Source organism: Platalea leucorodia, assembly GCF_965183815.1.
Source record: "Platalea leucorodia genome assembly, chromosome: 5".
In the NCBI taxonomy this organism is placed as follows: Eukaryota; Metazoa; Chordata; class Aves; order Pelecaniformes; family Threskiornithidae; genus Platalea; species Platalea leucorodia.
The window spans coordinates 83,417,125-83,489,213 of record NC_138827.1 but is presented as its reverse complement, the minus strand read 5'-3'; the positions used below and the strand labels follow the sequence as shown (position 1 = coordinate 83,489,213).

The 72,089-nt window shown below is 38.3% G+C and overlaps 1 protein-coding gene across 2 annotated transcripts; it reads left to right on the top strand.

The window, feature by feature from the left end:
* The first annotated feature begins 36,113 nt into the window (after positions 1–36,113).
* On the top strand, positions 36,114–65,741 carry TANK (TRAF family member associated NFKB activator). Of its 2 annotated transcripts, none has more exons than XM_082313385.1 (10): positions 36,114–36,206; positions 36,826–36,959; positions 40,791–40,937; positions 44,158–44,266; positions 45,110–45,222; positions 53,772–53,951; positions 55,228–55,304; positions 57,496–57,614; positions 59,262–59,842; positions 64,223–65,741. In XM_082313385.1, the coding sequence occupies exons 3-10, from the start codon at positions 40,839–40,841 to the stop codon at positions 64,388–64,390; spliced, it is 1,446 nt and encodes a 481-aa protein (XP_082169511.1). In that variant the 5' UTR covers positions 36,114–36,206; positions 36,826–36,959; positions 40,791–40,838; the 3' UTR covers positions 64,391–65,741. The 2 variants fall into 2 exon arrangements, with proteins under 2 accessions (XP_082169511.1, XP_082169512.1); XM_082313386.1 differs by lacking the exon at positions 36,114–36,206 and adding an exon at positions 36,621–36,684.
* The last annotated feature ends 6,348 nt before the right edge of the window (positions 65,742–72,089 follow it).

Below are 72,089 nucleotides of genomic sequence, written 5' to 3'. Positions count from 1 at the left end.
ATCTGTATGAGATATTCAGGACGATGACCTATGTCAGTGTAACTTCATTATCTTCTTCTAGAACCACAGCTTTCTGGCTTTGTCTCTCATTTTTAAAAGTATAATAAGTAGCCAATAATCAAAGAAAATAGCTGTGCAAGGTTGGCACCATCTGCCACTGTCATGAATATGCTTGGCTTTTTGTTCTCACTTCTGTCCTCTTTGAATGAAATAAAGGAAACATGCGTTTTGCTTTTTTTACATATGCAATGAGCTAGTCACCTTCTCCAGGCTGCTCCGTTATCTCCCACTTGATGAAGGAAACCAGTGTAGACAGTAAAATCCTGGATAATACACGGCTGGCAGAGTTTCTTGAAAGTTACTTTAACAATCACTTTTTGGTTACAGGCACATTTACTACAATTGCTGCTTTTCTGTACAATTTATGAATATGATTATGCAAAATAATCATTTTTGTATCATCAAAATAACTTTTGCTGTTACTGATAAACAATTATAGGAAAAGTTATTTTGTACAAGGAAGACACAACCGGTGATCTTCTGCTACATGTCATGCAAGAATGACACGTGGGTGGATGCTGTAGTTCTAACGTTGAAATATCTTTAATTAGAACTGTTGGGACTTTCCCTCTTGTGTTTCATTTACAGTTTCTCTTTCTTTCTTTTATCTTTTGTTGTTTTTTTTTTCTCTCATGAGGTCTCAAATGTCAGTTTATATTCATTTCAAATTACATAACTACAAGGTTACATTCTTTTATCTTCTATTAGTATTATTATAATGTATGATATAATGCACATTATCTAAATGTATAAACATTATTATCCAAATACAGTTATTAAAGTAAAAACATGATTAAATCATTGTACTAAATGTTCTGAAAAGTAATATCCATTTCACCTTTAATTCAATATTAGTGGAGTCAGTGCTGCACTAATCATGAAGCAAATACTGCAATATTAACAGCAGAACTATGTCTAAAGTTACAAAGATACTAATGAATTAAGATGATTTCTATTGTATCACTGCAGTATGCACAGCAAATTTTTAAAATTAGCTTCAAGGCTGTTAAAATATACATCAGTTCTACCTGCTAACTGCTTTTCCTTAGAATGTTATACAGTAATTCAATACATTTATGTTAGTGCTATCATGAACGTTTATTAAACAACCATCAAGCAGCACAGTTTCAGGCAAAGATTTGAGAGGTCTGGCACTATTCATATCAATTGCATTACTTCATAGAAAGTACTGTTTAGTAGCTGTTAAAGATAAAAATTCGAGACTAAATTCGGTTTTGATCTTGTGACCCCTTTAGTTCAGGTTCTGCAAAACTCAACACAGTTGTTTAAAATTTGAATCTTTGCAGTTCCTAGGCTAGAGTGTGAAAAGTAAAAGAATTCACATGCTTCTCTTTGTCTATCAGTGACGAATTGCATACTTTAAAATTTTAATAAGAACCATTTATCCATCCTAACGATGGAGTATCCTTAAAAAGACAACAGCATTTTGCAAAACAATTCATTTAAGGAACAGTCACATGACCTTTTTAACTGCCTTTAAGATAGCAATAAAATTGGCTCAGTCAGGCAGCCCTAATGAGGAAGAGAGAGAAAACATCAACCTTTTCCCTTTCCTCTCTCTAATTATAAACAGCATTGTCAACTGACTTCAAGATCAGCTGAATCCTAATTGACCTCAGACACTGTACAATAAAAGATAGTGAGAGCTGCCAAACTAAATGTTAAAAAAATAAAAAATAAACTGTAATTACTGTCTTAACTCTTCATTTTTCATTTAATTTTTCTGCTCTTCATATGCACAACTTTTTCCTTAAGAGTTGTTTTCAGGCTGAAATTTTCCAAAATTGGGCACATTTTAGCAAGTCTATGTTATGCGTCCCTGAAAATGAGCCGTCAGTGGGACGGTGAAATTCAGTGGGAAGTAAACAATGATGACTGTGGAGCACATCATTTAATATCTCTTCCAGTGATCTGTGGAATTATTAACTTTTCTTTGAAGATGGCATCTTCTTACCCAACTAGATAATTTTTAGCAATATTTTCAAAAGTTGCTTCAAAGACTGTAATCCTGCAAATATTTAAATGAATGCCTTAATTTAATTACATATTGCTCTCCTGTGCTTACATAAACTAATGGAACTATTGATATCACTAAGAATTGTAATTATTTTCATGACTGGGTCCTAAATCTTTAAAGTTTTACAGCTGTAATATTTTTAATATTAATTAATGGAATCGCCATACACAGAATTTATACTGGCACATAGATTAGCTAGATTTCTAGCTATCTAGATGGGGTGCACAGCTTCATGTTTTTTATTACAAAACTATCTGCCACAGCTATTTCATGGACAAACTTATAAAAGCTGAAACCTTTTTCAAATCTTGCCTTACAGATGAAATCCTTACTGCTGGCTTTATTCTGCATGACCAATTCCCTATATTTACTTTAACCTATGTATTTATATCTAGTACAAATATCTGTATCATACAAAATCAATCTTAACATAAGACAGCAATTAGAAATGTTAAAAAAATGCACTTATCACCTTCCAACAACATTTTACTTTATCACTTGTACTTAGCATCTATCTTAATGTAGCATCCAATCGATCCAATTAGAGCTTCCACATTTGCAAGACAAACATTGCATTAAGACATAGCTCAGTTTTGACAAATAGGCTTCTTGTTTATAACTCCATATCTAAAAAGAATGGCTTGTTTGAGTTCTGATCATTAACTGACTAGCCCTATCTGATTTAGAAATAGGTTGCTGCAACTCCATACGGTTTCATCTCATAACCCCCATTACTTACTATTACTGTAATGATTTCTAACTTTAGATTGCCATCCTCCTACAGTTTCATTTGCTGTATTTTTCATCCATTACTACCTGAATCTCATTACAGACTTTCCTATGTGGCACTTCAGTAATGCAAATCATCCTCCGGCAGGGGTGATACTTCTAATTTCAATTTTCATGATTATGCAGATAATGTAGCATGATGATGAATCTAGAAAACTATGCTAAAGTGGTCACTGTTCTCTAGCCCTTGGAAGACTGAAATGAAGGTGCTTACTTGAGGGAAAAATTATGGTAATGAAGAGGAAGACTACATTTTCAAAGTTATTACTACTTCAAAGTCTCCCTTACAGAGTCATCTTCTCTATATCTGTCATTTCAGAGTCCATTTAGTTGTTTTCAGATTTGCTGCTGACCCCCAGCAGACTTAATTTGTACATAGGTTATATTTTCACAGCAAAATGAGACCATAGTTTGATAATACATGATATTCAGCAGCATTATTGGCTTAACATATCCACTTTCTAAATGGGGCAAATTTGCCTTATAACATAATCCACAATCAACTACATTGGCACAACTGAGAGATTGGTATGTAGTACAGGAGCAGAAGCAGGAGCAAGTGATGGGAATTGGTGGGGTCAGAAATCGAGCTAGTATTACTGCCCAAGGCAACCGATGCTCAAGTCACAGTCTCAGCTACGATGGTAACAGGCACTACTGTAATCTGCTCTTGTTATCCATGTTACCTAGCAGAAATGCAATGGCAAGGGTCCTCTCCTCCAGCAGAAAACAGATTACAAAATCTATGGGGATTTTGGGTGGCTAACACGTACTAACACTTGCTCTGCTCTGTTTTCACCACTATTGTTACCTCTGCAAAGTAGCACCTATGGTAACAAGTACTACCTTCATTTCCCTGCATAAATATGTCCCCATCTTTGTTTTCCATCATCAAGCTCATAAATTGGTTGGGATTTCTACATTTTAAAAAATACAGTAAGAGTGGTAATAATCATTACTTCAGGCAATAAATGATCATTGACTATTCTTGTGTTTCTTACTGCTGAGCATGTCTTGGTTTGTAACAAATAAATAATAGCATAAGGAAAGAGAATGAATTCACAGTGAAATCATAAAATGTACACTTCTTACATGAATTTATGTAAGAGAGAAGTTCCTTTAAAAAAATGCAGATATAAGCATTTTTTAAATTAAGCACAGTTTTTAAAGTGTGCATTTTATATGGATCAAAATGTGTCTTGGTATTTTTAATCTTAGACCAAATGATTAAAGATATTTTGACAGGAATGTTTCAAGTGTGAAATCCTCCACATAATATCTCAACAATCTCTACTGAGTTAAAAAAACTGATTTCTGTAATTTAAGATGTGCAATATTAAACTTTATAGCAACAAAATCATTATAGATGCAAAGATCTCTAGATGAATACCGGCAGCAGATACTTGTGTCAGTATTACAGATACGACCAGTAAAAGCATTTTTATGTGAAAATAAAACTATTTCTGAATTAAAATCTTAATTTTCACCACAGGACAGTTTGCACAAAAATATTATGTAAGCCGTCTCTTTGTTCCTTTTTTCTCCCCCCTGTAATGTGACTTATTCTTTGGCTTATTCTTTTTTAAATCAACATTATAACACAAGTGAATTTACATGGCATTATTTTCATGTTACATGCTACAGTCATGAATTTATATGAATTTCTAAAATCATATCTATCACATCATATCTAATCAATCATATTGATTGTAAAATCAAAACATGTTTAATTATTTTGTTTTGATTTTACAGTTTATTGCATTGTCTCTTCTAAAAAATCTTGTGATGTACTTAACAATAATGGAAAAAGCATAACTGGAAGTGAAGAGAAGGCACTTTGTAGCTAAAACCGAGAGATTAAGAGCAGAGAATTTCTTTGCTGTGTGCCTTCTCATAGTTCTATAATGCCAAGTAAAATCACAGCTAAGTATCAGGTAAATCCACGTTTCCAAATGCTTACTTCCAAAGAAGAGAATATACGTTATTCAACACTTTCTTTTTTTAGTATGATGATTCTTTTCAGGTAAGATATATTAAAAGAGGAATTAATACAAGGATCAAATCCTAGCATCAGATAGAAAGGAATTTTAAGATAACAACCAAAAGAATGACTATGGGTATGTGAAACATTTGTTTGCAAGATACAATGATGTTTTAAGCACATACCTAGTGCTTTCTCCACATGCTGAGTAACCAGGCTAATTAAAAAGCCCATACAGCTCTTGTTAAAATCTGTTCAAATTTTTGGAGCACCTGTTATAACAGAATGCCCACAGACTTGATAGTTTAGAGCCAAGACACCTGCTACCTTATGTCTCACAGTATGTTCAGTTTTATACTGATAGTAAAAAAAAATCCACTTTCTGACATTTAACAATCTCATAAATGATAAGAAATAAATTGCAAAATTTTGTAATTTAACCCTTGACTGTCACTTCTCTTTACCTATAGCTTCTTGTGAGCAGGCAATACAATGTGTACTTTTGGAACTATCTAATTTCTTTGTTGCTGAATTTATTGTATGTTTTACTACACTGAGCACAGTGTATAATTCTTCCTATGCTTTGTTCCATAGATTTTAAAGGTATGACTAATATGTAAGTAAATATAGTTTATCTGGAAAAGGGAATGTGCTTCATACCTGCAATAAAATCTAGCTAGTCTGTATTTCTCTCTCCTTGAACTGGACTTTCTTCTCCACTACTGATCAATAACTAAAATACACTGATGAAACAATTAAATTTTATTCCAAAACTTTGTTTAAATATGATTTGGCAATATTAATAGAAATGTATCTGAGCACACAATTTTGTTAATAAACATGCATAAGCACTGATCTCTCTAGAGAGGAAGTATATTCCAAACAAGGGAATGAGTTATTAACAAGCAGTTACCAACAGGTGCAAAAAGTAGTGAAAGATTTGGTAAAAAAAAAAAAAATCGTTGGCACAATAACCTTGTGACAGTGGCTCAAACCTTGTCAACATTTATGTATATGGCTAATTTTACACGTATGTAAATGCAGCCTATGAATATCTGCAGGATCATGGTAGTCACCTTTTGTAGGTATCCGAGTCATGCCGGAATCACTTTATGTAACTGATTTCATTGGGAACCAGTTTTCATCTATGGATTCTATAAGAAACTATTGTACTTATGTAGCCATATCTACTGGTTCAATCAGAATTTAATATTTAGAAAGACACTGGGAACTGGGTTCGGTGAAGAGACTCTACAAGCACATCTTGAAGTCAGCTTACTTTGGTATTCTGCAGCTTAGATCTATAAAAATATGGATTTATGTATTTTTTCATATAATAATGCTTTAGGTGTATTGATGAACTGAAATACAAACCCCTCAGGTGCAGAACCACATTCTTAGATGAATGTTTGAGACCTCACACACTGAATACCAGACATCAAGCTATTCCCATATGAGAATATACTACAAATTTGGAGAAAAATGTGAAAAACACCCATGGGAAGCACTTTGTATATTTCTGCTTTTGTTAGTTAACATTTCTACTGCGACACAAGTAATAATGAATGAAAAAAGCACAACATAAGAAAAAAATATAAAAGAATTTGAAGCAGAAATGACAGAGTAATAAAAACAATAGCATCAGCACAGTTGTTTAACAGCTGGATTTAATCCATCCACAACACTGTACAGGTAGTGCACAGTGAATATTTTGCCAAGAATAACAGCCTAATACTTAAACAACTATTTAAATTCTTTAAATATTTCTTTGTATTTCAAATTTCTTTTTCACATAGCTTTTCTATGTATTAGAAGTAGAAATGCTGATGTTTTAACACATCCTATTTCCATTTAGAATTTATTTTAGTTTAAGCCAGGAAAACTAATTGGTAACAGATACTAAAAGTTCTTGCAAGTTCTATGAACTCTTAGTTGTGGGAATGGCATTTTTTCCATACTCTGCCTATTGATTTGGCTTTGAGATAAAATGCAGCAAGAAAGCAGGTGATAAGCCTTTGTTAATGCCTCTGGGATGAAATGCTGGAGCTACAGACTACTGTTGATAAACAGATTTTGAATTAATTAGTTCTGCATAATTATCTGAGTTACCAAGTCTTAAAATTGAATGCAACTGGTCTTCATACATTTGTTTATGCACCTCCTGCCAGCCATGAAAAATGTTTTTATTTTCTAAAAGATCATCAATTTAAAAACCTAATTTTAAACAAGGTAATAATAAAATATTCTTCTACTGTAAGATGGCATATGGCAGAAGAAATATTAATTGCAGTTATTTTTGTTGAATTCCAGAGGCACATAGGATAGCTCTGTAAAATTCAGGTCAATCTGTTGGCAAACGAAAAGATCAGCTCTGTGCTGATAATTTTTTCAGTATATATGTAGTAAATTGTCTTTGCCTTTTGGGCTTTACATTGATAAAGCTGGGCAACTAGACCTCAAAATTGAAGGGAATTGAGACCGAGGCACTCCGTACTTTCCTGTGTCTACTTGAAAGTCATGGATTTGAACCACCTCAGATGGAAGCAATTTTAAAATATTGAAACATTACAGCTATATTCCTCATATTGCTTTGAAAGATTAGGTGCTTGGGGATATTTTGGATTTATTTACTTTTCTGCTAAAACCTGACTTCAAAGCTCAGGATGGCTCTTGCCAAAGCTTAGAAGGCTGTTAATATGCAAAACAAGAACAGAAAGCTGTATTCTTTAAATATAATCTGCATTTCAAATTGCTCTTTTTCTGTTTTTCTTTTTTGAGTATCAAAGACAAAAAGTTGAGAAAAAAAAAGATCCTTGTGTTTCTACCTCCTGATCTTTGATTTTGCTGGAGGACTTCTTAGAAAATTTCCTTACTCTCTACAATATTCAAGTGACATCCTCTCCCTCTGGCCAAAAAGTACACTTGCAACTAAAAATTCCTTCATTTAATTGTTCCAATGTCACTCTCCTGTGATATCAACATTTCACCAGTTCTCCAATTCCTAACAAGTCCTTGGGGGAAGATAAGACTGACATTCTTAATATAAAACAAACTTTCAGGTTTTTAGGCTCTAAAGGGCAGTAATATGTGCAAGCTTGATTACATTTTCCTTTGCAGCTTACTGTGTGTAAAGCTCTTGAATCATTTATTCTAGGGGGAAGCACATGGGACATGAAGTTGTGGCAGATATAAGCAAATGACATTATTTTAAAGATTTAATTTGTAAAGTGTATATTGTAATACATACAAATTAAATGTCCACTAATAATTAGGATTTAAACCCTCTATGTTGGAATGGTATTTCAGTCCAACTTCTTTGGTATGCCGGAGAAGCAAAGTCTTTACTCGAGCCTCAGCAATCTCAAAAATTTCGAGGAACAAATGATACTAATAACCATAACAAGACAGCAACTTGCATTCAATATCAGTAAGCTCTGACCTTCTCTTCAACGCTTCATACAGAATTTGACCAACACCCATGTACAGCATATCAAGAAAGAGGAAGCAGTGTTACTTTCACCCCTCAAATAAATGCAAAGAAAAAATCATGTGATTTGTGATTAAAAATTTTGACAGAACTTTATATCCATTAAGTACGAAACACAGAGTTAGATGTACGACTTTTCTGTGTACTTCCCACCCCATCTCCTACTGTCAGCTTTCCTTTTCTTTTAATCTCATTACATTTCCTTTTCCAGTCCACAATTCTCCCACTTACTCCAGTTGTTGCTTCCTTTTTCATTCAATTTTTCATCCGGTATTTTCTCCCCTATTTTTCATGAGGATAGTAGGTGTTATATCTGAACCAAAAACATCATAAAAGGAAGAGGGCTGCTTTGCTTGTCAGTACAAAGCGTGCTCATCTCGGTCCAGAGTGTACTGGCTTGCAACATAAATAGTCATTTTGTGTGGATGGTAGTCTGGTCATCACAAAGAGACATGATGCCAGAATCAGCACAGATTTAGTTGATTTCTAGATTAAACAAATCGATTTCTAGATTAAGATGTATTCAAATATTTAAACCTGCCAGAATGCTTCAAGGGCTTAGAACTAAACGAGAATCAGGAGGATTTTCAGAGGGATGACAAAAGCATATCTATGTCAAAAAGCACAGTTTCAGTCAAATTCTCAGTCCTTGCCTTAATTCATGGTTCATTTCAACACCTCAAATAAAGGTTATTCCATTCAATTTAGAAGGAGAAAATGATGTATTTTTTCCCATGATTTATTCTAAGAAATGACCGCTGTTTGGAACTTTTTTCTAAACAGTTGTGAAAATCTAGGATGAAGAAGATGCTCACTAGTTAAGTTACTAATAGTTAAATGACTAACAGGCTACGAAAAATTATAAGCAGCTAGAAATAGATCACATACAGGAAGGTTTGGGGGAAAGTGATTATTAGGCCAGTACTGTCAGCCCCAAATATTTGAAGAAAATAATGATTTTGGTATCTCCAGTGTAGAGGCTTCACAAAATAAATAACTTAATTAGAGCTACAGATTTGCCAAAGAGAGAGAGATTCAGAGAGCTGGTCACGTCCACTCCATCTAGCCTTGCGTAGCACTCATTTGTAGAAGTCCCCTGCTCTGCGACCAAATGTACCAGATGTAAGTGACCCACCTCGTCTATGATCCCTTAATTTCCAATCTATCTAGAGAAGCTGTGGTACTTCACTAAACTATAAAAGAGTTCATGCTACTTAGCAGGACCCTGTGCTCAATGAAGTCATACTAGAAGGTACATCCCACAGCAGCAGCTTAGTATTAGAGCTTTTCTTCACCTTGGTGACTTGCTCAGGTATAACTCCTATACCCAGCCCTGAATCATATGACTCCAATATATGAGGTCTTGGACATAAGGGGAAAAAAAAAAAAGACTTGAGATTTTAATCGGCAAACATGACAACAGTTCCTATGGAAATCCCTGTGACAACATAAACCAGCTTTTAGATCTTTCTGTGTTTTTAAGGCTACTTCAATTTCTTTAATGAGCAGGGCCAAACACCAGAGCCCTGCATTTCAAAATCTGCTATGATAATTTGCCAGAGCCCTCTACTGCATCAGCTATTTCCAGGATTTTTTCCCCTCTTCCAAAAAGTGCACGTGTAGTTCCCCAGCTTCACTTTCAAAAAATTGGACTTTCCCAGTCTTCAGAGGAAACTATTAGGACACAGTGATCCTGGCTTACTTTGTCAAGTGGCAGGATAGATTTGCACCTTAATGAGGGTGATAGTATTTGTCATTCAGTGAGACAAAAACATTGCATACTTAGTACATTTTATGCTCTGTAAGTACAGAAGCTGGACATTCCATCAAAGAAATTTCATTGTAAAATTAAGAAGAGCTAAAAAAAATCCATTGAAGTTCAGCATTTATGCAACATATTAACAAATACAATTCAATTTCAACTATTTTTATAGAAAATTTCCACATTATAAATTTAATATATTTTATCTGCTCAAAAACGTCCTCTAAAACAGGACATTCTTAGTTATTTGGGTTTGTATTTTGCATTTATTACATTTAGAATTTATGCAACACTGTGGACTTCTGCACCATATCTGAAAACCAGTTAAATACTCTTGTCCAAAATCCTGTGAGTAGTCATATGATACATATGGACATCAGTTAATGAGAAGAAATACTTAAATTAGAATTAATGATATAGCATAGTTAGAAAGAAAGATGAGTTAATTAATTGTTAAATTAATGAAATGGCAATTTTTATCTCATGGTTCAATTTACATCATATTTTGGAATATAGTTCACTCCATTTCCACAAAGTTGGTCTTCAAAAGTGTTATTAGCTTGAAGCAGCCAGTATTTTTTCATATGCTTTTGAAGTTGTCTGAAATGGCTGTGATGTGATTATACATTGGGCTGATTAGAGTGACTTATCCATTTGTCAGACTCAACAAGTATTCTATAAAAAGATATACCTGAACATATGCTTTTGCTGTCTTAGTATGTGAATACAAGAGACTCTTTGCCCAGGTCCACAGAATGACTTCAGCACTATATAGCCTATCTACTTAGCGGTTATGGGCTGTGGACTCTCCAGATATATCCGTGGTTGGGCCCAGGCTGGATTTGATATGCAGACACAAACCACACACAACAGTCAGGGTGAATCAAAGCCAAGAACTGGAGAGAACAAGTCAAGCAGCAGTTCAAAGCAAAGAATGGTCAAGGACCAATATATGGCCCAGTTTGGGTGCTAGAGAGTCCACATTCATTGATGCAAATGGAAAAAGCAAAAAGATACGCAAGAAGTCAGTCAAGTCCACCAGAAGAGTCCAAGGTGAGGAGCAGGCAGAAATGGAATAGATCTAGGCAGGATGATCACCAGTGGGAATCAAGGCTAAAAGACAAGAAGGTCAGAGCTTCGATTCCAGGATCATGGCTGAAGAGAAATCAGAAATGGACCGAGATGATGGGTCTTCCCCTCCAGGAGTATTTTTTCAGACTAATTTCATTTCTGCTGAATAGCTGTGAGGTTTGAGCACAGATGCTTGAGCTACTGCATGATTCCTGCTGACTACAAGTTTCTAGGAGCCAGTAAAGAAACTTATAAGCAAGAACCTGACTTGGGACTAGTGATAAGAGCAATTCTCTGGGAGAAGGGAGACCTGCACTCAGATCCCTAAGCTGCAGGACTGCTTCTTTTTCCAGTGTTTGCACACAGTAAAACACAGAAATAGAGCATAAGTTCTTGGGGAGGGGTAAGGAGTGGGGGAAAGGAAGGTTTCTTTGAGGCACTCTGGAATTTAGGAACTTTGAGTATCTAAGCTTCTAACATGGTGTGGGAGGGAAACATCTAAAATGCAAAGACACACAAGTTTTAGACAACCTTTCTCCTTCAGGAGTTTTACTTATGTAAGTAAGTGTGCTGTCCCCTTCCTCATTATTTTACTTTCCAAATGTAGAGCGTCCCAGCTATTGTGATTGCCATTGTGGGATCTGTGTATGGTAAAAAGTTTCCCCCAGCTTCCAAGAGCTCTCTGAGAATTGAGCTAGCCAGTAGATACGATACATTAGCATAAACATCTGAATTAGTAGTAATATATCAAGTCCTGAGGACTCAATATTGCTATTAGGAGCTGGATCGTGGGCAAAGACACACTTGGGTATGCAGCACACGATGGCAGTAGCTTGCTCGCGCAGCACTTCTGTGCAGAGGCAAACCGAGTGGGAGGGCAGTGGTTTCCGGGGACACTGTATGTTAGGCAAGGCCTCAGCACTTCCCTTCACATCTTCTGTGAGTCAGAACAAGGAAAGTGGTAAAAATAGGTATGTGGGAGGTGAGGAAAATGCATTATAGTTCTGCTTTAATTACGAACAGATCATTCAAGTCACGGTGCATTTACAGATATTTAATTTTGTCTTGTGCAGAAAATAGCAATGGGAGGCTTAATGTACTGCAGAAACTAGCAGTGCTGCTAAATGTGGGGCAATCCTAAAATGGGTGGGTGTCAAGGGTGTCTGCATGATGTCAAAGGATTATAATTTTTTAACAGAGATCATGGTCACCAAGCTGATCTGATCTGCTGGGTTTTTTTCCTCCCTGGAGTTTCCTCTCACAGACACATAAAATAAAAGCAACAAAATAACCCCAACAAATTGATTAATTACTTACAGCTCAACCTTCTCTTGAGCTTCTATGTGTCTGAAGCTCATCTGAACTACCTCTGAAATATATGTGTTTCTTAAATTACATTTTGAAGGGAGATTGTGATTTTGGATTTTTCAAAGTGGGGAAAAAGGTAAATCGATTCTTCTGAAGTAGACTGATCTCCCACCATTCAAAGCTATAGTCAAGGATTTGCTCACAGTAGTTGGAGCCAATCCAGAACTTTTTATGTTCTAGAGCTATTGCAGGTGCAGGAGGTTTCTCTTTACTTTGTAAAGTTGCGATTCAAAAGTCTATTTTTCCCCTTTGATTTTAATATAAAATCTAGATAAATGCTGATTTGTACTGTGTATACAAACTAGAAGTCTGCTGTTCACTGAAAGATGATGGTATCATTCATCATTTGCATGTGCTGTAAATGTGTAAAGAACATTGCAGTACAGAGTGAATTATTTGGTACTGAAGAATTATCTATCTAAATCAAATTGAGAGCTTAAGCATGAAACATTGGCCAAAGGAAAAGCAGGAGAAGGGGAAGACGAGGAGGAAAAAAGAATTTTTACAGGGTCATATGGAAAGTTAATCCTGGTGCTGGATAGCAATGAAGACTTTTCCTATTTTAAAAAGGAGATTATTTATAGCCTGTGGTGACAGTATGACTATTTAAGCTCTTGGTTTCTCAAAATTACATCTCTAGCATGTCTAACTATCTATAAAAATTACCCAGAAAACTCTGTTGGATTACCTAACTGAATCTTGTTGAAGACAGCTTGCTTTTTTCTTCTGAAAAGCTCGCTGAAGTAAGAACTACCGAGTAACAAACTCAACATTTGAACATTGCAATGCACAAAAGCAGTGTGAGACTTCCATGCTGCTTTCTGAATGAAACTTGCATTAGAGAGAAAGACTTGTGCACGATGAATAAGCAACGTATATCTATTCAATACCTATTTCTCACAGTTTAGCGCCCAGATCCCAGCTGTCATTCAGCACAGTGCTAAATTTCTCCTGAGGGTCAGTTACGCATACTGGATTCAGTTCTCATTTAGTCTATCCCCAGAGATATTCTCACCTTGATTTCTAATACATGACTGTTCTTCAGCCATACCTCTGAAAATACCCTCGCTCGGTTGCTATACTGACACTGGAAGTGGGGGCTGTGTGAATCCTTACCCCATGGCATACTGATCGGGGAAGGCTTTGTATTGGTTGTGCTTTCAGAAAACTGTTTTGCCCAACCTGAACTTGTCTGAGTACACACCTACAGGTATAACACAAGGTATAACTGAACACTTGTGACAAAATTTGCAGAGCAAATTCAAATCATTGGTATTGTCATAGGTAATATTAAAATACAAATGTCATTTTAATGGTTATCATACAAAAATGATATATGTACATGAAATCGCAGCTCAGTTCCGAACTCAGCAATAAAAAGGGCTTCTTAGGGTATGTTTACAAGTATGCCTGCCATACGCTACACTTCGGAAAAATCATGCTAATTACTTAGCAAAGACATAGAATTGTTTCAGACCTGGGTACATGAAATACCTGCTTTTTACAATAGGACTAGCTTTGCTCGATTCAGAATCTAAAATAGTTTCAGGTGTTTAACCTCACAGGCTTAAAGACATAACAACACAACAAATCAGAGTTGAACCATCTAGCAATACAAACAAGATGAGTGCACGTCACTGATAGCCAAAGTCTGAGGGACGTTTCTATTTTAGAACTCATTACTTATTTAGGCCAAAGAATATGCTTAGTGCTTTACAAAATGGAAAATAAAAAAGTTCCTACTTAAAAATAAGCAACACATAAACCTTGGCAGCTGGAAAACAAAAGAGCTGACACATAGAAGATTTGAAGTACCACCTGCCTAATCCTGTATTCATCACTTTTTGCCAGAACTTATTTCAGAATCAATGTGAATAACACTTACGTAAAAATTACAGAATTACCCCCCTACTTTGTTAGCATGATTACTACTTCAGTTCTTATTTCTGTTATGACAGCGCACTAGAAGTCTCAGACTTTGAGAGTTCACATACCTTACAAATACACAGAAAACAATACTGGCTGTCCTGAAAATCTTAATTTGATTTGAAGAAACTGTGAAGAGAGGAAGAGAATAAGAAAGCGAGGGTCGTTTATTTATACAGACAGAGGGGGAGCACTAGTATACATAAAGGTATCAGTATGTGGCTTCTATTTTCATGTGACCATAATTTCTATGCAGAATGTACTTCTGGTTTTTGTAATGAATTTCTTGTGAGGAATCCATATTTTGACAGGTTTTGGGGAGGTTTTTTGTTTGTTTTTTTGTAGGGTTTTTTTTTAGCTGCAATTATTCTTTGAATTCTTACTGATGTAATGAGGTATGTCATTTCTCTTTGCTTTTTATGTCATATACATGTACATTTCTAAATGTTTTGTACACAAGGATAGCCTCCATTTTTGAGGGAAGTAAATACAGCATATTACAGAGGAGACATATGCAGGGATTTCATTAATTCTTTTGTTTTCTGTTTAGTTTTTTTTCTCTTAATTTAAAGGAAGATTAATTCAGACAGAATGTCTAGAGTTGATCTTTGGGTAGGGAAAAACATGATTATTATTCATGCAGCAGTGTTTATTTCCATCTGTCACCATAGCAGTTCTTTTAATAACTTATTATACAATTAGTTCAATAGCCTTTCTGCTCCGTTTCTACCACTGCAACATGGAACTCTCTTATTCCTATAATGTTTTCACTGTCCTCATTTTACTATCCATAAGTAAACTTATTTTTAAGGTTTTAGTGGTATGCTGATTGTATTTCCTATGTAGTTTCTAAGATCAATCTCCTAAACACTTTTGGAAGATACATATACAAAATATATACAGGGTGAATTGTGAGAGAAGAAACCAAGGACCATTTCTAGAATCTAATGAAATGGTTCTTACATCTCAAATTAAAAATAAATTTTACACCTGCAGAACTTCTGTGTATTTCTTCATGAGGACATAAAGGCTCTCATTTCATCTTCAAGGAGGTGGCTGAGCTCCTTCAGATCAGCAGCTTTTGGAGGATTCACCAGGGAAAAACAAACTGCATAGGCCTTGCAGTCCTTCACAACCCCATGGGCTTAACAGGAAGTTTTATAGCAGAGAGAGGACATACATGATAAGTTTATATTTACAAAACCAGCAGACAGTCCCTTACCAAAAAAAAAAAAAAACCAACAAACAACTGACTGAAATGTTATGGAAAAGGAAGGGAGAAGTTGAGAGTGGAGGGGAGAAAGAACAGGAAACCAACTGGCTAGATAGCATCTATGCAGAAAAGGACCTGGGGTCCTGGTGAGTGAGTTGAACATGAGTCAGCAGTTGTGCATTTGTGGTGATGAAGGCTGTATTAGCAAGAGCATAGCTAGGAGCTTTAGAGAAGTGACTTAGCGCTGCAACGGGCTGCTCAGAGAAGTTGTAGAATGGCCTTTTTTTTTGAGATTTTTGAAACTCAACTGGATGAGTTCCTCGGGAACCGGATCTAACTTTGAAGTTGACCCAGCTTTGAGCATGAGGTTGGGCTAAATGATCTTCAAAGGCCTCTTCCAACCTAAATTACTCTATGATTCTAAGTATAATGCTACAGAGCTGCACCCTTTTTCTTTATCTCATCTTTTTGGCTAGGTCTGCTTGGTTAATATTCTCACCCCTAGAGGAGAAAATAAGAACCTGAGAGTTGACTTGATCAGTTCTGTTCTTATTTCCAGCCCATGTATCTCTAAAGATTTGATACCCAGAGGATAATTTCCTGAAAAATCTATCCCACAGAATGATAGAGAAAAAAGTATAAGAATGTATTAGCTAAGGAAGAATGGTTTATTTCTATTTGTTAAAACATGTGGGGAAAATGTTTTTGATATAAATGTTTTAAACAATCACACTAGGCCATGAGATCCATTTAAAAATCTGTTTGAAATATATAAATACAGAACAAGTGGATGAAAAAGCAGTTGTGACTGCCATCTGGTAAAAAAAATAAAGAGACCAAGGACATCTATGGCCTGTGGAGATGCAGATGAACAAATCCAATGAATAGATACTGATATTTCAATAGTTGCTATTTCAGTAAAAAAATACAGAAACCTGTTAGTGAGTGTTGGACTGCTGCTTATTACTTCTCATTGTAAGGCTAAAAAAGCACCCATCTGCCATTCTGAAACATTAAACAGTCTGAACAGGAAATGTAACTAAAAATTTTATATCCGATAGCACAAATGATAGCATCACAGTACCAAAGAACAAAAAGCTTTACAGTGTTATATCTGTAGTAAGATGTACATAGTCCCGGAAGACTGAAAATGTATTAGTATTATTCATTCTGTTAGATATGTTCTAGAAATGGTAACAGGCTTCTAAGTGACACTATGGGTGGTCATCCTGAAAAAGTCAGAGAAGAACCACATTAGCAAGAAATGGCAAAAAACTTGCTGAAATTTTAAATCTCTCATGGCTACCTGGCTTTAAAGCATTGTGCGAATAGTAGTAATAACCAGTATTCCTCTGCTTCTGCCAATACTTCTGGTCAGGCAGCTTTTCCTTAACTTACCCTGTCCTCACTCAGTGTTCTAGAAACATCCCTCAGTTAGTTCCCTCGGATGAATGCTATGGGATACGTATGACGTTCTCTCTCTCTCTTAGGTCAGAACATGACATCTTCTTAAGCTGCAGCATACTGCTGCAAAGACATTTCTCTTTGTTTAGTTCAAAACAATTCAAAACTCATGATCTGAAATCTAAATATGTTGAGAGGTAAGAGAGAAACTAAAATAAAAATAGGCATGCTGATAGAATATATATATATAATGCTTAACTAAAAAGGCTTTCTTCCTGCTGTAAAATGAAGATAACCAGTGTTTTATAGGCAGCTGGTAGCCCATATGCCAGATCTACCAGATCTGAGTAGAGGAGTTTGGACTAATCTAGCAAGTGTGCTATGGGAGAAATGGGGGGAGATCCTGCACTATTTTATTACATCAAGTGAAATGCCAAGAAATGTAGCTATTTTGGCCTGACCTGAACACATCACTGAGAAAAAAGGGTCCCTGACCATAATAAACTTCGCCATCACCAAACCACGTATTTTTTTCTCTTCACTCCTTTTGTCAGACATGGAAGCTTTTCTTTCTTGTATCTTATAGGACCTCAGTTCTTTTTCCTCTCTTTGTTTTTTTTTTATTTTTTTGTATTCAAGATGTTAGGGGGTTTTTTCCATTCGAAGTATAGAAACAAAGGTACTTAGAGACATGCTATTTCTGGAGAAATAGGACAGCTTCTTATGAAAATCCATGGTTTATAATACAACATTCCTCTATTAATTATTGCTTTTGTGCAAATACATTTGGATTATAGGGGTTTTTTCTATCAATCACACCTCTTCCTGCAGAAGTTCTTTTCAGCATATAGCCACACATCTGACTTCCCACTGTAGTCACCCACCCTCTGTTACTTGTACTGAAAAAAGGTACTTTTGCAATGCTAGTAACATTCTTTCAAATACTCACTGCCCCTAAACCACAGTGGTAGACTGAGGAAAAAAAAATTAAAAACCCACTGTTAAAAGACAACTTAGGTATTTCTGTATTGTACCAGTCAGGAATTTTCGACAACTAAACTTTATTGGCCATATTTACTAAATTCGAATCTGAAAACTCTCCTTCTCCTTCCCAACAAGCTTTCAGGTTTGTGACCAATCTGGTAAGTTACCTATTAACTGTTTCATTCAGAGTTTATCATAATGCAGTGTACAGTGAATGGTTCTTCCTATTTCCAGTTATAAAATAATACAGAAAGACAACTCAAATCGTGACAGTACTTTTCTAATAATACTTTTTCACCTGAAAAATGGATATTGCTACAGCTGGAGAGAAGCTTCAGCAAATTAAGATTCATGGAAGCAGTATAACTTCAAATAAGAAAGGAGATGTTCAGTCTCTGAAATACTGATACAAGTCAGAGTTTCCTGAGCTAGAACACACAAATGTAGTTGTAAAACACCCTTCATGACTTTTCTAATACGGAGGGCCCTAAAAATCTCTAGTTCATTGAAGCTGAAGAAAAAATGGTACATAAAGTTTTAACATTACAAGCACAATCATCTAGTGAATGACAGATGAGGAAAGAATACCATATGTTTTGTGATCCATGTGTTTTTCTCTTTTAAAAGAAATATACATCTGCATATTGCTCACAGCTTTATAAATGTAGTATCCTTTCTTTACATCTAGCTTAACCATATAAATAATAATGATTTATCTGTGAAAGATCACAGGATCAAGCACTTTGATAGAACTAGACTGTTTAATATTTTCATTAATGTCACAATCCCAGTGGCTTCTAAATAACTGATTTGGCTTCAAGAGTAGGTAGCAGAAATAACAGCAGTATCAAAGAGTATGTCATGAATACTCATAAGAGCCTGTATTATAATGTGCATAGAAAGGTATTTGCAAATAACAAAAGTTCTCTAAATGTCAAAATATAAAATTATATGATGAATTGCTGTGTAGAGGAGAAATTATAAATTGACATATAGAATTTTCTCTACAGTATAACTCATATTTAACAGATGAATCTGAGGCTTGATGAGTGTAAAGGAAATGTTTTCAAAAGCATCTTAATTAGTCAGCATGAGATTGCACATAGCAGGCAAACTTATCTAACAACAAATTTGTAACACCATTATCATCTATCATCTTGTGAAGTCAGTCATTCTAGCTTGGACACTTATTTACAGCACTATTTTGATGAGGAGTCTTTTGAGTAGGCTTCACTGGTACAGGGGAAAAAGACCTGAGCAAATCAGAAAGCCATCTGCCTGAAGGTTTCCCTGTGAGTACAAAAGGTGCAGGTCAGATGATAGTGATGATGGGGGGATTTGGTAAAAATTATCTGTTTTTGAGAGGGCCAAAAAGTCGATGACAAATAGTGAGGAGAATGTTCAGAATGTTTTGATCACCTTGTGAATAAACCACTGACCTTTCTTTCACTGAGTGCCCAGGAGAAGAAGTTATCATCATCAATATTGGTATACTGGGCATAGGCAAAGCAAGCAGAGAATGTAGCAAGCATCAGGACAGAGTATGGTACAAAGCAGGGATTATACCTGTCTGCTGTTGCACATGTTACAAGAGTAGAAAAAAAACAGAAAAAGCAAAGAGGAATAGAGAACCTCTGTGTTAGTTGTGGGGAAGTGGAATCTATGCACATTTCTGTGCACTAGAAATGTTTAGGATATATTTATACTGGAAATCATAAAGCCATCAAGCCTGTGTTTGATCTGCAAGCAAACAGAAACCTAATTAGAGTCAGGTAATTCTTGGTTATCCTAATTGGAAGAAGCATTTTAATGAGACAGCTAGAAACTATCCTAGAAACAAGTGGCACTAGACTGTACACAGACGTGATGAACAGTGATGCTATAAGCCAAGGTTCTTCTTTGGAGTGGCTGCAAATTTTTAAAAGAGCAAAAAAAGGGCCAGCAAAGCGCAGGACAGTCGTGCTAGACCTTAGAAGGGAGTCAAGGCAGCTACTTTGGGAAAGAGGAGTAACTGAGAAGTCAGGCACAGAAATTGTTAGCGAAGAACTGTCCGTTGTTGTTTATGCATGAAGTATTCACTGAAAAAAAGACTTTGTATTACCTGACCAGAAAACAAAACAAAGAACCCCAGAACATTTCAAGCATTAACTAACTCATTCATATCACAACCAATCACACGAGGTCTCAAATGCTGGCTCACTGCTTGGGCCAGGGAGGAAAAGCCTCTTGCCAAAAGCCTTTTGGTAAGAACTACCTAGTTTTGAGAAGTCTAGAATATCAGTTCAAAGAATTTAAAAGAAAACATTAATTTAAGTTGTCATCAAGCTTGATAATATGAAGCTCACCATAAAGCACCTTAGCAAGCCCAAGGCTGTCTTAGCTCTGAAGAAAAACCACACAGACTGTTGCCAAAGGAAAGGGAAGCTAAACTGAGGTTGCAGATGCTGCTCTACCCATCTGTGGATGGCAAAGAAGAGGAATGCAGAAAAGAAGACAAAGTAAACCAGGGCCTATCACCTCTTAAGTAGAAGGAAAAACAGAACTCTTTTTAAACCAAAATAGAACCTGCTCTGTCTCCTTGCTAGCTTGGCTTTGTAAATATTAAGCCAAATTCCAAAATTAAATTGTATAACTTTCTTCTAGACCGGGCAAACGATTTACTGAACAATGCCAGGAGTTGAACCCATAGTTCCAAGGGCAAGTTATAACCAAGCTGATGCCCACCTAATAGTCCTCAGTTTGTAGTCCCTGGCCATCAATATTCTGTGGAGAAGACTCAGTGTGGAAGTCAGCTATTGTGTGGAGACATTTTCAAAGGAATTTTTGCAGGAAGAAGTATGATAGAAAGAAAATCAAGAGCCCAAACCTACTTACCCAAATGCAGTAATAAAGACTTATGAAAATCTATGGTTTAGAACCAATCATCCTATCTCTTTAGAAATGACATGTTTATAAATACCTTGTTCCTATACTTTGGGTAGGAATGAGGGTCTGTAGTTCACGAGATCCTCCTCCTTGCCTTTTCAGAAGATGGGCATAATATTTGTCTTTTTGCCAGTCATCAGGAACTTTCCCTAATCATCACAACTTTTCAAGAGATTTTTAGAGAGGCCTCACACGGACAACAACCAACTCCTTTAGCACCACCAGATAAATCCCATCTGCCCCATGGACTTATATATGCCCAGCTTACTCAAGCTGATTCTGATTCAACTGTCTATTGTGGACAGTAACTTTCTGCCCCAAACTTTGCTGCTAGGAACAGAGACCTGTGAGGCCTGAGAGCAGACCTTGCCAATGAAGACAGAAACAAGGACAGCATTGGTGTCAGCCTTCATCCTCATTATTAGATTGCTTGCCCCATTCATCAAGGCGCAACATTTCCCAAGGTCTTCCTTCTGCTGCCAGTGTACCCACACAAGTTTGTTTGGCATTTTTTTTTGCTCTTCCCTTCCCTTTCAATTTCAGCTCTAGCTCAGCTCTGATCTTCCTAATTCCATCCTTGCGTGCCCAAGCAATCCTTCTAGCCTGTCCATGCTCACACCTCCTATACACTTTCTTTTTGTGCTTGAGTTGCCAAAAGGAAGCTATGGGATTGTGAATGGGTAGGGATGATTTGTGGAATTATGAATGGACAAGAGACAATCCAAGTTACAAGACTGTATTAATGCAAAATCTGATTAATTTGAGAATACCTTCCACAGATAAAACCTACAGGGCTCTATGCTATTCCTTACCATTAAATAACTCTGGGTTTCATCTGGAAGTTCACCATTGCCTCAATGACCTGACACAAAGTCTTGAAATCCATTAGATAACTTAAGAGAATTATTCGGAAAACTACAAACCTGAAATTTTGTGAGCAATCAAGGAGCACCATCTGTAATGTTCTGTTCAAAGCACGTTATAAGAAAAAACTGTTGAGGTGGAATCTCTATCGTTTTGATATTCAAAAACATACGGTGAACCCAAATACCAAACCATGTATCTAATGAATCATGCTGTTTTATTATACACACGTATAAAAAATATGAAAAGGAAGGTCATAAGAGGACAGCATTTTTAATAATTTCCCAAAACACCTTTTGTATTTGACAGCATTTCAAATCTTTTAGTGCTTTTGTATTTTCCAGTAACCTATTTTTATTCTTTGTATTACTTATGTAGCTGCTAGCTGAGACATGCTTACTAGCAATGTATGCATGCTCATCTTCAAGTGTTAGCAAGAGAACAGTTAAAAATAATAGGGAAATGGTACCTGCAGCACAGATGGGAAAAATCCCAAAAGAGCTGGATAAGCTTCAGGTAAATGCCATACTTTTTAATTAAAAAAAAAAAAAAGTTCAAGTCAGTTCTTGTTTTCTCAGAAGCAGTTCAATCAGTCTTAGCCAAGCTGTTGTTTTTTTTTTTTTAATGTTACCATAATGCCAAACACATTTAGATGTCAAAATGAAATAGGGGTGGAGATAAGGAAGAGAAATAAATCTGATAAAATAAATAAATCTGGTAATATAATCCTTGTATATTCATTACCCTTGCTGCCAGGCTGACATTTGTAGGGCCTTCAGACATCCAAAGAGTGTAGATAGATGTTTGCTTTCAAATCAATTTGTTTTGAAAACTTACAGGTTTAAACAACAAGAACAACAATTTGGTTAAAAACCCAATCTAATATACTCTGAATGCTGAGTGGATTTAAAGATTCAGTCTGAACATTACCCTGAATGTTGTGGAGGGGGTGAGATGGGACAGTGAAAAATCTGCATGACAGGGAAAAGGTAAGGATGGCCAGAGAGGCAAGTAGCACTATGCAAGCTAGAACCCAAGTAGTCCTCTCTTTTACCTTCTATCACTGCTAGAATTTACTTCAAGACTCTTCTCTTTTAATTTTCCGTAACCCAGTGTTCTTTGTTATTCCTACAGTCACGAGCAAGCCTGCATCTCGGCAAATATGATTTGTCTTTTTACAACTGCAACCGCTCTTTAGAAATAACTCAAAGCTGACAACAGTCATGGCTCCTTCCAGGTTGCTAGTTGAAAAATCAGATTCATTATCTAGGTACAGATGATCTCGCCACATATATCTCAGTCTGTACCTGTGAATCCCTTGTTACAGCAATGTTTTCTTCAAGTCATCATTTTTCTTCCTCTTTGGTCATCTCTTTAAAGGCAGGTGAATTCCTGCTGTCCATACTACTTTTTCCACTACTTTTCCACTTCATATATTTTTCTACTGAAGTATTAAGGCAGCAAAAGAAGAAAATCTTCTTGTTTCCTTGTCTCAAGCACTGGGGAAGCTTCTTTATGCTGCCAGTCTTTGAGGCTCGTGTTTGTCATGCCAGAGTACATATGCTAGAAATATATGCAAGCCATTGTGAAGAAGTATCTAACTGGGAAAAGTCGTGGTGGCCATAGAATTCAAAGGCTGGGAGGTTTCTGAGGTATAAGAAGCAGAATAGGAAGGAGTAGCTGAGTTAGAGAGAGTTGGTGGAGGCTGGGCAAAGTCAGAGCAAAAACCGAGAAACTCTTACAAGCCATGCAGAAGCAGCAGAGGATGAAGACAGGAGGATCTAAAAGGAATAGAAATGACTCTGGAGAAGAAAGAACAAACAGAAAGGCCATTGCATGCTGAAAGACAGACAATGTCTGGCTGAAAGAGAGGAAGCTTTACCTAGCATTCCTCAGTTTTGTTGGCAAAAATTCCCAATACACAGGACCATTCCTAAGATGCTTTGCATATTAGTTGGCCGCCAAAGGTAGGAATAGGAATGAAAGCTGTATTTATAATGTAACAGAACACTACTATTATAGATGAAATAATTGGTGTCTGACATCTCTCCATAATTAACCTTTTTCATTATACTGTATACCCATCTTAACCTCTTGTCAACTACTGTTTTTTCTCCTGTAGTGTAAGACATTACGCTCTCATTTCTTTTAATATAAAAGAGGCCAAGAGATTCATTATCACTGTTTATTATCATTATTCCTAATGATATAATGAGGTATCACCCATGGTATTTTACTGTATGTCTGCTCAAGTAGATTGGGATTTGCAGCAAGGTCCTGTTTAGACATTGAATGAACCCAACAGTCATGTTTAATAAGTCTTATGTTCTGTCAGAAAAAGCAGCTTATTACTAATGAGATGTATTATGTTATTCAATACCCAAATAAAACTGTATTTCTCAAGTATGCATGCCTGGGGAACAAATCTGACAAACACTTAGGGAAGCAAAATGCTGTCCAAAGAGACAGTGATTAATAAAGACCAGTTGCAGGAAAGTTGTTTCCATGTTCTAAAATACTGGCTTTGCTATACTTATTTCTTGGAGTGAATCCAGTCTGAGAGAACAGTGCAAGTATGCTAGGGAGAGCTTCAGGGAACGAGGACCATTCACAGGGTCTCTGCCTACTGGCTGAAATGCCGACACCTTATATGGCTATGTTGCTGGAAGCATGAAGAAAGATTTGCTCAGTTACTGAAGTGATGCCTGGGCATCTTCAGTTTCTTTAGTTGGGGTTGAAGCATAAGTAAGAATTATGGTGAACTAGCATTACATTTTGCATTACATTTGCATAACATTTTAGCCTGGCTGCACACTATGGACATGGCCTTTACTCAAAGAGAATTCATATCATTCAGTTAGCCCAAAACACTTTTCACAAGCTACACTATGGAAGAAAAAACATAATTGCTTTCATCCTCTGCTGGGCTACTAGTGGTAAAACCTAAAACCTGATATGCCTATACAATGAGCTTACCCAGCTTTCTCACACCTTGAAACAGTCACATCTACAGAACCGATGGTAGCCAGTGCTAAGCCACCATCACCTAGTCTTTCCTTGCTTATTTCCACATAAGTAGAAGTCCCTGCATAAGAATGGCCTTATTGATTCAGAGACTCCAACAGCAACTGCAAGCGGATGCCTAGGGAGGGGAGTTCTATGCACAGAAGCTTCTCTGAGTAGTTTACTTCACCTTTCCTGCTTCTGCTCCATTTTATTTAAAGCTCACCTCGACACACATGCCAGGTGGCCAGAAAACATAGAAAAGCCCACAGCACAGAGGAGTCAGAATACAGAGGAAATATTCTGGGAGAAATACCCAGTTGGTGTAATTATAGACAATATTTATTTTCAAATGATTTCCATGTAAAAGCAAAAATTCCTACAGAATTTAAGATGAACAGATTTTTGTTATATATTCTATAGCAGTTACAAAAAAATTAACAAAGGTAGACAAATGCTATAATCTCTCTTAAATGATATGAATATACAGAATTCCCTCCTATTGAATTCCTCTTCAGCAAATTCTGCAAAAATTGTCCATGAAGGTTTGTAACTTCATATTTTTCTCCTACGTTTCCTAATTCCTTACAAACTATTCAAATATGTTTATGTATTCCAAATACAGATGTAGTTTAGGTTTCGCCTTGAGACTGTCCTTTTTTTCTAGAATTTATTAACCTTGTTATTTATAATTGGTATGATGGTATTGACTGATTTAAATATTTGTATTGATGTGACAAGAATTTTTAAAATAAATTAGTTAAACCATACAGTAATCTTAAAATGGCTGGCACTCCATTTGGCACAATGGAAAAGAAACACAGTAATTATGTTTTTGCAACACAATTGATGTATTCAAAGATAAGGCTTTTGATTTAACAGACAATACATTGTCTTTAAGTGGCTTTATAATGGAAAAAGAGTTTTAAGACTCAAGAAAGGGAATACAGTGATACTTGATCCAGTCTGGTATTGCCCAGATATAAGAAGGAGCTGGCCTTTGGAATAATGAGTAGGGAAAGCAGTCTGGGCGGAGCATAAACGACTGGGGAAAGAGTAAGGAACAGGTTGTGCCTATTTGTGCTGCTTTTTATTGTTCCCAAATAAATGAATGTTAATTGAGAAGAAGTGCTGTTACATATTTTATGACACTCTGGGTACATGCTCTGAAATCCCATGAGGCCTGGTTTAAATTCAAATTAATCCTAAACTACATTTAATTAGCATTGCTGTAGTTGATTTTGCTTTTTCTGTTGTAAGGAAGAATATGATATCTTACAGTTTTGCTGTTTTCAAATGTTAAAATATATGATGGAGGTGAAGAAGTGATTTGGTAGCTGAATGACTTCCTGGCAGGAGAGAATCTGACAGGATGGCATTTTACTAATTAAGAAGAGTGCTGGACTAACCAGATGGGAAAAATACATACTGAAACTTTTTTTCTTTCGTTCGTTCTTTTTTTTTCCCCCAAGACAATGTAGAAATAAACAAGGACAATGAAAGGCACGCAAAGAAGGACTGGTAAGTAAGGCAATTTGCTAGCATAAAATACACAAATCAGATAGTAACCAAATAATCCTGCTTTAATCAGATCAAAAATTAGGCAGGAATCAGAAGCCACTGATGTGAGCAAGACATTTCTGTGCTTCAGACCCATCTCTAGCATAAATGTACAGCGTGACGTCTGGCAAATCAGTCAGGACTAGATCTATACAGACATTCTAAGTGCCTAAATCCAGTATGCAGACATCATTATGAACCTTGAAAAAAATAAATCAAGGAGTTTAAGAGATTTTCCATCTCCTTTAGAAAAAGAGGAGATAACACAAACCACCCCAATGCTAGGCACAAAATAAGAAATGTGCTTCAAAAAATCCCAACATGCTTAATAACAGTGAGAATTTTTTGTAACTACCTTAAGCTCAATAAAGTTTCTACTTCCTATGCTCTAAGTTCAATTACTGAGAAGTGTAAAAGAATAATGCAACGATGTAAAAAAGGTGACAAAATCAGAAAAGTCAAGGCAGAAAATGGGATAAATAGCAAGGCAGGAAAAAGATGTATTCTGGTAATACATCTGTAGCAAGACATAGACAAAGGAAAGAGAGATCTGCTACTCAGTGGAGAGAAAGGACAATTAGAGATGGTATTGAAAAGGCTGATACCCTTTTTACTTTCCTTCACTAGAAGGGTCGACTTCAATCAGCTGGCTAAAATAATATGTATCAGTGACAAGGGGAGAGAATACAGACTAGAATGGTAACTTAGACAAAATATTTTCAAACCAGCTGGGCTTGAAGAAATTCCTCTCAGAATACTTAGAGAACAGAATAAAGACATTTCGGAGCCATTAGCAATAATCTTTGAGAACTTGTGGAGAACAGATGAGCTTCTAAAAGGATGAAAAAGGACAGACGTCATGTTTATCTTTAAGAGGAGAGAACAGAAGAAACGAGGGAATTACATACTGTTCTGCTTTACTTTCATTCTGAGAAAAATACTGGAGCGAATAATTGAACAAGTTTGTTTAAAAGCTTACGTTTTTGTCCTGTTTTAAGGATATAAAACAGTCAGCATGTATTTGTTGAAAACTATGGTGGAAAGTCTCCGCTGAAGCATATTGTCCAGTTTGTTCATTGTACTTTGTGGAAAGTGTGGTTCAACTGAAGAATAATTAGAGATTTAGAAAAAAAATCTGTAAGAAAGAACAGAAGGTCCCTTGGGAGGCTGTGAAATCTTTATCACCAATATAGATCTTCAAAACAGGCAAACATATGTTAGAAATGGTTTAGGTAAAGCTGATGCTGCCTTTGGCAAGGATGGTATCTTCAGAGAGCTGGTTCTAGGTACCAGTAAAATAGAAAATCAGTCAGTAAAGCTGATTGTCAAAAGCAGCAAAGTGGGAATGACCGCCTGCCTACAGTGCCATAAAAGAAGCAAACATTGTTAGAATGGAGGCTGGAACCCAAAGTTGTAGTCATGAGACTGGAGAATTATAATCTCTGTGATCTGCCCTAACTAGTCCATGCAAAATTGAATTTTCATCTCCAAGAGACATGACGAGAAAGGATTCAGGACTACAGAGTATTACCCAGAGACAGCAGCTCTACTTAAAGCATTGCTTTTCAGCAAGCCTCATACTGTGTGTAAGAAAGAAGTTAGGTACCAGAGGCTGTAGCAGCCTTCATTAAGCCGCTGGCACCATAACCCTAAATTCCTTTTGTGGCTCTTGTCTTTAGCTACTCTACTATCTGTCAACAAAGTAGGAGTAGATAGGTTGGAAGATACAAATATATCAGAGGTTGGACTGATAGAACAATACTTTATCTGCCTATTGCCTCTGAAGAATTTGGAGAAGAAATTTAAGATCGCTTCTATAAGGTCCAGGCCATAGTGTAGATCAAATCTAAAAGAGGGCTTTAGAGACAGCTATCAATTTGGCTGTACTTCAGAGTATGGATGGAAAGGTAAAGCCAAGCACCAGGGAAGGAGGGCCTCTGGTACTACATTTTCTTATTCCCAACACGACATCTATCTTTCCTGGTTTTATTCCCCACATTAAGAGTTGCCTTTCTTTAATATTCTTTTTGCCTGATCTACCTTTTTCGATGTAAAATGCAGTTGCAGGGAATGATTTTTCAGTTCTGTGTAGAACTCTCCCATTTGATTTAATACACAATAAACCGATTGCGGTGTCATTTAAGAGTGCTGGCAGGTATGTGGTAACACTACAGCAATGGTCAAAACCTAGTCAAATAAGTGTATTTCCAAATGGTGCAGACAGAAAATAATGTGAGCAAAAGGCTACTGTCCTGGTTTCAGCTGGGATAGAGCTGATTTTTTCTTCCTAGTAGCTGGTATAGTGCTGTGGTTTGGATTTAGTGGGAGAATAATGTGGATAACACACTGATGTTTTAGTTGTTGCTAAGTAGTGCTCACACCGGTCAAGGACTTTTCAGCTTCCCCTGCTCTGCCGGGTGCACAAAAACTGGGAGGGGGCACAGCCAGGACAGCTGACCCAGACTGGCCACAGGGCTATTCCATACCATATGACATCATGACTAGTATATAAACTGGGGGAAGAAGAAGGAAGGGGGGGACGTTTGGACTGATGGCGTTCATCTTCCCAAGTAACCGTTATGCGTGATGGAGCCCTGCTTCCCTGGAGATGGCTGAACACCTGCCTGCCGATGGGGAGCAGTGAATGAATTCCTTGCTTTGCTTTGTGTATGCAGCTTTTGCTTTACCTATTAAACTGTTCTATTTTATTTTACTTCAATTATTAAACTGTTCTTATCTCAACCCACAAGTTTTCTCCCTTTCACCCTTCCGATTCTCTCCCACATCCCACCGGTGGGGGGGAGTGAGTGAGTGGCTGTGTGGTGCTTAGTTGCTGGCTGGGGTTAAACCACGACAGCCACTTAGAACATTTAATTCTAGGCCCTCAGTGTGTATCTACTGGAGGGAACTGGTAATTAATACAGACAAATTGACGTATAATAACTTTATAAGAGTGGGGCAGTTTTGAGTTATCCCACGCTTATTCAGATCTCTGGTACAAGCCACAATTCTCTTACATCTTTTGCTTCCAGGAAGCCAACAATAAATGGATACAATGCTAGAAGAGCAGGTGTGTTTTCACTCAGAGGAAGCAGCTACGGATATGAAAATGACTTAGCAGCTGGTGAATAAGAAGATTGAAGCTGTGCCAGACGAAGTAAGTGAGCGTGTGTGTGTGTGCGCGTGTGCGTTTTGCCACTAATTATGCAAAAAGGCCCAAACCCATTGATCATGTGTTTCTCTCCCTACTTCACCAGGAATAAATCTTAAAGTGTGACAACTCTTTCAGAAAGTCAGAGTTATTACCAGTGATGTATTTTCTGTATTAGAACTGAGAACACACAATGAATTATCTTTTTTTTTCTTTATCTTTTGGTACAGATACTCCTGCTTACAGCATGGTAAGAACAAATATCATTTGCAAGAAGCTGATCTGCATTTTTGTTTATCATTTAGTCCTCTTAGCTTCACAGACAATGAGGCTGTGTTCAACCAAGCACAGTGTCAACACGCTGTAAGCCACTACACAGCGCATAGCTTCAAGCTTTCTTTGCTTAAAGTTGGGAGAGATTTACCATAAAATTCAGGAGGCGCAGCTGCTGATTTATCTTTGGTGCATGTAGATATCAAGAAGTTTTAGTTAAAACTTGAGCAGCCTGACTGCTCAATGACTGCTCAAATCTTTTTGGTTTACTTAGTTATAGAACTTCACTGCAATGGTACATTGTAAGATTTACAGAAACACTCATCTGAGCATCGTATTTTGTCTTACACATTCTAATTAGTCAAGCTTAGACCCATCAAACTCTCATAGGATGACTATGAGTAAGAATCAAGAAAAGCACTCTGTTGAAGTCACAAAGCCATCTTTTCATTTATAAAACAATTTAAAAATTAACATGAGGAGCTGGAACAACTATATCAACAAGAAAAAGACTGCAGAGATGAATCATTCCAAAATATTTTTTCACTGTACAGAGAAACAGAACTATTTATTTTCAAATTCCACTATAACATACAATCAAATAATGTTGAAAGGAAGTATACCAACTCCACGTGTCAGGGAAGTTATAGATATATTTTCAGTTGCTCTATCATCTTGTAAAAATAAAGGGGATTTGTGTTTTCCTTAAAATATTAAACAGAATCAAAGCATTTTACTAGCTTTCCCTATAAATTTTACTTGAGGAGGATGCCTGGAAAGTTTATTCCATTGTACAGTTTTTAACTAGGACAACATTAACTGGTGTATATGGAGACCCAGTTCAAAACTCCTGCACTAGATAAACTGCATTAAATGATTAGATGCTGTCACCAGCTAAAGAATGGAAAAAATCTCTAACCACTACTCTTTGTGAGGCCTTTTTCTCAAGATCTGTTTACAATCCATTAATCAAGAAGGTTGCCTTGCTGTGTATTTACATAACCACACCTTCCGTTAAGGTTTGTGTGCAGTTAGGTTGATTACAAACAATGAAAGCCATGATATTATGCAGCTGATCTGTTGGTCATCACAATTTAACTGTAAACATAGTCAAACTATACACAGCGTCTTTTCCGAAACCAGATAAAATTCACTGATTATCTTTAATAAACATGCTCAAAGGTTTTATCTTCCAAATATATACTCTAAAATAATAATTCTGAATGGATGTTCCAAGATCTTTTGGAGCTTCTGCAATAGTAATGTTCCCTATCCTTCTACACTATCCTGTCTTTTACAGGAGATTGTTTAATGTAGAGAAATCCCTACACATTTGTATCAGCATGAAGTCATTAACATAAGAACATATGCCACATTGGTTCAGACCCATCTTCTCTTCAGTGGTGGCTAGAAATCAATGCCCTGGGAAGAATAAGAACAGGGCAAGCATATGTAAAACTTCCTCAGAGTCTTCTCCCAGCTGCCAGCTATTTTCAGGTCAGAGAACTTCCTGAGATTGATGCTGCCTGTCTCTTTAGTTTCCCTCAGTGAATCTCTCAAGTGCTTACTTGTCCAATCTCCCCTTGAACACATCCAAAATTTTCACATCCTGAACAGTTCTGGCAAGAAGTGCCATAGGTATACTAACACAGGTCCATTAACTTAATGACTTTGCATCAACACCTGTCTCTTCCCCAAACTTTGCAATTTTATGAGACTACAGAAACAAAAATAATACCATGGAATCTGTGATCTTGCTGCACTACATAGCTCCTCTTTTTGCAGAAGAGGAAAAGAGGTCATAAGATCCCAGAAATTAAATGTGTTACTTCAAATACATCTCTTCTTTGACTTCTTCCACTCTTACTCCATGCTGACAGCCTGAATAAAAGCTTGGGATCAAACAACATTCAACAAATAGTGCAAAGGCTCCTTACATCAATCATGTTTTCTTAAATTAGATACTGAATATAATGTAGCTCTATCTAAATCAGCTACCAAGATTTACTGAATTTTAACAAGGAACAGAGGGAGAAGGCCTCTGTAGTTGATATCAAAATATCTCACTTCTTCACATTGACAGGTCTAAGGAATTAATGTAATGCTCATGTGTAGAATCTCCTGAATAGTTGTCTCTATGGCAAAAAGGCACTGATGCTAGAAAAAATGAATTTTCCAAGGTAAGTGTTTTCCCTACGTTGTTCTACAGAAACTCAGTTTCACTATACAGTGGTTTGGAGGGGAAGGGAGGAAGACACAATAAGGATAAAACTTACACAGGGCTCAAGTATCTGCACAATAAAGTTCCTTCGGAGCTTAACTAAGAATCAGTGGATTGGCTGTTCTTCTCTAGGAAGTCTTTCACCCTCCATGTTGCTGCATTCTCTCTATATGTAACACAGGTTACATTCTATATGGATGAACAGCATTAGTTTTATAAAGCTGTTGCTACTTTCTATTGGTGTCATTATCATCGCTGGCTTTTTCTTCACAACATGTTAAAAAGTATGTATTATATTCAGTACAACAGTTGCTGTGTATGTTAACGGTTCCCAAGCATGCAGGGTTGCCTGTTCATGCACTGCTCCCTTTTCATGCAGGGTAACCCTTTCCCAGGGTAGCGAGCCTCCAGCAATCATTGACACCACTTACGGAAATCAGGAATGTTGCACTGGGTCCAAAGCCAGTTTGCAGGCTGTTTCTGCTCAAGTCTCTGCTTCAGAGAATGACTGTTTGCTTGCAGTTGCATTTAAGGAAGTTCTTCAGTTGGGTATTTCTCAGTGGAAGTTCCCAGCTAATATTAGTCATAAGCAGTACTGAAGTACAGAACTGCATTTCATAATCCTGTTGACACTCCTCCCAGGCAACATAAAAATGCCTATACTGTTACTAAAGAGATGAGAAAAGAAAATCCAAACCTTTGGTTTCTACAGTTTGTAAAGACAATGAGTAAATTATGCTTATCAACTTCAGCATTCAGATATATAGAAAAAGTACAAGATGAGCTACAAACTTTATAAGTGTACTAACACTACTTTTATGTTGCTTATAGTGCACCAAGTCTGTATGTTTACACTTTGATTAAATATTCTTTAGTTAGCTTCTGGAACCCAGGTTTTGTCTGTTACAATCTATAGGCAAAATACATACCTTATTGGCATTGCATATACTAAGGTTTCCACAGGCTCATCAACTAACTACTCTTGCTGTTGGAAAAAAAATAAAAATATTCAGCCTCACCTTCCTTCTTACTATGGAACGACAACATTCCGTCTAAATTAATCCACTATTCTCCTTTTCTGACCAGGAAAGGCATTTCAAGAGCAAAATACGCTTTTTATTTTGATAAAACAACAACAAGCTATGGAAAGAACGGAGAAACACCACAGAGTAGCATGCACTCTTTCAGCACCCAGCACCGCGCCACACATTCCTTTGGGACCACAGTTTAAAAGTTCTGGAAAAGGTTTAAACATCTGACGTGAGCCACCTAGTGTCTGAACGAATGGCTACACTAAGAAATTGCAAGAAACATTTTAACCTCTTTCTGGCAGCTGGTAGAAGCCAATTTATATTTATAAGCTTAAAGTTGTACAAAGGAATCAGATCTAAACCTTTACGGAAAAACAGCCTTTTGGCAACTGCTGCACCAGAAGCCTACCTTAAGAGCAATCAGTTCCTCTGGAGACTTCAGCACAGTTTAACCAATGAGCACACTGTCACCATATCAGAAAAGACTAAGTAAAATTCTTGTTAAAATACCATTTCAGAAGTAATGTCAAACAGTAAACTGTATACAGACGATGTGAGGTATTTAAATAGACTGCTTGACCCACTCAGAGCAAACTTTTGACTTTTCACTCTGCAAAAGTATCAACTTGCTAATTCCCCTCCAAAAAAAATGTTTCTAAGTATAATTAGTCAAAACAAGACTCTGAGTCTGAAGACGAAGTGAAATAAAATAATACAGATGTGAACCTCTTCACCACCACTCCCAAACTCTACACAAGTGGTTTGCAACTATTTTTAAGATTAGTAGATTCCTAAAATCTTAAATCATTTTTAACTATACTGATACATGCTTGCTCTTCCCAGTTATCTTGTGAAGACTACACATAGGAAAGCAATTCTGCCTTAACAATGACATAAAAATGTGAAATATTGATGTGGGACAGAAATGCAGAATGTCATTACTGGAATAGCTGTAGGGAAGGAAATACAGAGACTGAAGAGTAGGAAGCAGAAAAACAGAAAAAGAAAGCAAGATGAGGAAGAAAAGGACAAAAAATAATTTACTGTAAAGCAGAAACCACTCTAAAACATCAAAGTTAGAGATCAAGTTTGTTACACAATATAGGTTTTATATTATTTTCACACGTATTTTTCTTTTCTTCTACTTAATTTATTCAAAGGGTTGGAAGTCTCTAAGAATGTCAAGATGGGTTACTGTAAAGCTTGTAACATTCATCTTATTCTATCTGGAGAGGAAATGTAGTAAAGAAAAAAAGCACTAAATAACGAAGATAAAGGAAAGACCAGCTTCCCTTGTGCTTTTTTGTGAAAGAACATTACTGAAAAAGTACTAAGAGAATAATGCATGTGATTTGAAAAGTCACATTTGTAGACAGTTGTCAGTTTTGCTTTGTCGGTTTTGAGACCTTCAGAGCAAATTTACATTAAGTTCATTTCTAGAATCTAATAAACAAACTTTTGTTTCCTATAACAACTAACGTGAGATGATAGTGTTTCAGAGATGGTATATATGTTATGGCTCTATTCAAATTCAGGTAGCCATAATCTCAGTTGATACATGTTTATCATCAGATAACACGTACTTGTACTTTTCTGCATATTATCCCTTTTTAAATATAGCATCAGTTAAATGATATTTATATATATTGATCTGAATTTAAGAACTGCAGGTTTTATTTCAGTTACTGAGATATCCATTACCATTTTAAGTGCAGAACTACTGACAAGACGGAATAAAAATTAAAAAATTTAGAAATTAAAAAAGAAACAATAGCTTCTTTTTGCCCCTTTTTTTTAAAGACCTGGTTGAATGAAACCTTAACTTGGATGTCTCACTCTGTCTCTGAAAGAGGAAATTGAATCCCCCTTTCTTGGAAACATGCTACCAGAGCAAACCCTCTCTGAATCTTAACAGCTCATTAGAACCTCACCTGAAGTTCTTCAAAGTGGCTAACCAGGAAGTATATTTATTGGCTGATTAAACTACCTGCCTGTAAGCCTCCTTAGTCTTAGTACAGGCCAAAACAGACCAAAAGAGTTACTAAAGACTTAACAGGAAAGGTAAATTATAATAGAAATAACCTTCAAAAGAGTACACAGAACACCACCTGGCTACTCTTCCTGTGGCTATGTTTGAGCTCAGTCCTCAGGCTTCCACGTGCACACACCCAGGGGAGGTAAGGTTGCCATAGTTGAAATCCAGGTTCTGATCTGTGAGCGGGCAAAGGGAAAAGTTCTGCTCTAGCAGAAGAAACACCACAGCCTGGCTGCGTGGGTATGTTCACTGGGGTTCAGAGATGGCCGAGGCTAATTCAAAATCTGTAATGCTTCTCTGCCGCTAGCTCTGTGACTGTACCCTGTGCAAGTAAGAAACGCCTCATTTTCTCCCATCAACTCCCACCCTCCTACACACCGTCAGGAAAAAAGTTGAACTCATACATGTGACCTGAAGAGAAAAGGGCTTTTAGCAGTAGCAAAATTAAAACTCCATGTTTCTATTATATTCTTATCTATAAAAGTCATTGCCTGCATGAATTAAACGCAGGGAAAAAATGCCACCTTAGTAACCTACAAAAGTAAAAGACCCTTTAGACAGAAAGTACTCTGGGTATGAAAAATATAACTACGTTACAAATATAAATACTATTATTTACAAATCACGCAGAAACACGGAAAGACCTAAAATAGGAAGGGACCTGTGGAAGCCAGGAGCAGCCCAGACCCTGCTTGGGGGGAGCCTGGCTACAGCCAGGCAGAAAAGCCATTGCGGGACGGATGGAGGAGAGCCGAAAGACACTCATCCTTGCGCGGGGCCGAGGAGGCCAGCTTCGTGCCGCCTTAGCGGCGGCGGGGAAGGCGCCGTGCCTGGGCGGCCGGCCCGGCGCTGCCCCCGCCTGGTAGCGGCGCCCGGCGGCTCTGCCCCCACCCGACCCGACCCGACCCGACCGGCGGAGCGGGCAGCGCCAGGGCCGCGGCGCCCCGTCACAGGGCGGGGAGAGGCACAACAGGAAGTCGGTTCTGGTTCCTGGGTTAAGGTGCTCGGGCAGGGGCAAGCGCCCTGCGCCGGGAGCGGCCGTGGGCTCCGTCAGGCGCTCGTAAGTCTGAGTCGCTTTTCAAACCGCTCCTCTCCCTGCCGCGGGGAGCGGCGGGCGCCCGGCCCGGGGAGCTGGGGTGCGGGCCGTGGCGCCTGGCGGCGGGCTCCCCGGCCGCCCCTGCCCTCGGCCCCTCCGCACTTCCGCCATCCGCTCCTAGGGACGCCGGTTCCCCCGCCGGCCCCGCTTCGGCCGGCTTCGGCCGCGGGGCACGGGGCGCGGAGTTTGCGCGCGGAGGCGCGCGCGGGGCCGGGGCGGGCGCCGCCGCCGCCGCTCCGGGAGGGCCGCGGGAGCCGGGGCGGCGGGGCAGCGGGCTCGCTCGCGGCTGGCGATCGCCCGCGGCGGCGAGCGGAGGAGCAGCAGGAGGTGTGCGGTCTCCTCCGGCAGTAGCGGCTCGGGGGGTGTCAAACCCCGGCTCTCCAATAGCCGCCGTCTCTCCCTGAGTGCAGAGGGGCTGTCTGCGCTCCGAGCTGTAGCGCCGGTGCGGCGTTAGGGGCTCCTGCTGGGTTTCCGACTCCCCGCAGTCGGGCAAAGCAGGAATTTTGTCCATTAGACAAAAAAAAAGTCACCAAAACGAAAGTGCAGTGAGCTCTCAGTCTCTCACAAATGATTACCTCAACAGGTTTCCAGTTCCCAAGATGATGGCAGTGTAACTTACAAAATATTTCCATTGAAGAAGCTGTTTTGAAAGCAGAAATATGTAGAGAAGTACTTGCTTCTGGATGGCATCTATGTTCTCATATGAACCTATGAGAGGTAGGCATGTGTATTATGAATGTGTATATACACATGATTAGCTAAAACCTTATTTTTTCAGAATTTAAGGTGTTTTCTGAGGCACTATGAAAACTCAAAATGTGCCTCTTTAGTGATGTGTGGAGCTGGGATTTCAGGATGTATGCAGCGGTATGTTGCTAATCTTTGTGTTGGGGCTTCTTTGGCATTTGACTCAGAAAATTCGTATTACTGCTTCTTTTTTTTTCCCACCTATATCAGCAAAATATTTCTCATTTGAAGCAAGTATTTTAAGAGCATCTGCAGGCTTCTTTGGGTTTGTTTACTTAAAAGTTTGTCTTACAACATTTGCTAAACCCAGTTGTTTTCCAGTGTTCAAGTCTTTACTCAAAGATTAAATTCTATTTCTCATGGCCATAACTCCAGCAACACAACACTCACAGGTGCTCACATTTTCAGGACACCTTCATCAGACAAACTCTGGAGCTAATCTCTTTTTCTAATTCTGTCCCTGTTAGAATAAATGCAGCATTTTGTATTGCTGCATCTGTTCTAACTACATATTGCTGTTAATAATTGTGAAAGTCTTTGGGATCTAATGAATATCTAGACTGTCAGTTGCTAAAGATCAGGGTTGTCAGCTTTGGGCTGAATATGTTCTAGTTGCTGTATGGGTACAGTATAACTAAACCTGATTAAAATAGTAGGGATATTTGTTTGGGGGGTTGGGGGTTTTTATTATTTTAGGGTTGTTGGTTGGTTTTTTTTTTTTCCTCTTAACTGGATGTAGGGAGAGGAGTAAATGACAAGGAACAGTTGGCAAATTCCCTGATAAATATTGATGCCTATGGAGGAGAAGCAGGAAAGGGAGCCAGTTTTTTCTAACTGCACAGAGTTCTGGATATGAGATAGATAACATAAGAAGCAGTTATTTATTCCAGCAGCAGGCAATTCGGGGTGTGACTACAGAGTAGCTTAATCCAATCTAAATCTAGACTGCTGCAGTCCTGCCCACGGCTAGTCTCATGTTCCCGCTGCCTCCTTGTGTTGGTAGTAGTGCTCCAGCAGCCTCGCAGTGCGCTAGCTCCACGTTTAATTTTGGGGTTGTTTTTTTAGGGGGGTCGTTGTTGCTTTTTTGAGGAAGTAGGGAGCTACTTTGGCATACTCAGTTGCATAGCATAGAAATGCTAATACCGGTACAAGTGGCAAAAATACATGGCCAGAGATGGGGGAAGGCAGGAGTATCCTTTTCTGTGGCAGCGCAGGCTTACATCACTATTACGTAACCGTGACTTCATGTTACAGTTTCAAAGCCAATGCTGCCATTGAACACAGGAGTTCTGTCTGCCTTTTGCTGATGTTTTCTGCTCCTGTGCTGGCTTCCTTGTGTTATCATGCCATTTGAAGTGATCTGTGGAGCTGATCTGCATTAAAACTAATACAGCAAAAATACTTTTAGCATTTAGTTTTATGCTGGACTGGTTCGCTGATACGGTTTACAGTAAGGCTGGTTGTGCTGGAAGAAAGGCAAGGGTGAGGTGGAAGCAGAAATGAGTATCTAGGGTATGTGGGAATACAGGACCAATTCTTCTAGTTACAGTTCCATCTTAAAGTGTCGCTAGTAGTGACTTTTATTGCCCCTTTCTTACTGCATGGAATCTGGATTTTAGGGAGCTATCAGTAAATTAGTTACCCTTCTCCTTATTTTTCCCTACCAAGTAGAAAATCAGGTGCAGTGCTATAATTCTGCCCTTTGGATCAACTGCTTTTGGTACCAGCAGTCCAGGTAAGAGCAGAACTCTTTGTTAATACTCCCAGTCTCAATCAATCAGTAAGTAAAAGGCTGGAAGTTAGGTATGAATTTTAAATACTGTTTTTCACAGTGAGATTTGAATTTACATGAATGAAATTAATGCCTTCATTTTCTATGAACTGTGAGTCATATGGAGCTGAACCCCATTCCCTCTGTTAGAAGCTGAACATAGTCTTTGAAATCCCATTGCACTCATTTTTTGAAGTTACCTTTTATATGTACAGGACATTGCCATTTACTAGGTAAATTGTTACAAGTGTCTCTGGAGAATTCCAGAAAAGTACAAAATCGACATTGGTGCAAACTCTGCAAGTTTTTAAAGAATGTGAGAGCACACTTTCAGTCACTTTCAGCCTTAACAATACCCTTCTGCCGTTTAGTACCTGCCCCTGCGGTCAGCTGTAATAGCTGATTTTATTCATCAAACTACATAAAACAGTCCTTCATTTGAAACTGAAAAAAAGCCTACCCATTTATTTAAAGATGTGCCCCAGGTATTAGAATGAATATTCCAGTTAGTGGACGGGTACTCTTTGGGGGAGGAAGGGGGTGGATGAAGTAGCCTGTGTTACTAACAATGCTTTCAGACAGTATGCATGGACCCGAGATTATAAACTACTGAACTGGTGTTCAGAAAAAACAAAACAAAACAAAAACATTTCATATGAAACAATGTAGCCGTTTTACACAAAACTTATAATAAACTTGGATTTCAGTAATACTTGTAACATCAAAGGATCCTAAATGATTCCAAGCTGTTAAAAGAATTCACTTTGCCACTATTAAAGTACAGCCATGCCAGAATTGAAACACAATTGCTTTTGCAATATTCACACGTCATTAAAATAAAGTTTGCAGGACAAAAGGTGTGACATCCATACAGCAGTCTGTTGCACCTCCTAGGAAAGTCAAACCACATTTCTATATTCAGGCTCTACGATATGGAAGATATTCAAGCTGCAATCGTTCGCGTTTTGGCCAGGGTCCGAGACAAGTTAACTTCATACCCTTCTTAACCTCTTCTGACTGCCCCACTTTCCTTAATAGTATCTGTGGTTTATGCATAATCCCAGAAGATAGTGAGAGATCATAGTGGCTGTCCATACTGTGTACTGTGAGGTAACCATGCTTTAAATATCAGGAGGGGAGATGTGAATTACTGGTTTTATTTTTTTTTTTCTTAATGCTGGTACTTTGGTGGGGTTTTTTTTGAGACTTCACTAACCTGTCCTCTACTGTACTTACATTATGATAAATTTTGATCTTAAACGTCATGTCATATATTACTATAGAAGCAAAGGAGCTGTGTTTGCAAAGTTCACTCTCTCTTGAAATTGAAGTCTGTGACATTTAATAGTGGTGTAGTCTTATGTGTCAAAGTTTATGAGCTGTAGTTTCAGGAATTGTTATTGAAATTGTTCACAAAGTGTAAAAAGTTGATAGTATTGTATGCAAAGGTCTGAGTCTTGCTGATTCTTACTGGTTGGTATTACTGAATTTTAGATAAAAGATGTTTTAATTCACCTTGTAGTGTTGCATGTGTTGCCATTTTCAAATATGGCATAGAATAGGATAGGTCCATGTGACCTAATGTTATTGAGCTTTTATCTTTTTATTGCTTAATGCCAAAAGCTGAGTTTTGGTTTATTTTGTTTTTTAATGCTATCTGTTATTTCAGAACTGAGTAAACATTAAACTCTTGGAAATGTCATAAAATCAGGTAACTGGTGATCTGCACCAATTTTAAGTCTCAGTCCTCAAATGCTGTTAACTACACATGCGTTTACACATGCAGTACATCCAGGATTTGATTCAGAGTTAGCCTGCTTTTATTTGGCTTTTGTTTAAACCTATCCCTGGACATAAAATTAAATGTTAAGGTGAGCAGAGCTATAGTTCAAACTATTATGTGAGTTAATGCTCAAACACACTGCACATATTACTTGAATTTATATTAATACAAGTCATGTTATATATGGTTTTAGTTACATACTTCTGTTTCTTAGCATTCTGTCTTTTTCCTTCTGATTACTTTTCAGGTCTGTTAACTTGACCATCTTTTCAGTGATGAAACAACACTGGGAATTATGGACAAAAACATTGGAGAGCAGCTTAACAAAGCTTATGAAGCCTATCGACAAGCATGCATGGATAGGGACCATGCTGTGAAAGAACTACAGCAAAAAGTATGTGCTGGGTTCTGAATTGTATCTTTAAAGCCACCTTTCCCATGGAGGATCGTGGTACATGTGGATTTCAGTTTCACTTTAGCTATGCACACTTTAGTGCGTCTGTTAAAGTTGAAAATTGCCGTTATGAAACCAGGCCAGTACACTGCAGAGTAACTCATTAGGCTATGAATGTAGTAGGTGGGTTTCAGGTTTTTGACCTTTGATTTTTTTTGTAGTTTTAAAGGTGAGAAAAGTGTTGTCTGTTTTGGAGGATTAATGAAGTCTTTTAATGTAAACAGCAAAGATATATATAAAATTTACCTAGCTTTAATGAAGTACTTCTTGAAATCTAATTTGCTTTATTAAAAATTACTTTTTAAATTATTAATGTAAATAGCTTAAATCATTTTTGTGTTAATAGGAAGATATGCCATATGAATTACTAGTTTACTTGATGTAAAGGTCAAAGACTCTAATATGTTGAGCACTGTGCAAGCTATTAGGACAACAGAGTTTGTGTGTTGAAGCATCTACAGCAAACTTACCTTAAAATTATTAGAATAAGTATTGATGTTTAAAAAATAATCATCTGTACAATTATTCTTTAAGTAACAAAAAGATTCTGGAGCCATCCTGAGCAGTAAGGAGCAACTTTGAGTTTTTACTTCTACACCTACTTAGTAATGTAGAATACATTACTTCAGCCAAAACTCTTCTAGGACTTCTCATCATGTATGCCAGCATATTGCAAAGCTATCAGTTTTGGGCTTTGTCATACTAATTTTATCATGCGTATTCTGCCCAGCAATGGAACCTTGTTATAGGAAGGCTTGAATGTTATTGGTGTTACAGGACCTTATGATGTTTCCATAGAACTGGTAGGCTGGGACTTTGTTCAGGGGCAGATGAACCATACTTGGTGTCAAGTTATGGAAGCTCCCAGTAATAGAACTGGGAGCAGGGAAGGGTCTACTAGAGAATATTCTGATATCTGGGCACAATCTTGCCATCCCCTTGCATGGCAAAATAAACTAGCCAAGGCACTGCAGAACAGGTATCAGGTCAGTCGTGTGCAATCATCCACTGTGCAGTCTATCTCCATTCATAGTCTGTTGCAGCAGGGCTGGTGCAAATCTGTAGCATTTTCTGTACTTAACAAGCACAAGTAGTGTGTCAATACATTTTGTGCTGAAATTGCAACTAACTTAACAAAAGGCCACACATTTTAGAATGTTTGGGAATCTTTTAAATTCTGTCTCTTATGATGAACAATTAATTATTTGAAGGAAAACCAGTCACGTTAACACTCCTGGGTCATCTAACAGTACATGAAAGAAACTTCTGCCCAAGAAACAAGACATCAAGTACAAGGTCAGATAGCCCTTCTAAAGTCTATGGAAGAAAACCAGAGAAATGTGTGAGATCATCAGTGTTAAGTGAACTAAATGCTTGCAAGATTTCTCTCTGCATTTTCTCTGGTTCAGAAATTAAAAACGAAAGCCTTTCATAAAGGATTGCTACCAGTTCAAATCTTTGTCCTAATCCAACTTTCAGTAGTTGGATTTCATGACTTCAAAATAGAACAAAAGTATTTTTTCAAGAAGAGTTGATACTATAATTAGTTGGGCCTTTTTTTGTTTGTGTTGTTTTTCAGTTTTTTTAACCCAGCTCCTGGTTTTTGAATGACCTTTGTACAGTGCTTTACGCTCGTAACTTCCTCTGTTCATTGTGTGGCCTTCACACATTGTTGGATTGTCCACCATTCTGTTGTTAACAGTTTACTACTTAAGTTACCGATAGGCCACTTGTTTTGCCAGTCTCTAGAGCTGGGAGCCATGTCAAGCACACAGAAGCCAGAGTCATCTCGGCCAGATGGTGTTTGATACAGATGGATGGTTGGTTGTCATGCAGATCTTCTAGTTGGTAACTTGTTGCTGCCATCTGACTCAAGGAATAATTTGTGCACACTGGCTGTCAAAAGCATCTTCTCTTCTGTCTGTTTTAGCTGTCATGTCTGTGCTCTGTACAGAAGTGTTGACAAGACATTGCTGTTGTACATTTTCAATTTGGTTCTCAGTGATTTTTCTGCTTCATGAGGTCTCTTATAGCTGCTGGAGTGTACTGCTCTTTGATCACTTTTTTTTTTTAAATAAACTCTCATAATACAGCTACTACCTGGCCTTTTAAAATAAATTTTGCTTGTAGTTTTTTTCCTGCCTGCTTTACAGACAAACACATTGGGCATTACGGGGGTGTGGAATTTAAATGTGACTGAGATTTGAGAATTAGATAGCACTATGGATAAACTATGAATAGACGTGAAAACAATGCCTAGTCTTGTTCCAGGTTGCGACCCGTTCAGTAATAGACATATTCTTTATTTCAGAAAAATTCAGTGCATTCCTGTAAGTTTCCTTGCTGGGACTTCACAAGTTTTCTTGCTTGTTTTTAGCACTACCGTAACTGCAACGTTAGGCGTGTGCTAATGAAATAATAGGTTTTGGATATTAGCATCTTCCTGCCACCTGACCATTTGTTCAATTAACTGGCTGTCTAACAATATTTATACACTTTGGTGAAATGTGAGCAGTCTTATTAGGCTTTGTATGGCCTGTTTATAGCATGATATGGAGTACGGCTAGATCAAGAATGGGGCTGCTTCCTTGCTTCCCCACCCCCGCCATTTTCTAGGTTAGAAAAACAAGTCTACTACATTCAAAGGAACAGGCAAAACTCAGTTCATAGGCAATTAAAGTTATTTACACAATATCTGTTGTATGGAATAAGCAATGTTGTTGTTTTCCATTTAAAATCTATCTTTTTGAAAGCCTATATTTATATAATTTATTTGTTAGAAAATGTGGGGGAAGAAAATTACATCTTTCTATAGATAAACTAACTGACCAGCATTCTGAAGAATACTACAATTCTAAATTTAAACCTAATGTGTTCTATGGCTATGAATGAAGAATCCTATACTTCAAGGTTATCCTGTCCTTTACAACTGCCACAGTTGAAACAGTTACTGAAAATCAGGATTTATTTCCTATAATACCTTTTCTAATCAGGGCAGTCTCAAAAATATGGACTCGCCAAAGGTGACTGTAGTTGTAGTTGTGGACCTCTGCATGAAAACCCAATTATCTTTAAAACTCAGAGCTGCTTTTTATATGCCAAATAGGAGACCCCAAGTCAAAACAGAATAAGATTAATGCTAATTAAATTATATTTGCAGACAGAAAACTACATGCAGCAAATACGTGAACAGCAGGAAAAGATAGAGCTTCAAAACAGCATTATTGCAAAACTGAAATCGCAGTTAGCTGCTCTGAATGCTAATAGAGGTATGTAGTCCAGTTTGCACGTTATTTCTTTTTATGCAGTGTTGCATTGATGAATAGTTCTGACTTTGTTGCTTCAGTTTTTACAATATACATCTCTCAAAGCAGTATCATACTTTTCTGTGAATGTGAGAGTTAACACAAATGTGCAGTTTCAATATCTATTTATAAAATGCAACACTTCTGAGGTCTCTCTTTATCTTCTTCAAGAAATGGTGAGATTTTCTTTAGATGTAGAACCTGCTTACACTGAAACCAATAAAAGTTATGAAAATATGGGTTCAAATCAGTCACTAGAATTAAAAGCAAAATTGCTACATATTAATTTTACAATTATCTGTTAATAAGTTTAGCTCAGGTTGTTCTAGATGTGAGTGCTATGGTTATATGTCTTTTATGTTAGATGAGTCCTGTGATGCTAATCTTATTGGATAACCAAAGCTTTATAAGCAGGTAATTCTCTTTCAAATCAAATACTCATTGATGGATAATTTTCCACTTTTTGACTGTACTACACAAATAAGAGAAAAGAGTCAAAGTAACCATGTGTTAATCTGCCATGCTCATTAAATATTTATTCACACTAGCCTAACACTCCTGGTTTTCATAAATACTAGCAAAGTGGTTGGCTTTTATTTTTAAGAGTACATGTACATTCTTTTTTACTGGCTTAGTCTTGTATTGTCTCTAAGCACAGAATTGGGCTTCTCTTGCTTGTTTAATATGAAGGCTTGCTCAAATTAAATAAAGAAGGTAGTATAAGCCTAGCTTCTTTTAATTTTGCTGGTACTTAGAAGCTGGCTGAGGAAAAATGCAGTGACAATCAGCTGCTTTTTTTTTTTTAAGGTAACGTGCATCCCTATATTCTGAAGCATGAAGACATTGAAACCTCCAACTTATCTTTCTGCCAGCTCTCTGAAAAACTGAATGTAGCAAAGCAAAGAGAAAAACTCTTAAAGGTATGGTCGCCTGCAGTATGTTTAACATAAGATCACATTTGTGCTGTGATTATACTATAAGAACCTAAAAAGGTAAGTGAGATTTTTACTGGTGTCTTAGAACTGCACTTCTTCTAATACAGGATCCTCACGTGAAGTGCACGAGTGTTGTGCCACTACGGTGTGCTTAGGTGAACTAAGCATCTGTCTTTGATCCTTCCCAGTGCAATCGCTGTTTGGCCATCGAGCTCCCTAGAATAGTTTTGATCATAAAGTGGGAACGTACTTGCTTATTTATTTCTTAACCTGCCAAAACCAGTGGTCAAGAAGGGGCTTTCTCCTTCTCTCACAAGAGCTTTTCACATTGCAACCAGTCTGTGTATTTTCGCAAGAAATGGAGAATCTGCACTCAAAAAGTTACGGAGTGGAAAGTGAACTATCCATTGCTCTGGAGACGCTGATTATTTGTTTGGTTTTTTAAATAGCCATTTTTAATATGTTGTCTCTTCTGCCCCTCTTCACTGAAGTAACACTGAGATTTTCACTACAGCCTGTTCAGAGTAACAGGAGTAAGAGTCAAGCAATAGTGCAGAATAGATGGGAAATACCTTGAATGGATTTTGCATACTGAGCAAAGACAGTGACAGAGATGCACGAAGTTGCGTTATTCTTGTCCTAAGGCATCCTACTGTGTTTTCTGAGAACTATCTTGTAATATAAAATCTCTTCTTTTTTAATATGAATCTCCATAGCAGGGACCTTGTAAGGGTTATAAAAAGACTGTTATATGAAATCAGACATCGGATTTTAAAAGAATTAATTTCAGAATTTGTTTCCTATTTCCTCAGCTATAAACAAATTAATTATGCTAAATTCACAGAAATGCATTTTTTATCAGAAATGTTAATTTAAAAATAATTTCATTGGATTACTAATGCTTGCTTAATTATCTTGAAGGAATCTCATTTGAGACTAAGCCTTTGCCAACATTTTAAACGTACTGTTACCAAACATTTATATACACTCCTTTTTTATTTAAAAAAAGTCTTTATATAATTTTTCTACACTAGAATCTGTAATCACAAGATGTCATTTCTTTCCTAATCTTTGCATTTATTTGGAGTACAGAACAGCTGAAGGGTTAATTCTTTGATGGAACATCTTTGCATATTTTTGCATTTCTCTGTCTTGAGTTGAATAAAAATCATGTCTTACAGTTGCACATGGAGACCTGACCAAGTCTAATATTTCATACTCTTGTTTCTGAATGCTTTCTCAAGGACAATAGTTTTAAGTAACTTAGTCATATAATGAGTAGGAGAAAAGAAGCTCTGTTATCTCCTCATGGGGAAACACTGAGAAATTATGTATGTGATCTATACAGAAAATTACAGGCAATGCATAAGAAGTTGGAATTGTTATTTGAAGGGCTATTTTCTTAATGGAACGTAAGTTATTTGTCTTTATCTGCATTTTTTGTGTAGTCAGTTATTGCAGTTACTTCTCAGCAATAGGTAGTTCATCTGGATTTTGCTTCATCTGTGCCATGAACAGAAATATTTCTGATACAACTCCATGCAGAATCAACTATCAACTATACAGTCTGTCTGCATTTAAACCCAGGCACACCGCTATACACGTAAGGTCTTTGCAGAGGGGATCAGTAGCGATCTAAACTCATGCAAAGTCAGGTTGACCCAGCCTACATTATGTTCCTGTTATTGGGAACGTAGTAGCTCTCTTAAGTATTGAGAGCATGGAGCTTGAGGAAAACACGTTTGACTGGACCAAGGCTGGCTTCTGCAGAGCCACGTGGATATCTTTGCACCATCCTTCCGATATAAGGAGAACCCTAATGTCTGGTGTTGTGCCTAGTAAGCTTCCGCTAACCTGACAAGAGTGATACAAAGACGTCCAGACAGCACAGCAGGGTATGCACACTTCTATTAGCTCTGGCTGTGTTTTGGCCATGTCATTCATGGGCTGGCTATGAGTGGAGATACAGAGCAGTCTCTGTTCACAAGTCCTTATTTTATTGAATAAACTCAGAGGAGGAGAACCATATAACCCCAACTTCCTGTTGAAGATGATGGAAAATTAGTTCTATTGTGATAAATACTTTATATACTTTTATGGCAGCTGCCAATTTTTGCACTTTTTAAATGTAGAACTTTTGATGTATGATAGATAAAAAGGTAAACTGCATGGAATGAATGTATGGAACAAGTTGGGGAAAATGAACAGTAGCAAATCACCAGGACCACATCAAGTTAACCTAAGAGTTCTCACTTCTCTGTCTTTCTGAATAAATGAAACAAAAGTAAAAAAAAAAAAAAAAAAAAAAAAAAAAAAAAAAAGCTGATTCTTCACAGGATAGGTAGTCAGCCAGTGAAACTTCCTGCTTCAAGGGAAAATTGGACAACTTCATGGAAGAGAAATCTGCTGAGAGTTAATAAATACATAGAAACTATTACTAAGAAGGTCTGGGAATTTATTAAAGGATGTATCATGAATGCCTCCTGTTTTCTTGTACTCTTCCCTAGATGTTGTATTTTGACATCTGTTAGACCAAAAATCCATCATCCTGTCACTGACCCAGTATAGTTGTCTTGTATCTGATTCAATAAAGTATTGGCTTTTTCAGCTATTGAAATTTGGAAGCTCAAATATACTATTTGAAAGCTTGTATTTTTCTAATTATATTCAATCCACATTCTGCTCTAAACCAAATAAATTATGTCTACAGGCATTTTCCCCTACTGCATTAACTGCTTTATTCTACTTCTCCACCAAAAATTTCAGGCTTGCAAAATATACAGTTCCAGGTAATAAATTATGATTACAGTCTTTAAGTTAAAATGTTGCTGTTTCTTCCTGTTCTTCCCTGAAACTCAGAGTCTCTCCCATGGCTGGAGGTGCCTGGGTTTATCGATACCTGTTGAAACTTTCTTTTCAAAGTCCAATGGGATTTCTCAGTGGCCTATATTCTGTCCTCCAGTAAAGTTAATAGAAATCCTGGATTAATTGTAAGAGGTGCATAGTTAGAGCTCAAATTTCAGAGATTTAAAGTGAGGGAGGGGTTAGCTTTTCTGTGTTTTCTAGTAGGTGGCCATACTTGTGTATTTTACCTGCTGTTGTCAAATTCTGTTGCCAGTGTGTCATAATTCTTTTTTTTTTTTAACATTCATCTTCACTGAAAGAGGTGAGTGGACCAGATTGACTCGGTGGTCACTACCAAACTATATACAAGATTATCAGATTTTTTCAGTCCCCTGCTTGAGGAGACCAAAGGGACCTAAATTGCTGCCTGTTTTTGAGTACAGCCTGGCTAAACTTTATTAATTAGGAAGAATGTGGATCCAGTTACTGTTTCAGAGCCAAAGCTGCCCAGCAAACAGAAAACCTTAGTAAGCAAGATTAGACAATGTCAAGTAAAGCTTCTTCTGCATGCTGTTTTTAGTACGGAGTCAGACATCAGAATCCTTGTAAACTCTGTAAAACATGAAGCTGAAGTCAATACCTGTGACAAGAAAACATGCTCATCTTCATGTGTTCCTGGGTCAAGAACCTCAGTATTAAACACCATGTGGAGTTCGTGGATCAGAATTTCTTGTACCATGGAAAAGGGGAGGATGCTTTGTGTCAGGAATGAATAATGCGTATGGTATACAAAACTGTTCATCTGCAGTAAATGTGTAGGTCTTTTTTTTGTGCAGGACATAAGCAGAGTAATGGCAGATAGGTGGTAGTCATCTTTGTGCTCAAAATTATGGTGCTAAAATGACTTAAGTAACTAAGAGCAGCTACTGCAGCAGTCTTGTAGAGTTGCATGTTCTGGTCAATACCAGCTTCTCTAGTGTCACTTTGTTTCCTGTCTTTGATGCAAAGAAAGCTGTACTTCATGATTTTATGTTAGCTGACAATTTTATGCGTTTAGCTGTTCTTTGCTGCTGGTATGATGCATGCAGTAGGATTAGTTAGGCCGTGCTACCTAATATAAGAAATTCTGGTATCGATAGCCTTTTTTCATATTGCGTCATCTGTTTAAGCTATCTCTACCCAATAATAAAGAAGAGTGTGTGATTAAACTGTTAAGTTACAGTTAATATTCCCTGAGACCACTTAGAGTAGTTCATCAGTTGAATAGTATTTTTTCGTGAAACCATCTGACAGTTTGTTTATTCTAGGAAGCCACTGAAACAGCCCATGATAGCACACTTCAGGGAAAAATAAAAGGACCTGCCTTTGCAGTAGTATAGTCTGGGGACTGACTGGCTGTAGAGCAGCTCTGCTGGAAAGGGGCTGGGGTCTTGTTAGGCAGCAAGCTGAACATGAGCCAGCAGTATGTCCTGGCAGAAAAGAAGGGCAACAGCTTCCTGGGCTGTACTAACAGCAGCACAGCTAGCACACCCAGGGAAGCAAGTATCTCCCTCTATTCAGCATTCTGTATCTAGAATACTACATCCAGTTTGGGGACCTCCAGTACAGGAAAGACATTGATAAACTAGAGTGAGCTCAGCAGAGGCCCCACTGAGGTAGCTGGGGGCTTGAGTACCTACCCCATGAGAAGAAGCTGCAAAAACTGGACTTGTCCAGCCTGGAGAAGAGATGGCTTCAGGGGAAGCTGATAGCTTTCCAATACCTATGTTGAGGTTATCAGGCACATGGAGCCCGGCTCTTAATGGTGGTCCATGGTAAGAGGATGAGACACAACGGGCATTCATGTTCTGAAACATGAAAGGTTCAGACTGGACATAAGGGAAAACTTTTCACCACGAGGACAGCCAGGCACTGGAAAAGGTTGCCCGGAGAGGTTGTGCAGTCTCCATCCTTGGGGAATTCAAGACCAAACTGAGTAACCTGGTCAGACATCGTGACTGACCCTGCTTTGATTAGGAGTTAGAGAACCCTTGAGGTCCCTTCCAACTTGAATTATCCTCTGATCCTATAAAGCCTTTCCAAAAGAAAATATATTGATCTGTTCATGATACAGATGTAACCTCTTTGCTGGCTGCTAATACCAGCATGCTTAAAAGACCCATTGTGTGGCCAAGTACTTAACTGAGCGGGTATGAGCTTGTGTGACATACTTATTTGTCATGGCAGTTATAAACTTCAGCCAGTTTATAAATGTTGCCACAATGTTGCAAACACCCAAACTCAGTCAGTATTAGAAACTGTAAGATCATCAAGCTATGAAGGGCTGTATTATTGAAAGATCCCAAAAGGTGTAATCGTTTTTCCACTGTTTTTCCTGGTGTGATATCCTGACGGTGCGCAAGAATGATGATTTACATCAGTATGTACTGATATATCTTCACTGCAACATGTCGCATGGCTCTTCTCACATTGGTTCCCATGTGGCTTTTCTCATTGCTTGCTTAAATCCTGTCCTCACTTCCTGCAGGAGAATGTAGGTGAAATGGAAGAGAACTACTAGCCATTACTGCAGTGCTCCCAGTTATCTGAAAGCTTTTGAAAGCCCACATTATTTGGAGCTGTAATAGTCCCAAACAGATAAATTATGTGTGTGCAGATCAATGCTGTATCATAGGCTCAGTGAAAGTTATTTTACTGCCCTTAAGACGGAGTTGTTATTCAAGGGCAAGTGTTGTGTTTGACATAAGCTTTTTCCTAGGTGTTTGGATTTCCAGCAAATTATTTTCAAAGGAAAATACAGGAGAAGCTGCATCCCATTGGCTTTTTAAATTGGAAATGGAATTTGACCATGGAATGTTTGGGAAACCTGTGACCAAATAACGGCTCTGTGCTAGTTTGGGGTCTGTGAACCCACACCATAGAATATCACTGCCTTCCCATTCCTGGAATGGCAAAGAGCAGTTCCCCATACTATAGCTACTGTGACTTTGTAGTCTTTAAAGAACATGGTAAAGGTATATAGTCATAAAATTATGTCCAGCATCTGACCCGGCTGTAACTTTCTTCAAAGTATTTTCAGACCTGTTAAGAATACTTCTATGCATGTCTCCATCTCCTCTTAACATAAACTGTTATTTTTTTCCCACATCACTAGATATGATTGTCTTTTCTCATTCATCAGATACTTCCTTAACTTGCTTTGAACTTTCTGTGCCTCATAGTACTGTAATTCTTCCTAGTCTTCTTCTTGTGCCATTTGAGAAAATGAAATCTAGCTGCTGTAGCATCAGTTGTAGAAGATGATGTATGGGTTCTTTAGCCTAAGATCTTCAGTCTTCTTGTTTGTTTGTTTTTTTCCAGAACTACATCAAAAAATCTTTCTCCTTTTTTTCTCTTTTGCTGTTTGTTTGTTTGTTTGTTTGTTTGTTTGTTTGTTTGTTTGTTTTTCATCTGCTTCCCTGGATTCTTATCTACCATGGTGTATACAGATTCCACAGTAGAAGAGTATGGAAAATGATTCATGATCTGTCCTAGGACTATACATATATTCCCCACACTACCTGCCAGAAGTGCAAAGCATGGAAGAAGGGTTAGGATTAAGGAAGTTAGCAACACCTAAAGCAGAAATACCTTGTCAATTCAAAGGTTGAAAGAATGGGATATGTAAGGTCTGCAGATAATGGTGAGAGAGGAATTTTTCCGGGATAAAAACATGCCATTTTTAGACAATGTTTTGAACCCACTGAGCAGAAGAGTCTTAATCTGGATCCCTGAGATACCACACAAGTCCCAAGTTGCATTGAAGCTCTTACCGTAGGTTTACTATTCAAAGTCACAACTGAAATTAAAGAAAAAAACAATGCCTTCAAAGCTGGTTTTCTGTGGGTTTTTTTATCCAACTAGCATAACTTTTTGAGGCTAAACCGTTGTGTCAGCTGCATATACACATGTCCATGCTTAACCACCTGGTGTCTCTGTAGACCAGCTCTGGACCCATCCCTACATGGCTGTCATTGTCTAGTAGAGTACCCCCTACCTGCCTAATCTCCAAATGCACAACCTCACGCTATTTAGGTCCCATTTGTAAATAAATGTTCTTTAAAAAGCACTTACTTCCTTCTTTCCTCTTCATCGTGGCCTATCTGTCTACAGACTATCTCACTGCATTTCACTTACATTACTTCTTGCAGAGTTAACCCTTTGGGCTTACTTCTCTTACAGAGGCAGACATGGGGTTCAGGCCACTTTTTGTGACATTTGATACAGTTCAAGATCAATGTTTCTATAGATTTAATAAACTGACAACTATAAGGTTTTCATAGCCACAGTTTTTAACCATAGGTTGTTTCCTGAAAATTATCCAAGGACTATCTTTGTGCATACTTGTTTGTTATATTCTTCAATTCATTCCACCAAAAAGCCCACATACATAAAAATTCCATTAATTACCAGATGGATAGTTAAAGTGGGGCCAGCCAATGCTTTTTATTTCACAAATCTTTATAGCATTGCAATATTTGCAATGTAATCCTGGTTATACATACAAATTGTGGGACGAGAGGCTGGAGAGCAGCCCCGTGGAAAAAGATCTGGGGGTTTGGGTTGATGGCAAGTTGAATAGGAGCCAGCAGTGTGCCCTGGCAGCCAAAAGGGCCAACCGTGTCCTGGGGTGCATCAAGCACAGCATAGCTAGCTGGTCAAGGGAGGCGATTGTCCTACTCTACACTGCACTGGTGCAGCCCCACCTTGAGTACTGTGTGCAGTTTTGGACACCAGTATAAGAAGGACATCAGACTATTGGAGTGTGTCCAGAGGAGGGTGACCAAGATGATGAAAGGCTTCAAGGGCAAAACTTAAGAGGAGCAGCTGAGGTGACTTGGTTTGTTCAGCTTGGAGAAGAGAAGGCTGAGGGGTGCCCTCATCGCAGTCTGCAACTTCCTCAAGGGGGGCAGCAAAGGGGGAGGTGCTGATCTCCTCTCTCTGGTGACCAGCGATAGGACACAAGCAAATAGAATGAAGCTGCATCAAGGGAAGTTCAGGTTGGACATTAGGAAAAGGTTCTTCATGGAGAGGGTGGTCGGTCACTGGAACAGGCTACCCAGGGAAGTGGTCACAGCACCAAGCCTCTCAGAGTTCAAGGAGCATCTGGACGATGCTCTTCTAGTCATATGGTTTAGTTTCAGGTAGTCCTGCGAGAAGCAGGGAGTTGAACTTGATGATCCTTATGGGTCCCTTCCAACTTGAGATTTTCTATTATTCTATCCTTCGGTCTGCTCGAAAATTAAGGTAGCTGCAGAATATCACCTTCTTCAAAATTGTTTAAGATGATTGATTGAAATTAATGAAATATTATTTTATATATTGTACATACAATATATTGTACATAAAATGTTAATATGAATTATATAGTAAGTGAACCAAGAGAGTGTCTTTATTTTTTATAAACACTAATATGACTTCATAAATTCAGAACATACAGTTGTTTTGAGTAATCATCTATGAGGAGGTACATCTATGTGTAGTGGTAGAAGGTCTTTACTACTAGTTTAAAATTAGTAATGTAAAAAATAAGACTGACCCTTACTTACGTTGCAAAAGCTTAATGTAGCTTATTCCAGACTGCTGAATAGTGATATTCCACAAGCCTCAATTCTATTAATTGTACTGGTGTTTCTAAAATTATTTTTTAGGAACAGTTAGAAAGTGAGAGCATGAAGTTGAAGCAACTTGAGGACAAAAACAATCAAAAGGAAAGGAAGCTTATATCTATTATTTCCAACCAAGAAGATAAAATAAGAACTCTGAAAAGCAAATTGAAAGAATTAAATGAAGCACAAAAGGGTGTACAAATGCCAACATATAAAAGGGAGGTAAGATGAGCAACCAAGTAGAAATAAAATGAAAAAACCAAACATTTGTAAATTACTACTTCTTTCAAACATATTTATACTAATTATTCTAAGAAACTGATTTTAAATTTCAGCATTATATAATTACTAGGAAATCGTTAAAGTATATAAAGCACATAGGGAACACTGAGCTATTAAATATGTATTGATTGGTTTGTGTTAATTATTTTATGCTATGTCATTAAAATTTTACTATTTGGGAAAACTCCAGATTAGTATATCTGTTTTATCATTTTCAGTTGGAAGTTTTCACCGAGATTGAGTTGATTTTTTTCACTTTTATGCCACCCTATTTTTGTTGTAGAATAGCATCCAGAGTGCTACTCTGTCCTTATGGGATAGCTAGAGTGCAGTCATCGATGTGCATCTAACCATGTAAGCATATTTAACTAGCTAATTTAAAATGAATGCAGGTAAGGGTAGGAGCGCAGCAACACGTAAGTTGTTGCTATTAGGCTTCCCAAGCATTGCTTAACTCACTGTGGCAAGCATTTGTAACCCATGTTGCTAGGTATAAGGCAGCTCAAATGTGTCTACAGGAGCTGCGGTTGCACTTGAGCGGAAGATAAGACAAACCTGTAGGCTATGGGTCTGTGATTATAAACAATGTATCATTGAAATCAGCTGATTTAGCAGACATATGATCAAGTTCTGTGTCTGATTTGGAGCACATATGAAATACCCAGGCCATCTGGTAATGTAGATCTAGTGGAACTGCAGCTTAATGAGTGGTTATTATAAAAACTTTCCTTAATGCCTGGCAGATTTAAAACTATGTAATACTAGAGTGAACCACAAGGTGGTAGTCAAAGTTAATAACTTATTTAAAAACCTGCTAGAACTCTTGACATGCTAGCTTGTGATGTGTTCATTGACAATTTCAGTGAATAAATTGATTTTTAAGAGCTAAAATAGCTGGATACCTCACTAACAAGCTTATACACAATACATAATCTTATCTTATACATGATTGAAGTGGAATTGCAGTCAAGCAATATTCTTAGAACTAGTTTCCTTTCAAGGGAGTATGAGCAGAGGAATGCCACAGAGTTGCCAAGTTAAACTAAAAATAGGAATTCACACAAACAGTAAAGAACTGATTTTGTCATTTTGTGAATGTTTTGAGAGCTTCCAGAAGGACTAGGTGAAGGATCCCATGAAGTTTTTATTCATATCAGGGTGAAGAGCAAAATGAATATGCTAACCTGTGATCAATATTTTCATATTTTACTTCAAGGTGAAAAGTAAGAAAGTTGTTCCAGATAAGCCTGAATTACCTCTAGGGATCTCTGGTATTTCTCCTATGCCTGAAAGGTAAATACTTTTGCAGCATTATTAAAATTGCTTTTAATTGTCTTTTCTGCTATTAAATAAGACCAGCTATTTCCCTCTTTTCTATACAGTACCTTAAAAAATGGATGGGGAGGAGAGAGCGGAGGTCAAAGAGCTAGTGTGGGAAGGTAATAAAGCCAGCAACTATGTGGAATCATAGCTGGGGGCTTTGCAAGTATGTAGGGATAAGTTGGGAGGAAGAAAAATAGCCACTTGGTTCAGCAGGAGGTTAAACTCTGTGGGAAACTGCAGTGGATGTTAATGCTGGGTTTTGGGTAAGCGTTAACTCCCTTGCGTTAACTCTCTTCAGAACAGGAATGTACAGCCGTAATGGATTAACTGATGGCAGCACAGCAGAGGAGCCTGCTGCGCTGCCAGGAGGAGGTCTGATAGTCAGCATGAAGAAATAATTCTTGGCCTGATCCATCCTAAATGAGAGAGTTTGAAACCAAGTTTATCTGTAAGCTGAAGCCAGCCAGCCCTTGCTATGACCAAGGGACTAAAAGCAGTACATTTCCTGAGCAAGTATTCCCTCTTCTGCCAGTGTTTTGGGAAAAATATTGACCAACGTCTTAGGTTTGCATTTTTCACAGGATAGGCAGTCATACCACTTTTAACAGTTTTGCTGAGATCAAGCAGAAGATTCTCTAAGGTGAGGCTAGGAGAGCATTAGGGAAAAGTATCATAAATTCTTGCTGTCTTATACTCTTGCCTAGGCACCTGCTTTTGACCGCTCTCAGACATAGGCTAGGTGAACTACGTGGATCTTTAGTCTGACTCACTACTGCTTTATGAGAAGAAAGAGAGGAAATAAGACTGTGTTGTGATAGAGTTTTTTGTCTTTACTGATTTTTATCTAAAAAATGAAAAGCCTTTACCTGTCTTCTGTCTCCCTCCTCTCAAATAGCTCCCTTACTTTACTGTTTTCTTGGAAAGAGGTATGTGACTGGTAAGATTACTGGTAATCTCACACTAGTAAGATTATAGTATCACAAACGTCTAGCAAATTAAGATTGATTCATCTAATATGTATATTTTAAAGCTCTGATTAGAAACTTCTGTTAAGAGTATTTTTTAATTTCTTATTTATCAAAACACCTGAAGAATGGTCAGAATGTAGGTGTTAACAGTAGCAACTTTAACTCCTTCTGTAGATTTTTTTTTCAAATGAGACACAAATAGACATTTGTGTCTTCAAAGAGAGAAGCACAGCAGAAGTAGGAACACAGCTCATGACACTCCTGATTGCTGTATCAATAAGCAATAAAAAGGAAAACAATTCACTGGATTGAAGAAAAATCCCTTTTGAGCTCTTTTGATACGAAGATGCAAAAGAGAACACAAATCTAGTTTGTCACCAACTTCACTTTTTCATCCTTGAAATTCATTTTATAAAATCCATGATACTGTGCTTAGAAATATAAATTACTCAGCAAGTTCATCAAAATTTCACAATGGAATATTATGGATGCATCAATAACTGAACAATGTTGTGCCTTTGGGCACATAAAACTCACACCAGCACGAAGAACTATTTTTACCATTCTCAGTGTAGATAACTAAATATCGGATGTCCATATGATACTCTGGAAAACATATAATAAAAAAAAATTCCCTCAAAATAAAAGGAAAAGTCATGTGATATTGTATGAAACAGAGAAGGAATGAGTTCACAAGCCCCTCTCCAAAATGTCAGGTAGACAGAGAAGGAAGGAAACAAATGCTAAGTAACAAATGCTTGTGTGTTCCTTCTCCTGCAAAGTCTGAAGCGCACAGAAAACAATTAATGTTCACAGCAGCAGCGTCTTATTTTCTCTAGAATGAGATGGAAACAGTACCCTTGTGAAAGATAAGCTGTTCCACAAAATACCTGAGGGATCTGAAAGAAATGTAAAGGCTGTTTTTTGGCGGAGGTGTCCTTGCAGGGTCAGGACCTAAACTCGAATGTATGTGGGTATGACAGGACTAAACAGCTCTTTGACAACATTTTCTTCTCCCTTTCTGCTTGCTTTTAGTGACGAGAACAAAAATATGTATACATATGTTGAGGAACAAGGTATCCAAGAAAAGTAGCTTACACTATTGTTTTTCTCTGGTTTGTGGGTGTGACTAGATTAAAGGTCACAACAAGCTGAATTGGTTGACTCTTTAATTTACAATTTTGATCTTCCAGGGAGAATCTGGAGACCATTTTCCAGGACATGAAAGAAGAGTGTCATCGAATATGTATGCTAGCCAGAGAACAAACAGACCAACTGAGTAAATTTAAGATAAAGCCAGAACCTGAAACTGGTAATATCATACTTAAGCTCTTATTGTGATTCAACTGTTTGAAAGCTTTGCTTTATATTTGAAAATACTGTAAATTACACATACATAGAAGTACTTCCACTGTTTACCATCTGCCTTTTTCAAGTCTGTTCACATGGTGCTCAGTATTTCACCAAGAAAACACACCGCCAGTTTTGGCATTCTATGACGAATGCTCCAAATCACATGCTATAAAAGACAGTCATCACATCAATGGCTCTTGTAATTGTTTTGTCCCTTGGAGTGAGAGGCAGGCACTTACTACATGTGATATCCCATCATACTGTGTGAATGACAGCACTTGCTTGCTTTTAATTTAGCTGTCAGTTCAAAAGATGTCTGTTACGAATATCTCTAGCCCCATATCTGTTAGAGGAAAACTGCTGGACTGAGGAGAGTCAGAGGACTTATTTTCCAGACTTCCTTGTGCAGGCTTTGGAATACTGTGTTGTTATCTGGGACAAGAGCTTAATCCAACACTTCCTGAAAACAAAAGAAAGGCTTGATTTTTGTTGCAACTGAAAGAGATCCTGAATGTCCGGTTCTGCTAATGCTTACGTTTACTATAATGTAAGCTACTATGGGTATTCCCTGCTAGCTTTTCTTAAGAGCAGGATCAGACTCTTAAGTGATTTCAAAAAACACCTGCCAAACTCACAGTTGAAGCAAAAGACACTGGTTTCAGCACTTGCTTCTAGTTTAGGTTATAACATTACTGAAGTTTTGTTACATGAAGTACTAATGTATAGCTTGTGACTTCAAATTGCTATGTCTGAACTGTATTGTTGTATTCTGATTGTACACTACTAAACTTTATTATTTGGGGGTGGGAATTTTGGGGGATGAGTGCTTAGCAACTTATTTCAGAATTGATTTGTTTTCCTTAAATAAGTGCCTAACTCAACGGTGTGGAAAGCTATACATAATATAGATTTAATCTGCTTGATTTCTGTTACTTCTGTGGCCCACATTACTACAATATCTGAGTGATGTCAGAAGGCTGCTGTACAATAAAGGTGTACTGAAGTTATTCTCTCACCTGATTAGGAGTAACCATATATATTATTACCATTTCTGTTAATAAAGTGCCAAAAATGAAGGGGGAATTCTCAAAACAAAGGGAAAATATGGTCCCACTTCTGAATAGTTATCCAATTTAAATATTTACCTAATTTGGAAACCAATGGGAGTTTGGTACCTGAATACCTTCTAAAATCGTGCTCATGGCGCCTAGCATGTTCTTGGCACTGTGTGAAATGGGTTTGGTTCCAGCTTCTATTTCTGCCAGAACACTTCATAAATATATGCAAGTGTGTGTTAAGAGTATGGGACAACATAATTTTCAATAAAATGAAAATGTTTATAGCCATAAATCAAAGAGAAACAGAATTATTAGAACAGAATTATTTCCTTTTATTTCCGTTCTGATAGTTCTTGCGTCAGAGCTAATGTTTGTGAAAGAAAGCTACGCCTCAAACTGATTTCAAATAATAAAAATAAAGGTTGAAAAGCCAAGAAGGAAGATCAAAAACCTCTCAGGAAAAATACCCCAACACCACACCCTTAATAACTATGCTTCAGTGGACTATTTAATGTTTTCTTCATTCTTTCTTCATTCTTTCTTCACAGAAATACAGTTTTCCATGCCGATACAGTGTACTGATAAAACTGATGAACAAGCAGAAGAGCTTTTTAAGCCTCGGGTTATAAAGGATATAAATAGAGGTGCATCATGCATCACATCTATCACACCAAGAGGAGTGGGCCAAGATGAGGACAACAACTATGTAGAATCACTTTCTAAATTTAATGTCAAGTTTCCACCTACAGACAATGACTCTGCTTTCTTGCAGAGCACTCAGGAAAAACCAACAGTTCCTTGTACTGGTATAGCTGAAAACATGCTTCAAGATCATCGTTTTAACCTGGAGCACAGAGACCGTGCTGTTAACCTCAGTAAATTGGAACCTAACTCATTTGAAGCTCATGGAGTTGATCTCATGACCTCAGCTTTACAAAGCTTAACTCCTGTTGACAAAACAAACCCCCCAAATCATGCAAACGTGCCCATAGAAAATACCTGTGACAAGACATGTTTAAAAACAACAGATACTGGTTTCACATTTGTACCTAAGCACACAAACCACGGTGTACCTGAAGTAATTTTTAATTTAGAAGCTGCTGGGACAACCGTCAGAGGTCCTCATCAGGTATCTTTCTATAAATACTGTACATTTGAAAAAATGGTAATGATTCAGACAACCACTTTGCAAAGATCTTTGAGACAGGACTAATATTTTCTATGAGGTATCTCATCAGTCTTTTTTTAAGACAATATCCTTGTCAGTTCTTCTTCCTGATACTGAAGTATGTGTACAAGGCACTTTTCCAGTGAAAGGGCAGGAATTTAAGCAGATGTAAGCACTGGATATGCTTGCACAAATTTCAGTTCATTTAGATATTGATTGCTTCTATATCTATTTCAAAGCTGTCATTAATCGTAAGTTGCCCCCTAGATTACTTTCTTTCTACCCTTGATCTCAGTTGAATAGGGCACATAATTGTTTTAGTTGTTTTTAATGTACAGCAGAGAATATGACAAATGGACTAATTAAAAAGCTGAACAGATAAATACTTCCCTGTGGAAAAATGATCCACTTTTTGTCTCGATGTGAGGTAAAAACACCCCTCTAAGAAAACTTAAAGTTTTTCTTCATCGTTTAAGCAGTCAAGGAGGAAAGCATATTTATTTTTTCAAATGAAGGCAAGTTCACTAAAATACTTTATTTTAGCTTCATGTAGGTACTTTGGGCTTGAATTTCAGTTACAGCTACTTAAAGTCCATGGGAGCTTCTGAAACCAAGGCCTAGTTGCTGTAATGCAGAAAAACATTTCAGCAGGTTCTGATAATCACGTCTCTGAATACTTTGCTTCTTTTCTGTAACATCCTGTCTCAACTGAAATTGCTGACAAAATTATTATGGACCATTATAGATGGGGTTTTTTTACATTTCTGTGGCTTTTCTCACACCTTGTGAGAGGACAGCTTTTCAAGAATAAGCAAATAGTGATATTTAGGAATTCTGTGAGGGTGGATTTGGCATATTTTTACTATTTACACTGATGTGGTTTTGTGTTCTTTGCTACTGACAAGGTTCATGCAACAGAAGAGCTTTACCTCTCAGTTTGGCCACTGCATGACATGCAAAACTAACATTTGGAAAACGTTTGTAGGACATGATAGCTTTGATATTTTCTTCTCCTAAAATGTACCCAGTCTAGTTTAATTTTCTATTGCAAACCAGTTTTGGATGAAAAGTTTAAAGCACGGAAAGTTTGCTGTTCTTCATCATTGTATTTTAAACTATAAGCCTGATTTTTCAAAATGTACTTTAAATATCTATTTGTAATGTAAGAGATCTCCATTCTATAACAACTTACTAATCACAGTTTTTATTGTGCTTTATTTTTCATTGGATCCTCAGTTAAGTTGTGACTGAGTTAAACAAATTAAACCATTTATTTTATCACTGGTAGAATTCCTGTGGAGCTGTGAAGCATTCACTCCATTGCTTGTTACTATCCTTTTTTTCTGTATTCCCTCTCCAGCTTGTTCTTTTACTAGTTAGTCTGTGTATTCATTTTTCAATAGATGGCACCCTGCATTGTATATTACAGCAAGTGAAACAGCTGGTATGTGATTATAAATTGATAGGGGAGTATGCAGCTTAAAAAGTAGAGAAGAATTGCGGTTGAATAGCAATAAGCCTTTGGTTTGATAATTGGTATTTCTGCAAAATAACGAAATTAATTTGGAGCCATCATTTAAAATGTAAATGATCTACTTTGGAGAAAATGTAATAATGCTAACACTTGGAGAAAAGAAAGGCAATGGTGAACTGTTTCAGTATTTGTAAGTCATATCTACAATAGCACTGTAGAACATGCAGGACATTGATTAAAATGTTATATCTTATCCAGAATCTGGTTTGAAACAAGGCAATATTACTTTAGAATCCATTTAAATGTACATCTGTGTATATCAATATATTTAAACATCCATCACCTTTATTCAGCTGCCTTCAAAAGTGGTTTTTAAGTATTTTTCCCAGTGAATTGGACTCAGCTTTAGCGTTTTCTCTGACTACTAATTGTGCTAGAGATTTGATTTACAGATAATATATATGTAGATTAAAATACTAATGTTTTTAAGAAGTTACATACATGCCCTTTTGACTATATTAACATTAGCAAAATTAATGCATAAACTTGTTCTTAGTGTTTTTACCACCTTTCTAAGGGGTAGTTACACTGCTTACAGCTGCCATCATCCCTGCCACTGGTGAAGCTCCAATAGGGAGGAATTATATACCTGATTTTTTTTTTCCTAGTGTAGATAAAACTTTCAAGTATTTACTACATATGTTAACTTATAAAATGGAAAACCCCATAAATGCAATAGATTTGGCAACAGTAAGTTCTTGGAACTGCTCTCAGTTGCTGTAATAAATTTAGCTCTTTCCTTCTATGTGGATACTAAATGTGAAAACTCAGTACTGTTTTCTTAGGATGTAACTTTTTAAAAAAAAACATGTGACTGAAAAGAGCAGCAGATTAAAATAAACATGGATATTAGTGGACCTAGGATTTTACAGACTACATTTAACCGAGACTTGCATATAGATGCATGTGTTCATCGGTATTCACAGTTTGAGGGGGTTGTTTCCACCGAAAATATTTCTAAGAATGTTCATGATTTTAAAAGCAAATTGATAGTCTATCGATCTTAATCTGAATATTAATGTTTTTGAAATGGAACATCTGCCTAAATATATCCCTACTCCGAAAAGCATATTAAGCACATGCTTAACACTCAAAGAAATGGAAGTTAAGTGCCTGCCTCAGTGGGTTGCTGGATGAGTACCTCCCCTTGTTGTGCTTCCAAGATTACAAATCTTACTATGTCCTTTGTAGGGTTTTTACAATACTATTTTATCTTTTTTCAAATGGTGCTTTACATCATAAGATATTAGAAACAAGTAATTCTAAACACATTTCTGTAGGGATGTTTAAGTGTGTCAGTGTCTAGATAGATTTAATATGCAATTTACACCAGCAACATACAATAAGTAGACTCTTTGAGCTGAAAAAAGTGGTGTGATTGCACTTAATTACTAATTAGTCAATTTAATGATATGGATTGCTGACCATAATGAAAGACAGTAAATCTGCTATTGCTATCTGATAAGCTAAACAGTGTTTAAATAGGGAACGGACAGGAAATTGAGTCCAAGAAGTTTCGCTGGTTTAAAAAGAAGGTTTAATGACTGTGAAAGCCAGGTTAGTTGTCCAGTGAGTTACCATGGGCGGAATAAACAATAGATTCTAACGATTTGGCATGATGAAATTTGAATAAGAGCTGAAAATTAAAACTCTTGGGTAAGTATCGATAGCAAGGAATTTAAAACTTCTAAAGAAACTACTTCCTAAAGTATTCTTGCTTGCCTTTCTATGTGTGAGTGAAGCAAGAGAGAAGAAAACTGAGCCAAAAAAACTGTAGGGTGCTCTCCTCTTCTAGGTTCCATCCCCACATAGAGCTCATACCAGCTTGCTGCCATTCTGTCTACTTTGCAGTCACAGCAGTATGCATTTAGTTTTCAATTTACTCAAAACCCAATCGTCCTGGACGTGGAACATAACTGTGTATTTTATCTTGTGTTGCTAATACTAAAGTAATGAAACTTAATTTTTAGCTTTACTTTGAAAACTGATAGAAGACTTTTTGATTCCTAGTTGGTATGATGCTAAATAATTAGTGTACACTCTGACTTAAAGTGTGTATCAGGCTGAAGTCCCTTGAACTCCAATATCAGGTAGACAGACTTGCCTTTAAACTAACTAGCTCAGGGACCAAGAGCAGTACAGTGGCTGAACCAAATTTAGTATAGTTTACAGAACTGCCTGAATGCATGGATGGATATTCAGACGGTCCCATTGAGTTTGATGCTGTCATGGCAGAAGGAATCCCAAAACAGATTATTTGAAACACATTTACACTAAAAGGCAGTCAGAGCAAGTCAGTAACTTAAGCCATATAACATTGCTCTAGTAATTTTGTAAGTAAAATGAAAACTAGTTATGTGTCAATAGGAACAGAAATAAAATATGATTCATATGAACTCTGTACAAGAAATATTTTTTTCTAAGGTAAAAATGTGTTTTCTCATTTCTGTTAAATGGCTATTATGTACTATGGCTCATACAGTAAAATACTGAAATGCAAAATTAAAGAAAAGCCTTAATATGCATCACACTGATATTACAGACTTTTGCTCATAGCAGTGTTTATCATTAATAGATACCAAGGCATTTCAAATGTTTGCAAGGATAGTATCTTTATAGAACTTCAAAAAATCAAAGTCCTATCTTGCTTTTCTTAAGTGAGAACTCTCTAGTTAATGTCTCTGGCCAGGCAGGTGTAAAGCACACGTAGTTTAAAGAGGCAGGTATTTTTTTATATAAATATAAACCACAGCATAATGTAAACCACATTGTAAACCACAGCAATAATAATTTTCTGTTTCTTTTAGCTCGTTTGGCAGCCTCGAGACAATGATTTGCCGGCACAAGCTTTTACAGACTCTGAACTGAATCAGTGTGGAATATGTGAATTCTGTCAAGAAGTTTTCCCACTATCTAGAATATCTAAGGAAGATTTTCTTCGGCATCTGAATTCCCACTTTAAAGTACAGTCTTAATGTATGAGAATTCAATGGATCACTGGTTTTGCATACATTTGATTTTTTGTATTCAATAGATATGCTAAGAATTTAAGAATTAAGACTTCTTGTAACAAGAACTCATGACTGAAATTGTTTGTCAGATAAGCACATTTTTAATTGTCCTTTCACAAGGTAAAATGAAACTGTAAGTCAGTACTGGAACTCACATTATTGCTTGTTATGCTTCAATATTACCTTTGAGAGTGATGTTAAACACCTTTCTTTTTTCTGTTTTTCTTTTTGGTTTTTTTTGCAATTAATCATTGCCTGAATAGGCCCAAAGTCATGATTACATTTATGAGTGTAGACTTGCAAGATTAATGCCTTAATCTGGCTGGGGAAATTGGTGTAATGCTAGGATTTTTTTTCACAATATCCAGTGATGTGATTATGTTCTTCTTGAAGTAAACAGAAAGAGAAGTAGGTTCTCATTTTCATTTCTGTTATAAAATTTCCAAATTTAACTTAGAATAGGGAACCTCTTGATTCAGATTCTTGTAAAATCATCACAGTAACTGAATGCCAGGTGTGCCAAAATTAGGATAGGCTTGTTCACTGGTAACATAAATGAATGGTTGACCTTCCCAGATGAATTGTTTACTAGAGAGAGTAATCAAACACAGCACATAAATGACCCTTTTGCCAAAATGTAATGGTAGCAATTTTATGGATATATGTTACATGTTATAAAAAAATAATGATTTTGTTCATGTACCTTTCCAGCATTAATAATTAGTAAAAATACTTTCACGGAAGAGGTTATATTAGTAGGAAGGACAGAGTAAGGAAAGGTTAAACGTTCCCTAAAACTAAAAATACCAAAGATTGTTTTCCATTCCCTCTGGTCTGCTATGAAGGATTGCTCAAGTCTGTTGCAGCCTAGAAAGGAAAGGGGGAAACCTCATCACTCAAATCTCAGTGACTTCATTTTTAACCTGAATATGCTTAGTGGCTTTCTCAATGCAGTTTAAATTTGTGTTTAGTTGAAATATTGCATTCTCATAAAGTTTGTACATTTTCTGGATTTATTTGGATCAAATTAAAAAGGGGGGGGTTTACTAAGTAATTTAAATTAATGATAAAGGGTGACTTGGAGCTTTTTGTATTTGAACTGAATATAGGGTTTAGTCCTGATATCTGGTAATTAGCATTAATATTTTCATAACAGCAGAGCACAACAGCTTCTCTTTTTAAGATTTGTTCGCAGGTGACCAATTTCTGGAAGAATTAACACCTGCGTAATTTTTAGAAATGGGTTTTTCTGCAATTATTTTCTCTATTTTAAACATCTCATGTTTGTGACTGGCTGTCACGAGAGTGTACTGTAATAAACAGCAGTGTACAGTCCATGCCTGCTACGTGACCTGGAGAAAGAGTTTGTTACTATTAACAGCTCTAAACCCCCGCCGGTACCCAGCGCTGAGGCGGATCCGTTCATCCCTGGACGCGCCGTGCGGCGTGTGAAGTACCTCCCCAGAGAGCACGGCTGGGGGTGGTTCCTGGGAGAGGCAGAAGTTCCAGGATTGGGAGGGGAGAAGGGGATTCGCACATCTCCAGCCAGCCCGACACAAAACCGACTTGTCCTCTCAACCGTGAAATTCGAGCTCAGGAGCTTACGTTATTAAGAGCTGAACAAACTGCGAATCACCTTTAAAGAAAATAAAGTCATCTGTTCCCCCCTCCCCCGCCCCTGTGCACGGACGCGTTTTCCCCGTGAGCTCTGCTGCTGGCAGAGAAGGGAGCCCTGCGCCGAGCCCGAGCCCCGCGCTGGGCCGCGGCTCTTTGTTGCTGGAGGCAGCCTGGCCCCCCCGCCCCGCCGGCGGAGCTGCGGCCTCCCCGGCGGCCCGGGCAGAGCGGGGAAGGCGGGGGCGGGGGGACACGGTTGTCCAAAGCCTGGTCGACCAGCAGAACCCGTCCATCTCCCGCTATGAGAGCTCCTGCCTAGTGCGGCGGCTTAGGAAGCTGTTTAATTTTGTGGGCTTAAAACTGTTGCTGCCTGAGGGCGTCCGGGCAGGCTCACCCATCAGACCACTGCGAGGGGCACTCAGCCGGGTTTAAAAATAAATAAATAAATAAATAAATCCATCTCAGGCTAAGTAGTTGTGAGCGACTTGAAGTGGGAGGTGAGTGCGGTCCCTGAGTGGGCCCCACTCGTACAGCTTTCCTGGAGGAGGCTGCTGCTGCCAGCAGGGACATCTGCTTTATTACACTCACCAGAGGGGGCTCAGTATTCCTCCCCTCCGCTCCCCCTTCCACACAAGCCCAACTCAGCAGAGGAGGTTGAATCCAAATGGGAAGTGGGATTTCATCAACAATCATAGTAATAAATCTCGGGGAAGTGGAAGTTGAGAAGAACGAAAGAGCAGCAGGCTCGTGCCAAGGTGTACCACCGAATTCCCCCTCTCCCAGGGCCAGCGGCCCCCCCCCCCCCGGGGTAGCCCCGGGGCTGAAGCTGCTTTCGAGGCTCCCGTGCGGGTGCGCTGCTCCCGCCGCCCCGCGCTGCCGGTTCGCCAGGCGCGACCCCCCCCGCTCACAGCCGGCATTCGCGGGGACCCTGGGTCTGACTTGAAGCAAGGAAGCAAACCGCTCCCCTTGCTACTTGGGAGGCTCCGGGGGGGCATGCTGGGGCGCTGCGGCTGCCTCAGCCGGCTGCGAGAGCTGAGTGCCGGCGGCCGGGCAGAACACATGTAGCTCCTCTGTCTCTCCGGCTAACTCGACAGCTGCTCGTAGCTCCAGTAATTAGACTGTCAGTGCTTGTTAGAGGAGAGGAAAACGCTCCTGTGACAGATTCCACGAGTCCTCCGTTTTTTAAGATCTCACAGAAATCACCAGAGCATTAACTGAGATCTCTTACTCCTCTGGAATCAGAAGGGAAGAAGTTCCCTCTGCCATCTCGCACTCCAATCAGAGCTCTCTTCCGACTCCCATGAAACACAGTGAATTCACTCTAAGAGGCTCAGGAGAAGTTACCTTCCTTCCCTGCCTACACGGGAGGAAAAGAGAGCTTCCTGGCCCGGTGAACTTACTTTTAAAATCCCCTCCTCATATTGCTGGATTTAACTAAACAGATAACTCAATAGAAATGCAGTCTTTTCTCCACTAACTGAGCGGAGGAGTCGCTCCACACACGATCCTTCCCCATCCGACATAATGTTAATTCAGAGGATGCTCAGGAGAGGCTGTTCCCCCTTAGGAACAAAAGCACTGGAGGATCAAGCCGAGATGCTCCTACCCCCACCCGTGGTTCACTCAGCAGATGAGACTCAGAGGAGGCGATTTCTTTTCCTCCCTACCGTACATTCCCCTTTCCCCCGCAATCATACAAGGTTAACTCAACAGAGGAGTCTCAATCCAAATGGCAACTGGGATTGCATTTAAAAAAAAAAAACAAAAAAAAAAACTGAAGGAAGGGGGAGAAAAAAATCAGAAATAGGGAAAGAGAAAAAGCAGCAGGCTGATTACGAGGTGTCAAAACTGCCAGGAGCAAGAAGGTGATAGCAATCAGGGGTGAGAAGAGTGCGCCATTCGTGCGGGGCAGCTAATTATCCGTCTCATTTGAGAAGAGCAGCATTCGAGGCAGCAGCGTTCGCCTGCTGAACGGTGACAGATTGGCGCGGAGGAGAGGGGAGGTGTTAAAACAATGGAGCCGGGCTTGCGAGCGCTGCTGCATGCTAATCAGCCCGGCCTCCTTCCTTCCTTCCTTCCTTCCCTCCCTCCCTCCCTCCCTCCTTCCCTCCCTCCGCCTGCCTGCCGCGATCCCTCCTTCGCGCTGGCCGCATGGCAAGCCCAACACAATCAGGCCCCTCCGCAGCAGGCACCACCGCACCCGGCATAGGTGGTAACCCAGCGAGAGTCCCGGTGGGGCCGCGCGGCGGGGCAGGCGGCACCCGGGGGGACCCGGCAGGCTGGCGGATATCAGTGGTAGATTTCAGACTTCGCCCTTGGTGCCCAGGCTTCCAGGAGCCCGTCAGTATGCGTCCCCGCAAGGGGCAGAGGCGAGGAGCTCGTCGTACAAGTCCTGCGGGTTCTTTACGCTGACATCCTGGCTCCCTCTTCCCGCAAGAGGACAGCCGATAGCCGGCAGCGCAGCGGGGCTTCCTAGTAAGAGGCAACCCGCCGCCGAAGCCCCGGACCAGGCCCGCAAAGGTGAGGGAAAAGCAGAGCTGTGCCAGTTGCTGCTGGGCTCCAGGGGCTCCCTTGCCTTCTTAGCTCTGCACAGTCACTAGAGTCCGGAATGCTAAACACGTTGTGAGCAAGTCCTACGGCCTCTCTTGCGCCGCTGCCTTTTGCCTCTCGGATTGCTTGGCCTTGCAAGCCCGAATGACCGCACGTACCCAGTTTGCGCCCCGTGAGGAGGCACAGAAAGGGCCGGCCTTCCCTCGGACCAGGAACGACCGTTCCCATTTACAAACAGTGCGACAGGGTCTGCAGGGAGAGGAGAAAAGCTTTGTGCGGGAGCACTTTGGCCCTAGCTTTCCCCACGCTCCGCGGGGCTCGCAGGGCAAACCCCAGCGCTGGAGCATGAGCAGCCCAGCTACAGCGAGTGCTCCGCTCTGCCAGGGAGAAGCAGAGGAATGAGCGTTGGAATGTTTACTCTCCAATATTTCTCAGTTTCCATTCCATCCTGCCCTGAAAGATTTCTGATTACTATACACTTCAAAATAGTATTTATTACAGATTTACATAATCTGTATGTTTTATGTTAAGGGAATAACACATTGATGCTGTACTACTGAAAGGAGTTAATCTAAACTATGTAGTGTCTGCTATAACAGAGTTCCAACTAAAACATATCCTTGTTTCCTGGCACTGACGAGTAACACATATCCAGAAGGACACTGCCCGGCACATTAGGTAAGGTGCCAGGTGAAGCCATTGCTCGACTTCCGAACCTTCACTGGGTTATGGATCGGCACCCGGCAAAATTAAATGACATGCGTCTCTCTGTAACCTCCCATTTAATTTAGCAAGTGTTATTTCAAATAGCATGTGCCTGTTTTACGACAGGATTCATGCGGGTAAGCAAACACTGAAAGGGATTAAACTGGTTTAGGCCTGAGGTAAGCAGCATGATAACTCAGGTTGAATGCTATTTAAAATAGTCTGAGTGCATGTACGGTTAGGCGGTAGTAATAGCGTTTAAATTTTGTTATTCTAAGTCTGTCGTTGAGTGTACTTGATGAGATTGTCCATGAGCATACAGATGGTGAGATTTTCATGCTTCTGTGGCATACTGACATCTCAGGCTGTAAAAATAAATTCCCAGATCACTGCAATACCTAAGAAGTAGAAAAATGCAGTCCACCTCAATGCTCAACGTTCGAGTGCTCTACATTTTAAGAGATGTTATAACACTAGATACACGAATTTGTGCAATTCGGGAATACTGATTTAATGGATTTACAATATAAAGCAAAATTCAAGATAACCTTTGTGCCGTTTTTTAAGGAGATTATTTTTTCTGTGCTTCTGAATTTAGAGATATGGGGGCTGGAGATAAAAACTTGCCCTTTTTTTGCTATTATCTGTAATAATTTTTTAAAACTGTACGTAAGGATGAAAGGAGGAACTGACTTTTCATTAGGTCAAGTTTACTTTTCATTAAAAGATCCTTGGATTCTTTCTTGATTTCACATAATTTTCCAAACCGGTAACAAATTATTATACCTATTTTGATGATTTATGCTGCACTGAAAAGGTATTTGTGTCAAAGACGCATGCTGAGATATCTTCTCGAATACAACAATCACTTTTTTTCCTGCCTAAGAAGCCACAGTGTGGACTGATCCGTCCATCAGCCTGTCCAGCCTGGAAACCAACGCTGATATGGTTCATAAATAGCTGGGGTACGGCTCCCCTATTGGTTAACGTCCGGCCGCAGACAAGGTGCTGTGCTTATCAAGGTCTCTGGGCTGACCGAATTAAAAATTTTAAATAGATACATACAGCAGGGTGATATGGTGAAAATGAGCTAAAAGAAAAACATTTTGCAGAGACAAGTACATACTTTAAAAAGGTTTAAAATATTCAATTGGTGAAAAAATAACTACTTGTAAAAACGTGTGTATTTTCATTATGCTTAATTTGCCATTCAAAACAAGTTTTTCTTAATAAGCTCTATTGTTTCTATCTGTTTTGTGAAATGTAATACGTGTGAGACAGAAAGCAGACTCGGAATGTGAATGAGTCTTGTTTTCTCTTTCTCTCTTTCTTTCTATCGTTTTTTAAATACAACTTTATTCATATTCACAGGCATCTTTAAGTCGAGAAAAGGATTAATGGAAGTGGCATGGCATTCCTGAGGTCATGATCTGAAAAGATGAAACATAAAATTTTATCCGCTAGTCTTTTCCTATATCTTATTTCTGTGCAATATAAAAGTCTCCATAAGCAAAACACTCTATGGTTAATAGTTATGTTTTCGCTCTCAGCAGTGACACAAGCTTTGTCAGGTTTTCGCTGTTTGCACAGTTCATTAAAATACTTTAATAAATGACTCGTTGTTTTAAAAAATCACCACACTATCACCCGAGTAAAAACATCTATATCCTCCCAATCCTGCAGTGTCAAAAAGTATAGTCTCTCAGGGCAAAAGGTTACGGAGCCTTCATAAAGGTTTCCCATCTGTCATCAAGCGCGACATCAAGCCCTCTAGGTGCTGTGAAAATTATTTTCTCCGGAATTCTCCAGCCCAAAGATGCCATCCTCTTAATTACAAGCATTTGAGATCAGGAACGCCGCTGAATTCCCTGGAGATTCACAGAAGATATGCAAAAATAATCTCTTCTCTTGCTTGCCTGCCAGGGCTTCTGTACCTGCCCACAAGCTAGTCGGCTCATTTGCTAGGTAATGATGGATGAACCAAGGCAGCCCGTGCAGCTGCACTGCCACCCCTCCTGACATTACTGATACGCTGCCATTGAAAGTTTCTGCTGTATAATTGACCGCCAGCAAAGGAGTGACAAATAATGTTCTATTTTTTTTTTTTTTTTTATTGATTAACTGCCCTTCTCGCCATCACAAGGCTCCTGTACACGGGTTACTCACATACACGGGATAACGGAATGAAACAAGTCGTTGAGATCGCGGACTGTGAGACTGTCAGAACATCTGCTTACCACAGGTGCCCTGAGAAACCACACAAACTATTCCTGGGGTCAGTGTGCATGCAAAAGAGTATACGTACAGACGGGGTGTGGAGCCGAGCCTTTGTGTGACAAGACCGTGCCTGCACAGCAGAAACTGAGCCTCCGGTCGGGCGAGAATCCTATCTACAAATGTCCATTAGCACTTTTTCCAGCGGTGACAACCAGGTGAAAGGCCATCCGACCCATCAGTTTATCAATAGTCGAGCCTTGTAGGTTTCTGTTGGGTTAAAGGGATTACAGTAGTTGTAGGAGGAGGTACAGAATGTGAAGTGAGGAGGAGAAAAATATCATTGTAGTCTTATGCGAGTTGTCTCCCAGTACAGAACCAGACCAACGGAACTAGCTGGCTTGAGTGGTACCCTTCACAGCGCACGTAGACCTGGTGATGGATACGTCTGGAGAGGCTCTGATAGTGTTGTCAATCCGAGCAGTGTAGACTACATTTTTAATATGTGGAAACATGTACATAACTCTGGACATAAGGGTGGGGGCGTAAAAAAGCCACGTCCAAGCTCAATAGGAGCACG

Excerpts from the sequence above, each read along its gene's own strand:
- TANK (XM_082313385.1), top strand. The coding sequence starts at position 40,839 with ATGGACAAAAACATTGGAGAGCAGCTTAACAAAGCTTATGAAGCCTAT. Across the intron at positions 55,305-57,495 it reads ATTTCTCCTATGCCTGAAAG|GGAGAATCTGGAGACCATTT; the intron begins GTAAATACTTTT and ends TTGATCTTCCAG. Across the intron at positions 57,615-59,261 it reads AAAGCCAGAACCTGAAACTG|AAATACAGTTTTCCATGCCG; the intron begins GTAATATCATAC and ends CTTTCTTCACAG.